The sequence below is a fragment of the Lactuca saligna genome, chromosome 8 (genome assembly GCF_052625555.1).
Source record: "Lactuca saligna cultivar CGN05327 chromosome 8, ASM5262555v1, whole genome shotgun sequence".
NCBI lineage: Eukaryota > Viridiplantae > Streptophyta > Magnoliopsida > Asterales > Asteraceae > Lactuca > Lactuca saligna.
The window spans coordinates 155,990,347-156,062,435 of record NC_136424.1 but is presented as its reverse complement, the minus strand read 5'-3'; the positions used below and the strand labels follow the sequence as shown (position 1 = coordinate 156,062,435).

Here is a 72,089-nt window from a genome sequence, read left to right as displayed (position 1 = left end):
TATTTGGCCTTGAGGAGTACGCCATGCGTACTAGTGTGTACGTTGAGCGTACATCAATATACGCAGGGCGTACTTTCCAGATAAGGAAACCCTATTTTTTATGGTGTGACTCATATTTAAGCACTCTTATGGCCTCATTTCATTCACCTTAACTGCCTCCATCCCTCTTATACGTTTGTGCAACCCTAGTTTCACCTTGAGGACCCTTTTCAAGCTTAAAATTGTGTTTTTGGTGCCTTAGAAGAAGAAGGAAGGAAGTCAAGCTCATATTGATGGAGTGGAATACTTGGATCTAGGATTTCTACTTCATTTGCAACCATTCTAAGGTATAAAGCTTGCAACTTTATCCCTCTAGCATATAGATCTAGATTTGGATGTCTTTATGGAGTTTTTTGGTCCCAAAATGTTAGATCTTAAACATGGCATGTTCTTGACCTTGAGTTGTCCTTTTAGACCCTAGGAGGGGTCCTAAGTCATAAAAATGGATTCCAAATGGTTAGTTTTGCTTCATGTATCATTTAGAAAGTCTTAATTGAATAAGACCTTGTGTAAAGCACTTACTGGACATGCTAGGTCATAAAGTTGGAGACTTTATGACTCCTAGGAGGATTTTAGCCATGGATTTGAATTATTAACGTAAGAACTTAAGCCATTAAGCTCTTAATGGGGTTTGGGACTTGCGAGGGTACACCCCGCGTACTCAGAGTACGCCCTGCGTACAAGGTCAACCACCCCGATGGTGGTCAACTGCGAGGTTGTATGTACATTCAGCGTACCTCTGGAATACGCCCCGCATACGCACCTTGAGTTAACTTGGAGGATTTGACTCGGTTGGGTTAACTCAGTTGACCTAGTTGGTTTGAGTAGTTGACTTTGACCAAGTTTGAGCTTGAGTGTATTTTGGGTTTTGATGGAAATTGGTTATTGGTGGGAATAGGTTTCGGTTAGAGAGCTGAGATTCAGATTAGAGACCTCATCATCTTCTGTTCAGTTTGTGAGTTGAGAGTTCCTCACTGTACTTATGGATTGAAGGCACCAAGGCCGACCCTTTGGATTGTTATCCTGGTTTATCGTATGTTGGTATGTTGTAGTGATCTGTTAGATATGTATCTTGGTATATAGGATGATGTTGTGCTTAGTGATCTTTAAGATCTGTCTGATTGTCATTTGACTGGTTTGATGGGTTTTGAGCATATCTACAAACCTATGTGATCATGCAACCCTAATTGCTTTGGATCTAAGTTTTTCACTAATTGAACATGCAAATTGAATAACAAATCAATAACCCTAGGAACAACCATACAAATCGAAATTCATGTATAAATTAAGGTTAGAAGATTACCTTACTTGTTATATAGTAATAACAAGAACAACCTTGTAGATCCTTGACTCTTGAAAGCTTAGTGCCTAAAGTGTGACACCTCTAATGGTTTACAAACACCCAATGCAAAAGGATGAGAGGAGAGAGGAGGTACACTAGAATTTTTCGTCCCTTCTAGGATTATGAAACCTTAGAAGAGAATCCAAAGGGTTATGGGTCTTTATATAGCTTAGGGTTGCTAGGGTTTTCAGGTAGAAACCCTAATTTCCTGCTTAAGGCTTAAGCAGCCCATGAACTCCTCATTATGAGGACTTGGACGAAAACTTATAGGGCCTCCTATAATTTTCATCCACTCCATCATAAGGAGTCCAGTAGCCTAGTTTCACAATTATCAATGATTTGCAAAACAGCCCCTATCCTTTAATCCCCAAAATTTATTCTAAATTAATTTCTGATTAAATACTGATTAAATAACATGATTTCTAATTAATATATTATTTTCATAATACATTAATAAATCAATTATACCAATTTATTGTTCCAAATAATAAATTCAACCTCTCTCTCCAAAAGTCATCCTGTCAAGTTGCATGAGTGAAGGCAACCCAAAAGGACCATGCTACTATCAAATCAAATACATATCAATTATAGTTATGAGCTTAGATACCTTATTCAACATGATTATATTATGTATATGTCGACATGGTTTATGTGTGGTTCGCTTGAGGCGGACCAGTGTAGACTGAAGGCCAAGAGACGTAGGGCGTCCCTAATAGACTGTAGGCCCAAGGTGTACCAGTCAGGTCGAAGGCCTAGAGTATGTTCTAGATAGGCTGAAGACTCGTTGAGGTGTACCGTTCAAGGTGAAGATTCTGTGAGCGTACCAGATAGTCGATAGGCCGGTGGGGCGTACCAGTCAGGCTGAAGGCTCTATATGCATGTTGTTTTTTATTATAATTATGTGTTATGTTGGTACTTCGGGGGAAACTCACTAAGCATTGGCTTACAGTTTTGGGTTATGTTTCAGGTACTTCGGATGACCACAGAAAGGCGAAGGCATGACCATACACATCCTCTGTTTATGATCCAGGATTTTGGGAAACTGTGATGTCAGAATTGTTTTGAAAACTATTTTGTAAACACTTCATGGTTTTGGGTTGTATTTAAAAAGCTTAAATTTATCATGATGTTTATGGATGTTACAAGTTGGTATCAGAGCCTTGATTTAAGTGAATTTGAGGAACACTCGTGTGAATCCGGTCTCAAACTAAGGAAAAATATTTTAAATATGATTTTTCAAAATCTTTTTCAAAATAGTCGAAGAGAATGCGATGTGTACAATCAGCCAGAGCCAGTAAGTAGACCCAAAATTACCACGCTGTTATTTGATCTTGTGATGCCTGATAGCCTAGGGTTCTTCCTTATATGAAATTGGCATCTTTACTATAGTTGCTTAGTGTATGTATCATAGTTATACATAACTAAGATTCTATAGCCCAATAATGTTTGGTTTGACCTTATTTCCTATTCTTGTTTTATGAAGGGCTTAGGGTAGGATCGGATATTAGATTTTCTATAGGGCCCCATGTTATATATGATTAGCATGCACGAGTGCTTCAGGGTTGGTGGAAGTTTCATGGATAGGTTATGTGGGGTCAGTCGGCTAGTTTTGTGATGTTTAGCCTTCCTCTAGGGTGTGAGGATTGAGTGTATGAATATTTTAGTGTGTATTGTTAGGGTTGTTGTGATGATCCATAAGACAAATACGCGTAGGTTTGGAAGGAAGTATGAGCCCGTTCTACTGGAAGCATAGGACCCGTACGCGTAATAGGGAAATCACAACCCCTAGGGCTTTGTTGGGAGTTTGTTCCCTTGATATGATATACGTGTTATCTGATATCTCCCTAGTTTGTTTTTAGTATGGTGATGACGCGACATTTTGAGGTAGGATCTGGATTAGGATAAGGGACGGGTGGCCAGGATGGGTCGGCGGTATCCGAGGACAGGATTAAGGAGATTCTTCAGGAGGAGGTTTTTGCTTCCTTTCAGGCATAATTGCCAGAGATGTATGGGTCTATTAAGACTGTTATGCCTGAAGACTTTGATGAGCGTTATGTTGCATTATCTGAGGCTGTTGTTGCTGCTGTAGTCACCACAGTCGTTGCAGGGATTGGTGTTGGGAGAGCCCTTCAGTATCGGGACTTCGACAATACGAAGCCCCTGACATTTTGTTGGATTTTAGTTCAAAAATAGTTTCATAAACTAGATAAATATGGCAATGAAAGACTTAAATTTCGAACATAACATAATATTTTATACACACCAAGGATCTCCTTGCAAGTTGTAGAAAGATTTAAACACCAACCAAAGAAGAGGTGAAGAAATAACAACCTTTGTAGTTCTTTGGGTCCTCTTGGGAGGCTTGGAAGTTGATGAAGAATGTGGAACATTTGAGACACCAACAATGACTCAACTTGATGTAGATTCTAGTCAATAAACTCTTAATAACTTAAGCCTTAATTTAATAACCAATATTGTCACACCCCCAAAACAGACGGCGGAAATGTCTAGGGGATTGGGTGACTTCATTCTTGTTGTATCATCACAATGTATATAATTGAAACAAACATCATCATCATCACACATGTAATATTACAACTGCCAATGTTTACATCAAGTATTGTATTTCAATATTACATGCCAAAATGTTTAAAATATGATGAAACAAAACAACACAAAATATCCATGACCAACCTGCTCAATGATTTCCTGAGAATACAAGTTAATTTAAAAGGTCAACATATATAATGTTCGTGATTTCATAAGCATGTTTGAGTAAAATGTTTTGTAATTCTTTGTAAACACCAGAAAATCCAATATTTTCTTAAAAGCAGTTTGAAAGGTTTGTGTCAGATCTTGTATTAATGCATGTGTATTAATTGTTTGTGAGAATATAAAGAGAATGACCCAGATAACCCGATGTTGTCTAAAAACAATTGTTGGAAATCTCAACACCTGAGATTGAGTATCAACGTGTATAGATTATCGTGTTATCCATAAAAGGTTGTTTACCGTAAATTACCATTGTTAATTCCTCTAAGTGAGCCGTTATAACCATACTTGATAATGACAATTTCGTCTGTCTTAACGTCTGATAGACGTCGACTTGTTTAAGGTATGGTTTGTCACGCTAGACTGGCCTAGTCTAACTGTAGCGAATAGCTCAGGTGTGGGGCATCACCCCCGTATAAATCTATACACAAACTCACGCTCTGTCTCCGGTAGACTTTGGTTATACAAGCTACGTTTGTACACTCATTTGGTGTCAAACGAAACATCTTACTAGATCCATAATCGAATTTACTCGAATAAACAGATAAGGAACATTCCAGGCCCAATAAACATGTAGGTGGACCACTAAGGCCCGCTAAGCATGTAAATTATACTTCAAGCCAAAAGGAATGTGAATGTATATCCCGGGCCCAATATACATATAAAAGGACAACTAAGGCCCACTAAACATGTATATTATTTATAGGCCCAATGAGGATGCGAAGGTATATCCTGGGCTCAATATACATATAAAAGGACAAATAAGACCCACTAAACATGTATATTATTTATAGGCCCAATAAGGATGCGAAGGTATATCCTAGGCCCAATATACATATAAAAGGACAACTAAGACCCACTAAACATGTATATTATTTTATAGGCCCAATAAGGATATGAGAATACTGAAATTGAGTTGTGATTTGTTACATTGGTTGTTTAAGCTATGTTGTTTACCAAAATGATATAAAAGTCCATCTTTTTGTAAAAGGTCATTTTTGGTCCAGAACTGAAAATTTGCAATTACGACACATGTTTGGTAAAAATGACATTTTAGGTCCTTTAAGGCCAAAATTTGCATTTAAGTTTAGTTCTAAGAAGAAATAACATTTTAACTCCCTTTTATCAAAAATATCATTTTTGGCTTAGATTTATGAAAATGTGCATTTTTTACCCATTTATGAATAAATTCATCTTTTTGGTCCAAGTTTTAATAAATTCACATTTTTGGTTCGTCTTATCAAAATTTACATTCTGGCACAACTTTGTTGAAAATAACATTTAAGCCTACAAAAGTCCAAAATTTACCATCTTGGCCCAAAATTTCGTAAAAGCCCAAAAGAAGCCCGTTTATGAACTTTTACACTCCTAGCCCTTTTTAAGATCACAATTACCATAAAGATCAATATTTACCAAAATATACCCTCTTGATCCTTTAAAACCATGAGTTTACATGAAATATTTTATGTTTGGTTATTTTGTCATATTTGGCCCTATAATGCAAATTTCTTAGTTTTAAATAACTTTGATGCATTTTAAAACCTTTTTTTGCATAAAAAGTTGAAATAAGTGTTATGTTCTACAATATCATCACATTTTAGTATATCTTCAAGATCATGAAGTTTATTACACATAATCACACATATATCATGAAACACACAAAATCATGCATACACACATAGATCTACACAAAAGAACTTGTATTCTCCCCTGAAACTTAGTAAAAATCGAAAATAGGGGGTATGAACTCACTTTGCTTTGGAGATTTTAGTTTTTGATGAACGAAATGGAAAGATCTCGACCCTTAGCAAGCTTTCTTGAGTAGATCTCTAACCTAAGGTGGATCTCATGTATCATAAGATGATTTGGGTTAAGAATGGATTCCTAGAGTAACTTGAATCAAAAGTTATAGAGTTTCACAATAACTTGCCAAGGATGAATGAGCTTTAATGGAGAGTCCTTGATGTCCCTAAAATCTCAAGATAATTTGGAGGATGGAGGAGAGGAGTTCTTGGAGGGATGTAGTAGCTAGAATTGAAAATGAAGGTAGTGGTGGGAGACCCTTGGCCAATATAGATAAGAGGGAGAGAAGAGAGAAATTTGATGTAATAATTCATAGAAACGTGAGATTAACATGGAGATTTGTTGGATAATTGCATGGAAATCCACCTTGCAAAACTTAGGTGGCACCTCAAATTATCCCATTGTTTTTTTTGTCTAGTCGAGAATAAGGAAAGGAAAAGAGAAGGGAAAAAGTTTGGGCCATGCTTGCTTATATTCGATATTATGAGGCCCAAGTTGAGAATTTTCGGCCCATCGGGCCCCTATGAGGATTTATGGGCCAATAAAGATAATAAAAAAGGGTTTACGGCCCAATGAGGCCCAAGAAGATAGTTTACGACCCAAAAGGGCTTATGAAACCATTTACGGCCCATGATGACTAAGTGAGACATTTTAGGCCCAATAAGGCCCATGTGAAGTCTTACGGCCCAAAATGCTATTATTTAATGGATATGGGTCCCATTAGGGCCCATATAAGGATTCTTGACCCAAAATACTCAAATCGATAGTTTATTGGCCCATTAGGCCCAATAAACGACTTCTGGTCCATCTTGGGTTTGAATCGGGATATTAGGGTTTCTAGCTCAAAATTGAGTATATGTGATGTGTTGAATTAGGTTTTGTACTTCATTCAGAATTTTTGATTCAAATGGCTGATTTTGATTGAGCATAGAACATGATATCCACTTAGATTACAAGTTTTACAAGAGTTGATGTTTACATGAAAACAAAATTTCCTAGCTAAAATTGCTAGTTGTGACAAATATGAACTTAAAAAGGGGATGTAAAGCAAGTAATCATCAAGAAAAGACAAAGAAGGGAGAGAGAGTAACCTCCTCTAAGGAGGTTATAGTTTTAGAGAGTGTGAATGAGCAAGCCAAATGAAAGCATCTGGTCTTGTATTTATAGTAGAAACAATTCCTTATTTTTATGAATAAAATAATCACAAGACCATGCCCTTATTTAAATAATCAAAGAACCATTCTCTCATTTAAATAATCAAAAGGCCATACTCTTATTTAAATATCCAAATAGCCATTCTCTCATTTAAATAACTAAAAGCCCATAACTATTTTTTCTTGAAAATAATATACAAAAGAGAAGAGCTTGTTTAAATTTTATAAACTCCAAGTTTATAAAATATAAACTTTGTATTTTGAGTAAAAGACAAAAGGGTTTCAACTAGTCCATAAAGTTATACATAAATTATTAATTCATACCATATGAAATATGTAATATTACTTGCTAATGAAATTTATTATTTCCATGAAATAAATAATTTCCAATTTAATTATAAGAGTTTTATTGAATATTTATTAAAATCAATTTCTAATAAATAATCGGTTATATCAAGTTGTTGTTAGTGTGACCATTAGTATCATATGTTAATTAGCAATATCACTTTAATATGATTCTTGAGCATACTAGACATTTCACGTTTGATGGAGTTCAAGATCCGATCATGGCCATGAAGTGGTTGTCTGACATCGAGGGATATTTCTTCACTTGCTCTTGTCCATTTGACTAGAGGGTCAAGTACGCTCCGAACCTTCCGCGGTCCGGAGTGAAGGATTAGTGAAGACTTGTTACTATCTCGTATTCTTCTTAGCATAGAGTTGTTGTGACTTGGGAGCAGTTCTCAAAGATATTCCATTCTAGATATGTTCCGCTGGTGGAGCGTGAGAGGTTGGCCCAGGAGTACTTGGATTTGAGACAAGGGACTGAGTCGGTGATGGAGATAACCAAGATGTTCACAAAGAGGGCCATGTTTTGTCCTGAGTTTGCTGCTTCTGAGTAAGCTCAGATGACCCGTTACTTGATCATGCTCAAGACGGATATCAGATAGTTTGTATCCACTCAACGTTATGGTTCTTTGTTGGAGTTGCAGGAGGTCGTCAGGTGATGTGAGATTGAGATGGAGCTCTAAAAGAGGGAGTAGATATCGGCACCGAAACAATCGTAGCCTACGCCAAAGCGGTTCGATGCCACTGATACTAGATCTGGGGTTCATAGGGTCTGCACTAGTGGGAAGTGCAACAAGGTTCATGAGGGGGCTGTCAATCAGGCGGTGTATGCCACAAATGTGGCAAGGAGGGGCACTATGTGAGGGATTGTTGCCACCTGGCCCCAGTTCCGAGTTCCAAGATTTGCTACCACTGTAATCAAGTTGGTCATGTGAAGTTCAACTGCCTATTGCTCGCTGCCAAGCAGGCGCATGCCTCTGCCCCCAACTACTTTGAGGATCACCGATGGGCGCCAGGGGAGGGCAGAGCCCCCGAGAGCTCGGGGTCGTGCTTTCCAGCTCACTGTCGAAGAGGCCAGAGTAGCTTCAGATGTCGTCACTGGTATGTTTCTATTTATTGTTTTGTAGTTATGTGTATGTTATGCTTACATTTATGCTCCTAATAGGTACGTTCTTAGTAAACTCTTTGCCTTCTCTTGTGTTATTTGAATCGAGCGCGAGTCGGTCCTTTATATCTCGATCATTTAGTAAGGAGTTTGATATGCCTATTGAGGAGTTAGAGTGTCCTTTGTGAGTTTCTATCGCTAACGAACACGTGGTTTCTACATCTGTAATATATCATGGTTATGTATTGGAGATCTTCAGGGTACCCTACCCGATTGATCTGAACCCATTACCCGTGGAGGATGTATGTGTGATAGTGGGTATGGACTGTCTGATTAAGTTTGGTTCCATAATTGATTATGAGGGCCAGCAAGTGCTTGTTCAAACCTAAAGTGGGGAAGAACTGGTTATCTATGGAGAGTGCACCAGTATTAGTTGGGGGTTTTGTTCGGCAGCCAGGGATCGATAGTATATTTAGCATGGGTGTGCAGGTTTATTTGGCTTATACGGTTGATACTCGGGTTGGGGAGCAAACTTCAGTTCCAGAGGTTCCAATTGTCAGGGAGTTTGCTGATGTGTTTCCGGAGGAATTACCTGGCGTGCTTCCTGAGAGGCAGGTAGAGTTCAAAATTGACCTTTGCATGTCCCCTTGTGCATCTTGCCGCACTTGCCACAACGGATATGACCATGTTGGCCTCACGGTCTGGAATCAGATACCTTGGGCCTCTTCCCAAACCCTCAACACTAGCTGCAGAATCTGGCTTCCTCTTCCTTTCCATCTCTAAGTCAATCTCCCTCTCCCTAGCCCTCGTTATCATATCTTCTAGCATCTTGCCGCTGGATCGGCTAACAAACTGCTGAATATCACTCCTCGGCATCTCATGGTACCATGCCTTCTTCATCTCCTCATTTGCCACATACTGCAGATTTAAAAGTGCCCCCTCCCTGAACATAGCGGTGATCTCAATCACCATCTCAGTAGTCTGACGGAGATCCTGGAACTCTCGTGTCAGCTGTTGCACCTCAATCACTGGTGCAAACTCGTCTTAGAATCTGGTTGAGAAATCACTCCAGGTCATCGAATCAATAGCATCATCCCCTATAGCATGCCCTACCTCCTCCCACCAATCATGTGCCCTGTCCTTTAGGAGGCAGGAAGCTAGTCTGACCTTGTCCCTCTTGGGACAACGACTGGTATGAAAGGCGTTGGCAACATCTTCCAACCACTTGCTGCTCGCAATGGGGTACCTAGCCCCATGATATTCTAGCGCTCTACATACCCGAAACTCCCTGAAGGTCAAAGAGTGCATCCCGATCAAAGCCACAATCTCAACGCGAAAGGCGCTCGCTCTCTCATCAAGAATCTCCAAAATACCCTCCTTGACCGTGCCAAAGATCATATGAGTCTGATCAAGGATGCTACATGTAATCTCAGACGAGATGAACTCCCTCGTCTGGCCATCAATTAGCCCCGCTCCAGAACCTGAGCCTGAACCCTCCCCAACACCGGAACTGCCCACTGGTCTGCCTCACAAAACCACCATAGTGAAAATTGACCATAAAAATTTCAGAATAAGCATCAATGCATATATCGGGGAAATCATAACTACACAATCTCCCTGGCTTCATTGTAGCCCTCCTTGAATCGAATACAGATCCTCTGCTTATAGTAGTAGGGGTCCATAGTACCTTCCACATCTATCCGTACTTTCCTCAAGAAGTGCCTTAACTCAACCAAATTGCTTTATAGTCAATAGATCTCTCACAGATAAGGCTCCAAACACTAAATCTCATCCTAGGTTTTTCCTATGGCAAACTCCACACCACTATCCGCCATCATCTATAGAAGGAACTCACGCTAACCTCCTCTAACTAGCTCACAAATACAATTACATATTACAAAAACTAGATAATTATTCGAATGAGAGGTCTCTCACTACAACTGTTGGACTCAAACAAGATCTGCACAATAAAGTTAAACCTAACCTTCTGAAATTATTTAGCTTTCATAATATGTAACTTAGCATATTCATTTACTAGCTAGCTAATATTAGCAAGAACTCCTAAAAGCACAAAGCAAGTAGCATTCGAGCATCAAGTAATCAGAACAAGGCATAACCTAATCAGGTCATCCTATTACTGACTGATCAGCACTAGCATGCAAATCTATAAATTCAAAAGCAGACATAAAAAGTCATCTCTCCTAGATCCTTAGCCCTAATTTAGCATACTATTCACATATTCATAATTCAAAACATATCATAAACATGTATGGGTATTTTGGGATAACTTACTTAAGCTCGGTTGATTGCATGCACCACACCCTTTTTCTCTTTTAGAAATCTTTTTTATAAAAATGTTTTTCTTTTGAAAATTTCCATCAAGTCCTTATTTTGAGTTCAGACACACCCGACAGTGTGCCCATATCTCTCAAACCAAGGCTCTAATACCAACTTGTAACATCCAAAAATATGGTCCCATAAATTTCATTTTAATAATAGATAAAATAGTATTTTTCCAATATCATCCAAACATTCAAATAAAAACCATTGTATTAGTAGCCATAAAATCAGTGTAAAACATCATAAGCGGAATCTCAATGGTGTGTGTGTGCATGCGATGCAGTCAACCCGAGCTCTTCCCTTTATAACCGAAAGTACCTGAAACATAAAATGAAAACGATAACCAGAAAGCTTAGTGAGTTCCCCTAAAATACCACATAGAAAACATACAATAAACATATAGCGTGACAATAGTCAAATTCCGGTCAAGTCAAAGTCAAATAAAGTCAAATGAGATGGAAACAGTGAGTTTGATATGTACTTATTTACCCTAATGTACGAACTCTTTTAATCAATACAAAGTATCACTTGGAAGTTTCGCATGTTCAGAAGTTCTAAACCCTAGTCGGGTAAGTGATGGATCGACTCAATAAAACATTATTACATACCATTCGGGGGTGTGTGACACTTATAACAAGGCATAATGGATTTTGTAACGCCCGCAGATCCGGGCTAGTCAATTTAGAGGCAATAGGGGTCGAAAATGACTTTTCGACAAAAGATTATTTAGAATAAATAATCTTAACCAAATTGTAGAATATGTCACAAGGTTTCCGTACATATAAAGAACGCCGAAATCCGAGTTATAACGAAGAAGTTATGGCCCGCCGAAGTTTTACGGCAAAACCGGCACGGCACCGGAAGACGTAAATAGTGAATTTACGATAGAAGACTTTTTAGACTTAGCAATCTAAACAAAAGTCATAGAATATGTTAAACTAAGAGCGTTGATAAAAAGAACGCCCAAATCTGACTTCGTATGAGGAAGTTATGATTTTTCTAAGATTCGGCTTAGCAGTGTACAGCCCGAAACTCGAATTTTAGTTCGAGCGGTTTTTGGCTTACGTGAAATAAATGAGAGTTGAAGATCTCATTAATAGGAACTCAACGGTAAAAAGACAGACGAAAACGGAGTCCGTATGAAGGAGTTACGAATTCTTCGCGGTCATTTAACAATCTAAACGCCTCGTACTGTTAAATTTAAGATCGGTCGAGAATTAGCCGACGGAGTCAAAATGAAAGTTGTAGATATTATTTTTACCTACGCGTGGATATAAAGAACGTCAAAAATGGAGGTCGTATGTGAAAGTTACGGATTTTAGAAGTCGGAAGTGTGTTGTGCGAAAATGGGTGATGTGGCACAATCTTGGCCATTGCTTTCTCCCCAAGTCTTGCCACTAGATGGTGACATGTGGCACCAAGTTCAGCCATTTTCACCCTATAAATACCACCTCTCCCACCCTCATTTTCTTCACACCTTTCCCATTCTTTCTTCTCTTTACTCTCTCTCTAGAACCTCTCTCTAGCCCCGAAATCCCCCGAAAAGCCTAGGGAACCTCCCTAGCACGAGGCGGAAGCCCCGGAGTGCTCAACGACTCCGAGAAGAAGAGCTTTTCGGCTCAGAAACGCTGCTCCAAGCAAAGCCTGGTTTTCTATAAAACCCGCTGTAAGTGAGCTACGCCTACACTATTTTTAATATAGTTTTTATTTAATTATATTAACGTTATTAAGAACATATAATAAATACTTGGGCTATTATTATGGGTTATATAAGTATTTTTTTTTAACGCTTATATAATAGTAATAATAGCTAGACTATTAATTAGTCTCGGCGAATAATAGACTAAAATCTATTGGTGATAATACTAGGTTTCGTCGAAGGAAATTATTTTAAAGTAAACGAAGCGCTGTCCGAGTACCGAGTCACCACCTTCTCAGGTGAGTGCATAGTCCCTTTCATGAACATGATTTTAATACAAGTATTGATTGAAATATTAATTATATGTTTATGTGCGAGTTAATTGATGTTGCTTGAAATTCGTGTTAAAGAACATACCTGATTATATTTGATAATTTAGGATAAAGAGTAGACCTAAATTAAATATGAGGAATATTGGGTAGTATATTCTTACGAGTACAAGTGAGTTAAACTCAGAGAATAGAAGTTAGTGTATGTCACTTATCCGGGAGTATGGATTAGACATAGTAATTGTCCCTAGTCCAAGAATATGGATTAGGCATAATCATTCGTTAATCCGAGAGTATGGATTAGCTATTGTCCCTAATCCGAGAGTATGGATTAGGCATAATCATTCATCTTTAATCCGAGAGTATGGATTAGTCATTCGTCCCTAGTCCGAGAGTATGGATTTGGTAAATTCGTTCATTTCTGATCCGAGAGTATGGAGTAGGTAAAACGACTAATCTTAGGTCCGAGAGTATGGATAGCCTCGTTGCGAGGATCGACGGGGTGGGATAAGAGTTGTTTATATATATGTATGGTGAAATTGTATATTTTGTGAATTTTAAACTATATATATGGTATAACATTGTGGGATTGAAATCCCTATGTGCTCACCAGGTTTCCCAACCTGACCCACTCAGTTTATTTATATCACATGTGTTGATACGAAGTCACTTTACACTGAGAGATTTAAAGAGATGTAGATCACTAGTGTAAATACATGTAAGTTCTGTTTATGCTTATGTTTCTGTATTAACGATGACATCCCAAACGTTTTAAGATGAATAAAAATACGTTTCTTCGAAAATGTTTTAATAACGTATTTATCGTGTTTTTCTGGGAACAAATTCCGCAACCTTTTTATAAAATGAAGTACTCTGATTTTTATAAAGCATAAACAAAATCGGTCTTTTCTGGCCGTGAAAATGGGGATGTCACAGTTGGTATCAGAGCATTAGTTTAAGCGAACTAGGAATATGGATTTATTTCTAGACTTAAACTTAGAATGCTAAGCGATGATTGTGAGGTGTGAGCACTAGCTTATTTTAGGAATTATGCCTAAAATGCTTTTATGTGCTAAATACTTGTGCCTGATATGCTGTTAGTTGTCCGGATCTATGGTCTGTTACCGACCGGATCTGGAAACCTTATGTGTTTAGGATTCTAAACGTACGACTACGATATTAGAACTAGCATATAAACGTTTCGGAGTGATAAGGATGATTTAACCGTCAATCCTAAGTAAAGATCTAGATTCACCTTATTCGGTGTATAGATCAAGATGGCAAGAACCCGTAGCGGAAACGTGAATGCAAATGGGAACAGAAACCAACCCCCAGTGATTGAGCAAATACCGGTGATGGAAGCCGCCCCTGAGTCAGTCACAATGGCCGGAGTGCAAGCGATGATCCAAGCGATGTTGGATTGTCAAATGGAGGAAACTAGACGTTTGCTCCAGCAAAATCGTGAGGAAGCCACTATTCAGATCGAACAGCCCGAGTTGAACGAAGGGCAGACTGAGGAAGGAAACTACAGTGGGACTGTTAGTCAAGTCAACCCACCAATAGTTCGACAAAACAACCAAGATGACGAGGTCGAGAGGAATGGATGCAAGTACAAGGATTTTCTGACTTGCAAGCCATCGACTTTCACTGGAAAGGAGGATCCGATCGGGGTCATGGATTGGATCTCGGAGATGGAGTTAGCCTTCATGACATGCGGTTGTAGAGGGAAGCTACAGAACACATTTGCAGTGCGTCAGTTTCGAGGAGGCGCTGTACGTTGGTGGAATACCTTGGGGAAGACTCTGAGCCCTAATGAGCCTCTGCAACTAACATGGGCAGAATTTCTGGTGCAATTCAAACGAAAGTACTGCTCAGCTCAAAACCTGCTTGAGCTAGAGAACCAGTTTCTAACCCTGAAGAAGGGAAGCATGTCAATCGATGAATACACCAACAACTTCACAGAGAAGATGGAGTTCGCCTTGCGTCTTGTTCCGGATGAGCTGACGAAAATCGACAAGTACGCAAAAGGACTTCCATGGGAGTACGCGGTGCTAGTGCGTCAAGCACCTACTCTAGAGGCAGCTATCTGGGCTGCCAAGTCTGTCGAAGATATGATCAAGGGAAGAGCCTCCAGCAAGATGGAGGTTGGCGAGAAGAGAAAGTTTGAAGGATCTTCAAGGTCCAGCGAGAAGAGAAAATTCTCGAAGTTTGAAGAAGGAACGCAATGGTGTGACAAGTGTAGAAAGAAGCACATCGGGAAATGCTCTAAATATACGACATGCTTTAAATGCGGGAAGACTGGTCATTACGCCAGCGAATGCACAACCAAGAGAGAAGTTTGCTTTAAGTGTGGAGAAGAAGGACACTTCAAACAAGACTGCCCAAAGAGAGAAGGGCCTACAAAGCCAAATGTACCACCAAAGCCAAAGGCGAGAGCATTTCAAATGATCCTTGACGAAGCAGATGACAATGCAAGGATTCAAGAGTGAAGGCTTGACATCCGAGGATCGAGTTATGGAGTAATCGTGTAGATAGTACCTCACGATGTAGCCCGTTAGAGGCATAGTCTAGGGTGAACTTGAACACCTATGTAACAGTTTCAAGAAATAATATAAAACCTTTGTTTTGTTATCTGATGTGTTAAGTTGTTGTATGGTTTTCTTGTATGGTGACTTGGAAAAAAACTGCAGGACAATACTTGGGACGAGTATGAGTAGGTGTGAATGGTAGTAGAGGCCTATACTACCGGAAGCACAGGACTCACACTTGGATCAGGGAAAGTCACAAGGTTACCAAGAAGCCAGTAATTGATTTTGTTTTATTCAAGTATGCCGTTACCATTGTTTCGGTAATGACTAAGAAGAGTGTTGTTATCCCAACCCTAGTGGTCATGTCACATTGAGTCCGACTACGATGAGTAGGTTACGTGGTTCAGAGAACCAAGTTTGATATAGCGTCCAACTTAAACCAAACGATTAAAAATCAAAGAGACCAATAGAATTATCGGCTCGACGCTAAAGAAGTTGGTAGCTAGAAATGCTACATGTTAAAGTGTGATTATATCACATTAGAACGTGAAGGAAGGCATAGTTTATTTCAGAATTTAACTCTAAAAGACCTAAGTCTAAACGAGCATCACATGATGATACGTCATAATCTGGAGTCTAACCTGAAGAAGATAGCAGGTGCACAATTAAGTACTACTTACAGACAATAAGTCTAAAAGATAGACTCGAAGGAATAAAGAAGTTATAATTATTACCTAGGATGAAGAGATGACGTATGGAGTCATTATACGAGCCCTGTTTCGTTGATGATTCCGGGACGTAATCATCCTAAGGGGGAGATAATTGTAACGCCCGCAGATCCAGGCTAGTCAATTTAGAGGCAATAGGGGTCGAAAATGACTTTTCGACAAAAGATTATTTAGAATAAATAATCTTAACCAAATTGTAGAATATGTCACAAGGTTTCCGTACATATAAAGAACGCCGAAATCCGAGTTATAACGAAGAAGTTATGGCCCGCCGAAGTTTTACGGCAAAACCGGCACAGCACCGGAAGACGTAAATAGTGAATTTACGATAGAAGACTTTTTAGCCTTAGAAATCTAAACAAAAGTCGTAGAATATGTTAAACTAAGAGCGTTGATAAAAAGAACGCCCAAATCTGACTTCGTATGAGGAAGTTATGATTTTTCTAAGATTCGGCTTAGCAGTGTACAGCCCGAAACTCGAATTTTAGTTCGAGCGGTTTTTGGCTTACGTGAAATAAATGAGAGTTGAAGATCTCATTAATAGGAACTCAACGGTAAAAAGACAGACGAAAACGGAGTCCGTATGAAGGAGTTACGAATTCTTCGCGGTCATTTAACAATCTAAACGCCTCGTACTGTTAAATTTAAGATCGGTCGAGAATTAGCCGACGGAGTCAAAATGAAAGTTGTAGATATTATTTTTACCTACGCGTGGATATAAAGAACGTCAAAAATGGAGGTCGTATGTGAAAGTTACGGATTTTAGAAGTCGGAAGTGTGTTGTGCGAAAATGGGTGATGTGGCACAATCTTGGCCATTGCTTTCTCCCCAAGTCTTGCCACTAGATGGTGACATGTGGCACCAAGTTCAGCCATTTTCACCCTATAAATACCACCTCTCCCACCCTCATTTTCTTCACACCTTTCCCATTCTTTCTTCTCTTTACTCTCTCTCTAGAACCTCTCTCTAGCCCCGAAATCCCCCGAAAAGCCTAGGGAACCTCCCTAGCACGAGGCGGAAGCCCCGGAGTGCTCAACGACTCCGAGAAGAAGAGCTTTTCGGCTCAGAAACGCTGCTCCAAGCAAAGCCTGGTTTTCTATAAAACCCGCTGTAAGTGAGCTACGCCTACACTATTTTTAATATAGTTTTTATTTAATTATATTAACGTTATTAAGAACATATAATAAATACTTGGGCTATTATTATGGGTTATATAAGTATTTTTTTTTTTAACGCTTATATAATAGTAATAATAGCTAGACTATTAATTAGTCTCGGCGAATAATAGACTAAAATCTATTGGTGATAATACTAGGTTTCGTCGAAGGAAATTATTTTAAAGTAAACGAAGCGCTGTCCGAGTACCGAGTCACCACCTTCTCAGGTGAGTGCATAGTCCCTTTCATGAACATGATTTTAATACAAGTATTGATTGAAATATTAATTATATGTTTATGTGCGAGTTAATTGATGTTGCTTGAAATTCGTGTTAAAGAACATACCTGATTATATTTGATAATTTAGGATAAAGAGTAGACCTAAATTAAATATGAGGAATATTGGGTAGTATATTCTTACGAGTACAAGTGAGTTAAACTCAGAGAATAGAAGTTAGTATATGTCACTTATCCGGGAGTATGGATTAGACATAGTAATTGTCCCTAGTCCAAGAATATGGATTAGGCATAATCATTCGTTAATCCGAGAGTATGGATTAGCTATTGTCCCTAATCCGAGAGTATGGATTAGGCATAATCATTCATCTTTAATCCGAGAGTATGGATTAGTCATTCGTCCCTAGTCCGAGAGTATGGATTTGGTAAATTCGTTCATTTCTGATCCGAGAGTATGGAGTAGGTAAAACGACTAATCTTAGGTCCGAGAGTATGGATAGCCTCGTTGCGAGGATCGACGGGGTGGGATAAGAGTTGTTTATATATATGTATGGTGAAATTGTATATTTTGTGAATTTTAAACTAGATATATGGTATAACATTGTGGGATTGAAATCCCTATGTGCTCACCAGGTTTCCCAACCTGACCCACTCAGTTTATTTATATCACAGGTGTTGATACGAAGTCACTTTACACTGAGAGATTTAAAGAGATGTAGATCACTAGTGTAAATACATGTAAGTTCTGTTTATGCTTATGTTTCTATATTAACGATGACATCCCAAACGTTTTAAGATGAATAAAAATACGTTTCTTCGAAAATGTTTTAATAACGTATTTATCGTGTTTTTCTGGGAACAAATTCCGCAACCTTTTTATAAAATGAAGTACTCTAATTTTTATAAAGCATAAACAAAATCGGTCTTTTCTGGCCGTGAAAATGGGGATGTCACAGATTTTTTGAAAACCCGCAGTACAAAGTTAAACAATACTAAAAGTCGCAAACAAAGTCTATTACAAAAGTCTCTTAACGGTTTATAAACTTTTGGGACATCCCAACCACTTAACATAGTCCAAAAACTACTCGAAAGCAAGAATCCGCAATGGACCGAAATCACTTTCGGTCCGGAATCAATTTCGCACCGGATTCATCTTCATTTATGTATTCACTTTTGGGCAGAAAACCTCTTTCGGTCCAAACAATCGAAGTTCAAAGACTACACTCGGTTCAGGTACGTTCGGTCATGAACTAGCTTTCGGTCCGAGGCCACGTTTGGTTTCCCCCACTCCGGCTCGGCCCGAAACTACCCCAAATCCAGTCACTTACGGATCATCGCCACTCATAACTCACGCCTCTATCGATCCACAACCTAATGAACCAAGACCCGGAAGGACCCTCTTGGTATGTAACCACCTGAGTCCAGAACATGGCTCTCTAGAATGAGCTGGACAACTCCACACGCTACGGAACGCCCTATCATCCGAAATGCCCTTCGCCTCCGGAACCGACCGCCCTGAAAGGATCCACACCAGACGATCTTTGTGATCCCAGAAGACCACACCGTATGGGGATGACTCTCACGCCTTTACTCTGGAACCTTAGATTACTCTGGATGGGCTTCTTGACTTCGGACGAAATCCTCGATTGTAGATGGATTATCCCAACACCACTCATTGCGTTCGTTTCCAACTCTGGGATATAGAACCCATCCTTATTGTATTTAAGTCTCACCATTAAATCATATTTTGTGGGAAATCTTTATTATAGACTATAGCTATTATTCTAGATAATCTATAAGGGTTGGTTGACTTTTCCAAAAAGTTATGACATAACCCATTCCCCATAACCACTCTATGACAACTTTATGGAAAATTTTGCCTGAAGTACCTAGTCAAATCAAATATTTTCTCCAACACTCCACCGGATTTCCTATTCTAAATCCACTCATTAGATTTCATGCGCCACCTATAAAACCCAATCGTTCCTTTCAAGACAAGCTTTACCTTTTTCCTTCTCTACTATGTACTCTCGAAAGTTCCCAGGAAGCACCAGCCCTTTTACTCTATCTCTTGGTAAGTTCTTCATCTTCACTCGTGTATAATTCTACATTCTCTAATTCCAATCATGAAAAACTCATTCAAGCATCGTCATAATTGCTCTTATGACTCCAAATCCTTAAGCTTCTCCAAGTAATCTCGACTTGGAAATCACCTCTCTTCACCAACCATCTCCGAAAATTACTCAAGGTGAGTTCATACCCCTACATTTTCACATTTTATCAAGTTTTATGGGGGAGAATACAAGTTACAACACTAAAATACTCTTAAACTCAACCAACATCTTTCAACAGAAAAGTTGAGTCTCATTCACGGACTGTTTTTAACATATTAAATTTTTTTATTTTTCAAAAATGTACAAGTTGCATATAGTTCAGGTTCATAGCTATAAAATGACTACTTGCACATCTCCATATGATTTTTTTACAATTTATGGTGATTTTTACAAAACAGTCTGTCATTTCAGAAACATGTTCGGACCAGTCTGTGAATATGAGCACTTCCATACGAGTTAGAGGTTTCTAAAAATCATAGTAAAAATTATGAACAAACTAGACACAATTTCTAAACTTTCGGAGTTTACGGATTCAGTTTCGACTCCGTATGATTTTTCTGTGATTTTTCTAAAATAGTGCAGAAAAGTTAAAACTAGTTAAACAACTTACAATATTATAACCCTTTGTAACATGTTGATCAAAGTGTATAACAATAAGTTTCTAAATGTTGAATGTATTACTTGTTAGTTGAACATCATAAACAGAAATTAGTCATTCATGATAAGGGTTTTGCATTCACTTAAAACATGTTCAATAGACTATAATAGGTATAGTCGAGGATTTTACATTACAAACATACTATATAAAGGGGATTTAATCACACCGCAGAGAAAGGTTTTGCATTATACAAACACCTAAACTTGTTAACGTAAATTGTGAGACATTACTTCATTGTACTCTTAGAGTACGGGTTAAAATTTCGTGAAGTTGTAACCAGAATCTCTTGTAGTGAGAGTGTGATAGTTGTATATAGATCTATATTGGGATTGACACCCCACACATCGATGTTAGCTATAGTGGGACCGACAAGTCTACGGGTGGACAATTGTCATAACATTACGACACCTGAAAAACGTCGTAGCAGGTCAACATGGTCATAGTATGGTTATAGCGACTCACATATAGAGTTAACGACACATAAAGTTTACGGGGATTTACAAATCTAAAAGAGTTTTATGTTGATTTAGAACCACTTTTTCATCTATAAGTGTGAACATTACTTGTACATTCGGTCTTGGAATTTGAGACCACATATCACTTGTATAAGGGAAATATCGGATTTTTCTTGGTAACACACAACTCTTTTACAAAGAAAGGTTTTCAGCCTTACATACCAAAAAACTTATGCACTCACCAACTTAAATGTTGATACTTTTTCAAAATGACTTGTATTCTCAGGAAAGCAATGAAACAAGGTACCCACAAGCTTTTGAGGATGGAACGCTACGACATTTAACATTATTTTGTCATCATGTTGTAATCGATTTTGAAACATGTAAACACTTGATACCATGTAACTTTTTCGATTATATTTATGATTGATTGTATTTACTATGATCACTATTATACTCGTTGCCATGATACTAAACTTGAAGTCCGCCACCCCCGGACGTTTCCGCCATCCTTGGTTTGGGGGTGCGACATATAATGGGCCCCACCCTGTCATCAGGCCCCGTTCGACATTGAGATGAGCTCGGTAAACGGGCCCCGCCCAACATATAATAACATATATCAAATAACCACATACACATGCAATAATCATATAGATACATAGCATACAAATATTCATCAATCCCCGCCCGACATCGGGCCTTAGCCCGGAAAACATATAAACACAAGCACATGCAAGAGTAACAAAGACAGCTAGCATACTAACAACATAACATAAACATGGGACAATATTGGTGCCTTCGACCCGCTAAACCCGTTAAGGAAACTCACCTCGAATACAGAACGATAGCTGAACAGATCCCAGTTCTGAATATCTGCTCTACTCAACCCCTAAACAGAAACGATTTCTTTAAATACAACTCAAAATGCCCAAAAGCCCCTTATAGGTCAAACTTGGTCAAAGACTAAGGTCAAAAGTCAAAGTCAACGGCCTAAGTTGAGCCAACACGCCGAGTTATCCTTTAACTCGACGTGTTTCTCCATTAATCTGCAAAGTCGGGATGAAACCGATCTAACTCGCCGAGTTCGCCAGAAACCCAACATCTTAATTCATTAAGCCGACATTATCGAAACTAAGAGCTTCATAACTTAGATCTCAAATAAAATGGCAGCTAGAAGGGTAAAGTTTCAAACTTTACTGTGACATCCTGGAATTTAGGGTTGAATCACCAAAAGGTCAGTTCACCGCGAACCTTTTGTATCTTGACTGATGGAAATTTAATGCATATCTTAGTAGAAATATAATGTCATTTTAAATACATCAATATAGGAAGAGGTATGTTATCTCGAATTATGGAAAATGTCGAAAGAAACGTCAAGCACAAACTATAACTCCAGTCAACGACTGAATAACTAAAATTTTGTATTAAGCATATGTGAACAAAGAAAATGTTCTAGACTCGTAGTACATGTTTCCCTGATCGCGGATATATAAAGAACGTCCAAAACAGAGATCGTATGCGAAAGATATGACCGTTTTAAAAAACATAACCGATATAACACTGGTTTTACCTGATTTCATAAACCGTTTCAATCCGTTGAGGCATTTACACACTTCAGATAGAAATTCTGAGAGTGTTTTTGGACTCAGACTACGCTCTAATATTTTATATACTATTCAAAATATTTTTAGTAAAAATATTTGTAAAAGTTAAAAAAATCAAACGTTTCAAACCAATTCGACGCGAAACTTTAAACGCAAATCCCCGGAGTTCTACAACTCTAAAAATTTATCCGTTAGTGTTTTTTAAAATCTTTGAATTAAATCATTCCACACTATCGTAAAAATTTCCCGCCATCATGCAAAACAAAAATTGTTTATAAGGCAAATTAATTGCCTAGTGAAATATTATATTTTTTTTTGGTAAACTAATAATAATAATAATAGTAAATATAACTAAATGATAAGCCCCCTGTCTCTCTCACATCCTTTTCTGCCTCCCTCTCTCTTTCTTCTAGCTTGGACTTTAGTTGAAAGTCAAAAACCAACTCACCACTCAAATGAAGAAACTGTAAAACTTCTTTCCCTCTCCTCTCCTGATCAAAGTAATATACACGAAAATATATAGACTTTGTTTCTACACAATCCTCATCTTTCTTTGACCAATAACACCCCATCTTCTCCACCCTTAACCATCACACATCACCACCTTTTAACTTCCATTGTCACCACCGGTGTTCTTGAACCACCGTGAAACACCACCATTGGCCACCCGTTGTCAACCAACAGCCCCTAATCCCCTCTTCTGTCCAGATAATCAATCACCACCATAGTAAACACCAACCACCACCTCTATCCTCACTCTTTTATCTTCTATTGATCGGAGAAAACCCCAAAATGCCCCTGAATCCATCGGTTTGTTAATTCTCGCGAAAACAGGAGGAGAAACGGAGGCAGCAGGAGGCTGCCACCGCAATCAACCAACTGCCATCACGTCTCCGTTACTATGAAGCACCACCGTCGTCAGCTGCTGCTTCCTTTTGACCCCCTCGTCGAACTCATCGGAGCAGCAAGAAAACGAAAGTTGGAGCTACAGTCGACTGCCACCCATCCCGCTTGCTGCCACCGCTCAACTGCTGCTGCTGATAAGTTCCGGCCTCCCATATCTCTCCAAATCATCGTTCCCGTCAAACGGAAGCTAAAACCAGGCGGGAAGAGGCCGTCGGAGCTCCGCCACTCACCTACATCCCCGCTCACTGCCACCGTCGCCATTCTCCGACGCCATTTCCGCCGGGATGCCTCCGGTAAGTCATCTCCATCCTCGCCATTTCGTTCCGATGACTCATTGTCGAGCATACAGCCGAGAACTAAGAGACCCAACGAACAGGTCTTGTTCCAGTTCATGTACCTGTAGCGAGAGAAAGAAGACGACACTGTGAAAACTTTTATTCAGATCGTTAAAAACAGACCCTGAAGATGTATCAAAATAAACAGAATGGCCCAAAACTGTGACTTAGGCTGAATAAACAGAATGGCCTTTCCCATGTAATTTCCTTACAAACTGAATCCAAACTCCTAAACTGTCCTTAAAATAATCAGGAACAGTCCCTTCCCTCGAAAAATCATAGCAAGATGGGTCCAAAACTGTGACTTAGGCTGAGAATGTGCACTTTCAGCCCCTGTTTTTGAAATAATTTACGAGATCAGTCCCTTGTCGAAAACTTTTAGCAAGATTAACCCCTTGAATTTATTTGTTATATTAAAAACCAACTTATACTCAATAACTAATACCAAAACTACCCTCCTGGTTATTACGTAAAATTAAATAGACCGGTGATTCGTTTTAAGAGCATGGAACGTCACAAAACGACTTTCGCAACAAATTTCACCCTCGATACTCGTTCACGCTTCAAGGGTGAGTGTATACGGCCCCTTTTTAATATTTTTACGCTTTGGGGGAGAATAAATGTGCCATATATATATATATATATATATATATATATATATATATATATATATATATATATATATATATATATATATATATATATATATATATATATATATATATATATATATATATATATATATATACACATATTGATCTTGACAAACACTTATTGAATTCAAAACTAGTTATTAAATATTATTTTGTTAAATAATATTTCATTTACAAATAAACTAGTGATAAATATGTTTTATGCAAATTTGTTACCGTTTTTTTTTTAAATACAACTACTATAGATAACAAATGATTTCTGCATACAAAATATTATGATTTTATGAAAAAATATGTTAAAAAAACTTATGTCATAAAAAGTTACCACATTTGTAGTATTTCAAGTTCATACTAAACGTACATATACGAGTTATCAAACTCTTATTTTGAAATCATTTATGTACTGTGTACACTACCATGGGATTTACCACTTGTTTGGACGAGCATTACACATTTTTTATGGATTTTCTTATCGAGTATAACCGATTTTCATGACAAACTCTAGTTAAGGGCCTTATGAGTGAGACATTATTCATTACCTTAAGTGCAAACAAACACTTAGAAGACCCACACCACTATAACCGTTAATATTCGGAGCTGAGATACGTATGTATAGATCTATATGGATTGACACCCCCACCCGTGGTTGCTAGCTACAACCTCGACCGATCAATCGAAGCGGGTGATAAATATCTAAAACAATTTTACGACATCCAATGAAGCGTCGTAGGGGTAGGTACAGTCACATAGCTCGGTTATAGGACTCACTATAAGCATTAACTAGATTTCATAATCTGGAAACCACGGATACGGATTCTCCGATTATCAAACATTTTGAGTATGGATTTACTCACGGTATTCTGAGTACCAAACTTTTTGAGTATGGATTTACTCACGGTTCTCTGAGTACCAAACATTTTGAGTATGTATTTACTCACGGTTCCCTAAGTACCAAACATTTTGAGTATAGATTTACTCACAGTTTCTCTGATTACTATACATTTTGGGCATGGATTTACTCATGATTTCTCTATTATAAAACATTTTAAGTATGAACTTTACTCACGATTTCTCTGTCTATGAAATACTTTAAGTATGAATTTACTTATAAATTTCTCTTTTATCAAACATTTTCAAACATGATTTAAACTATAAATGGAATACTTTTTAGTCATTTAAAGTATCAGTACTGCGGTTAACAGAATACTTGTGAACTCTCACCAACATTGTTTTGACCCTCAAAACTACATGTATTCTTAGGATATCACCAAGCGAGCTTCCAGTCAGAAGATTAGTCATGGATTTCAAGCGACCTAGTTTTATTTAGCTTTTGTTATGCCAGCCTATATGATAAGGCAAATTTATGAGTTTATCATTATTATGAACCTTGTATTCAAACCTTAAAGTGTAATGTAACTGCTATGTTGTTATTGTTGTAACTTGTGATGTATATTCGATTTGCTTGTGATCCATAAACTAAGTTGCACAGCCTGGCGTATTCCGCCGCCTCGGCTGGGGGTGTGACGTTTACCACTAAGAACCACCAAAATGGGTTTAAAACCCAAACCTTAGGCCTTAAAAGGTTGAGGGCTTAATCATTAAGCACTTAATCACTAAAGGCATAACCCCAAACTACAGATCTGGCGCTTAAAGCTGAATAGCCATGTAAAGTTTCCAACTTTACGCTCATGCATGACTAGGAGAGGCTCAAATGCTCATAAGAGGCAAAAAGAAGGACTTAATGAATGCATTAAGCCCTTAAGACCATAAAGTTGGCATCTTTATGCCAAAAGAGCTCATTTAGATCTTAGATCTAAAAGAATAAACACTTAAGACGTCCTACTCCCCCATCAACCATCCATCCATGGCTAAAAGCATACAATCTAACCCAAGAAGAGATCTAAGCAACTATTAAGCAAGGTGAGAACCTGATACCTCAACAACTTGACAATTGAGCTAGTGATTCTGGATCCAAGACTTCTTCTTCAAGCCAATCAACTCCTAATTCCTTAGCTCCTTCAACATGCACCAAAAATGAACACTCAAGGCTCTCCCCTAAGCTCACACACACAATAATGGAAGGTAAAGCTCGATTTTAGGGTTTTTGGACAGAGGAGGCTGGTAGGGACACCAGCCAAGGGACTTAAGACCTTTAAATAGGGTGCAACACCCTAAAAATTAGGGTTTCCTTCCCAACTGCCAACTCGTCGAGTTGAGGCACATTGACTCGCCGAGTTGACTCATTAAATTTTGCGGCCAAAAACCACTCGACACGCCGTGTTGAGGCTTCCAACACGCCGAGTCCTCCAAGAAAATTATAAATAATTAGAAAAAATAATTTCATATCGGAAACCAGGCGTTCCACCTTCCCTTATATTCGTTCTTCTTCTCCTTCGCTGAAATCATCTCATTTCTCTTTCTACTAAACGAGTTTTCTTCCTCTCTCAATAAAAAAAAAAACCTAAGATCATTCACTACTCATGACCACCGTTTACCCCTGCCACCAGCAACGTACAAACGGACCACTCAGCTGTGCACACTACCAACAGAATCCAAATCCATTGCTTAATTTGAGAGAGTTCTTTTTATTCAAAGAGAGTTTTTAGTAGTTTGATTAAGCCTCAACATCTAATACATGTATGTACAATGAAGGGTTAATATGGACAAAAGGGGCCAAAAAGCGAGCCTCTAATGGCCTGAAATAGCTATATAGCCTTTAGAAAAAGATAGAAAAAAATGTAATATTGCTTCCTAGAAAATCCGGTTCTAAACCGGTCCCAACAGTAGTATGTTCAAATCGATGGAAACCATCAGTTGGGTCCTAAACCAAATGGATCAGTTCATGATGAACCGCATGAACTGATTTTCATTCATGGAGGCGGTTCGGTTCCCGAGACCGGTTTTTTGTGCACGTATAGGCGAGACCCAAGTAATTAACTAATTATCTTAATAATATAGGTAATTAAAAAAATAAAATAAACAAAGCAAAAAAAATAAATAGCAAAGTTGGTATGGTCTTTTTATGAGATTGTCGTATTAGAGGTAATATTCAAATTAAAAACCTAATTTTCATTTTTAGACATATAACAAAAAAAAAACATAATTTTTCTTTTTGGAAAGGGATTCAAAAGTTAAGGGTATATTTAAAAAATCGAAGGGTAAGATAATTTTCATTTTTTTATTACACTCTCCCTCTATATTGCTTCTTGTAGGCGCGGACAAACACGCACAAATCCCCTCTTGCTTCCTTACTCGAGACACACACACACACACAAAAACCCTCTCTTGCTCTCTCCCCCTCTCTCTCCGTCGTTAAGCAATGACGTCTGTAATTGAAAACGAAGATTTACAAGACGCTCTTGATGGTTTGATTTTACTTTTTTTTTTTTTTTTTTTTTTTTTATTTCATTTTTAAGATTACCTATATCTCATGTAATGTAGCTACTATTTGATATGTTTGAATATGCAAAAAAAAAAAAAAAAAGTTCATTCCTTTTTGCTAAAATCTTTACTTTCCAGCTAAAATTTTCGTCGGACGTTACAAAACATCGTTTTTGCTGTAATAACCTAACATGACAATATAATGCAGGCATGGGGATCCACGAGGTTAGTATAGTGAACACTTTCGGGAATTTGAGTAAAGATGTCATGCAAAATGTCTTTGGTGATTCTTCTGGGGTGGAAGATTTCAATGGCCTTAAGCCGATTTTCAACTATGACCATCAAAATAATTTGGAGGCCCGATTTCTGGTGTTCAAAGTGAGTTGTTCTTGACTTGTTTTTTTTTAACTTGTATCAAACAATTTTTTTAGAATCCTAGATTTTTACAATTCCCCAACCTGAGGAGTAATAGTAATTCCATGTTTTCTCTTTATATATAATCATCTAGATGTGAGACCTTATTAAAATAAAGTAAACATTAAATTTTTTGAAAATAATAATTTTACATAAAATTGTTGTGTGGGTGAATAATTTATCGACCTCTGGCCTTATTTTCAGAAAAGGCGAGGGAATGTAACACATTGGTAATCCAATCTTGTGATATAAATCAAATTCGGACAATTCATGCACCCAATACCAAAAATACCCTTTACTTTTATTACTTTTTTTTATTTCACCCAAAACTCAAAAGTAAAAACCTAACCCCCTCTTCAAGGATCCTCTTTCCTTCTACTTTTATTAGTCAAACCCCATAGCATAATAAAAGGACCAAAATGCCCTTTCCTCTTATTCTTGCACCATCTTTTGATCCTAAAAAAACAAAATCACAATTATTCCAGAAATGATCAATGTACCCTTTATTCTTAAACAAAGAATCCAGCTCTTAAGTGTATTGGGATAAAACAATATACAAATAACAGTTAGTAAATGGAAGCAGGTTAATTTTAGAAAATCCAAAGTTACTATCTTATAGCATCATACTATTTCATGCAAAATACTTTATAGAATCATACTTTTTCTAGCAAATTAGGAAATCAAACTTTTATAATGAAAATCCAATTTCTAGAGTTTTATTATTAAAATTTATTTCTCTATAAAATATGCTGGAAAAAAAAGAATTTCTGTAAGTACAATGCTAGTTTTTTCATACACTTGATGTCATGTAATTGTACCAAGAACATCCTGGTACTTTAATCTATCATAAGATCAGGTATATATATCAGCATATGTTGACAACTGGATAAGCAAAACCTACCAAATATAAAGTATTTTACTTCATAAAAACTAACTGATCATAACATTATGTGTTTTATATATTTATTGGTTTAGAACTTTATATGTTACAGAATGCATTGGTTATGTATTCCCAACATCCTTTTGAAAGGGATGCCCGCCTACTGCATGTTGCCTTGAACGACCTGGAAAACTTCCACCAAAAAAAGGTGGTAGTTGAATTAATGTGCACTAGAACATTGCCAGAGATCGTGGGATTTAGCATGGCATATGACGCCATCTTTAGAACAAACTTCAAAGAAGACCTCAAAGCCATTACCCCCAAAACCCTTGACCTTCAGGTGAATTATATTGTATCTTTTTTTTTTTTTTTTTTTTTTTTTCTACCTACTTAAAAAATATATAATTTTAAATGTTTGAATAAACAGGTTTTGTTGGGGGTGTGTGAACTCCCGTACAAAGGGAAGATGGATTTAGAACACTGGAGACGCAACGGTGATTTCTGTGGAATAGTGGGCGCAGGCAAAGCAGAAGACGTGTTGAAGAAGATGACAGATGATCGGATTACATCCATCAACTCATGGATGAAAAACAACATTGATTTTCCATTTGATGTACATACATTTTGTTTCTATATAAGCATGGGTTATTGTAATGGCTAACATACTTTTTTATTTTTATTTTGAAGGATGTTAAAACAAACAAAATGTTTGAAATCGTCCAACAATGTATTGAAGACCCGGTTGGCTATTTTACGAAGGTGCTGGAGGATTCATTTTCATCCCGGAGTGCTGACACATTGACACGTGTAATAGTGACACGGAACAGCATTGACCTCGCCCTAATCGATGGAGAATTCACTAAAAGGGGTAAGAAATCTCTCTGTGAGAGGATTGGAAATACTTGTTTGGGCGATTACAAAGACTTCCTCTTGACTTTGGTCCCTGCTTCAGCTGCACTAATAACACCAAAAACAACAAAAACCCCAAAGAAAAAAAGGGGTAGTTTCTTCCCTTTCCGTTAAGATCAAGTATTATTCTACTCTTCTATTTATATTCTAATGTAATTTTAGGAGAAGATATTTAACATCTAACTCCAAATCTAAGATTCTGTTATATTTGTTACATTGTTTTCTTGCATGACATTTTAATATATATATATATATATATATATATATATATATATATATATATATATATATATATATATATATATATATATATATATATATATATATATATATATATATATATTTCAACCTGCCTGAGCAATTTATTTAAAATGCATGAATGTTCTAGCATCTATGTATTGGTCCATATTATCAATTACTTTATATTTTAGTAAATGTGTTTTGTTTTGTTTTTTCTTTCCGTTCATGCTTTAGGCATTTAGGGCCGACTCAATGGGCCCACCTCTTTCATTGTTTGGTCGATATTATCAAACCATTTTTACTTGTGCCCGATCCAACTACATTTTTGGCCTCAAGCAATAGAAAATAAAAAAGTTTTTCAAAGATATAAATATAGTCATATTTACTTTTTCTTAACTTTTAAAATATAATATGTTACCAAATTTATTTTTAAAACAATTTTTAAACTGTTTTAATAACTTTTTCTATTTTAAAATTATATTAATTTATCAAATAAAGTTAATTGACCAAATTACCCTCTCATTATTAAAACCCTTTCGCAATACATTTTGAATGAATTCCCGTCGATGCCTATTAATCATGCTCTTCCTTTCAAACTCCATTGAAACCACTTTCAAATTAAAAAGTGTCTCATTTCTACCTTTCACCCCGTGCATGTCCACCATGCTAAATACATCTTTGACTTTGAATTCGATTGGTTTAAGGCCGCTCTTTTAGAATCGTTGATATCATTTGTCTTATACTTCCCAAAACACCATTCTCCATTAATATTAGGGTTCTCGATTTGTGAATCACCATCGGATTTTGAGTCGTCAATATTTGAATTCTCAACGGATTTCTTAAATTTTAAATTAGATTCCAATTTTTTTACGGATTTGATATATGGGTAGACGATTCAATCCATTTCTCACCTTCTAGCCTTTTACTTATAAAGTTAAGGCCTTTTTCCATTGCTTTCAAAATATTCAAAAACCCATTGTTTTTAGAAGGTGTCAAAATCTGTTACAAACCCAAATGAACAATGAAATCTTGGAAAACCTCAAGATTGCACATGGTGACCAAACACACCTTGAATCCATAAAATTGCTAAACCTTTGGTCAGTACGGAATCAGAATAAGCCTCAAAAATCATATTTTTATTACTAGAATCAAAATAAGCTTGTAACCAGACCTGAGAAACACAATTTGCGACCTTGTTTTTGTTAGTATTGAATTGGTCTTCAAGGGGTTGAAGATTTTTGCCATAGAATAATAATTTATCGTATTTGGCTCTTGGATCCTCTACAGAGTGGAAGGGATTGAGGATTTCTTGGAACATTTTAGGGAGTTCTTCGATGGGTAGGAGTATGTTCCAGTCTAGTAACGATTGGGAGTCGAATTCAGGGGAAAAGGTCTGGTGGGTATCGACTGGATTGATACTGTTTTGATTAGGGATGAGAGTGGGTCCAAACCTGGACCGGTAAACCCGGACCCGGAAAACCCGGGAACCGGTTAATGCGATTTTTTAGGACCGGAAACTGGACCGGTATATAGGAACCGGTTACGGTTCGGTTCCGGATAAGGTACCGGGTAAAGTGGTTCTAGAACTGGAAAACCCGGAAATATCAAAGTGGGTCAAATGGAACCAGATAAAGTGAGTCTAAAACCGAAAAACCTGGGGAATCGGGTAAAGTGGGTCGAATGCATGTTTTAAAATTTCACAAACTACAAAAATAAGGCTGAGAAAAATAAATTCACACATTTGATATCCCAACTTTGAGAGACTATAAATCAATGAATATGAAACCAAAAATGACATAATTATAGTATAAAATCGTGTACAAACTCTATACTACATTTTCCAAAAAGCCGCATGCTATTCCGACTTCAAACGAATTAGATATGCATGTTTTAAATCTATCACAAAATACAAAGAAAGCTGAAAAACATAAAATTTTCAGATTTGATATCCCAACTTTGAGAGACTATAAGTCAATGAATAAACACCCAAAAATAATAAAATTATAGTCTAAAATCATGTATAAACTATAAACTACACTCTGGAAAAAACCTCATGCGATTCCAACTTTAAACGAATGAGATATTCATGTTTTAAAACTATCACAGAATATAAAAAAAAGCTGAAAAACATAAAGTTTCCAGCTTTGATATTCCGATTTTGAGAGACTATAAGTCAATGAATATAAACCCAAAAATGACAAAATTATAGTCTAAAATTATGTACAAACTGTAAACCATACTATGGAAAAAACCTCATTCCAATTGGACTTTAAACGAATGAGATATGCATGTTTTAAAACTATCACAGAATACAAAAAAATACAGAAAAACATAAAACTTCCAACTTTTATATCCCGAATTTGAGAGACTATAAGTCAATGAATATAAACCCAAAAATGATAAAATTATAGTCTAAAATCATGTAAAAACTATAAACTATACTATGGAAAAAACCTCATGTCAATCCGACTTTAAACGAATGAGATATGCATGTTTTAAAACTATCACAAAATACAAAAAAAAGCCTGAAAAATATAAAACTTCCAGCTTTGATAGCCCGACTTTGAGAGACTATAAGTTAATGATTATAAACCCAAAAATGATAAAATTATAGTCTAAAATCATGTAAAAACTAAAAACCTCATGCCAATCCGACTTCAAACGAATGAAATATGCATGTTTTAAACTTTTCATTGAAACAAGTTTCGGCCCTTAAAACGAGTTATGGTTCCTAACACGGTTCCGGTTTTTAAACTCGGTCTACCCGGACCCGAAGGACCCGAAATCCGGATTACCCGGAACCCGGATATAGTCATTCCTTAAACCCGGGACCCGTACCGGTTTTACATATTCCGGTTTCTAACGGTTTTGGTTCCGGTCCGGTTTTCCAGTTCTAAATCTCATCCCTAGTTTTGATAGGTAAAACAGTTTTTTAGGGTTAGGAGTCGATCTCCATCCCATGTTTAGATAATTAGGGCTAATTCGATCAATCCAATGTATGCCAAAAGTTTTAATATTGAAGGGCGATATGGTTGGTTAGCTTTTTTGATAAATTAATATGATTAAAAAGTATAAAAAACTGATTATAAAAGTTTAAAAAATAAATTTCGGTAAATATGATATTTTAAAATTTAAGAAATGTGATTATAGTATTTAGATATTAAGTCAGATAAATATGATATTTTAAAGGTTAATAAAGATATATATGAAATTGTTTTTTTTTGTGGATACGAAATCATTAAAAATAGCATGGATCAAATTTATGGAAAATATATTTTTCTATACATAAAATAGTCAAACCATTCGATCTTTCGGCATCGATTATCTTAAATAATTCCTTAGTAATTTCAACTCTGAAACATATAATCCTACGATGACAATAATGGTTAACAACATTCAAAATGCAATGAGATTCTTACAATTAAGATTTGAGAGTTGAGACGACCAAATCGACCGATCCATTCAACTGTTGCTTTGTTTTTGCATAGGTCGTAAGGTCATAGGTTACCAATTTATTGATTTGACCCCTCCCCTTCCTTTAATTTTGGTTGTACATACCCATCTTCTGATGAACAATGATAATCATACACACGCTTTCCTTCCCGTCTATTCTAATAGTATATCTAATATGAACCTATGAATTTCGTTACCTCTAGTTTCTTCTAATTTATCTTATTCTTTTCTTAAAAATGGATTAAAATATTATATAACCTATAAAATTTTTGGACCCCTTGGAACAATAGGCCATAGGCGGCTGCCCATGTTGTGCACGGTTTGGAGCTACACATATTGTAATAATATTTTTATTTTATTAAATGTTATTATCACATGATATTTTGTTTAAATACATGAATTCCTTAAAAATAACAAATTAGATGATGAATTTTTATAAAACCATTTTGTAAAAGATGGGGGGATTCATAGGATGATTTTTTGATTTTTTGATTTTTTTTTTTTTTTTGAAAATGGTTAATTATTGGATAAGGTTTATGATAATATGTTTTTCTTAGGAAAGTTGGTATGACCGGAGATTGAAGAGGTAATGTCAGCAGTTGAGGAATAGAAGAAGCGTCAAGATGAATACGTAGCATGTTAGAAACACGGGATAAGAATTTGAATTGCTCGAATAATCTCAGAGTCGTGAAGTTCACTTTCAGATCAAAGTATTTCGTTGGTACTCTCAAAATCTTTAATCGGATGAAACTCATAAATTATCAAAAACAGAGAATGTTTGAGAGTTATGATTCCGTGTTGTTTACCGAACTAAAAAACAAGAATGACCAAATAATAGGAGATAACTCCTTTGTTCTAAAATTGCTTGTCTGAAACACTGCCAAAAACTACCACATGACAATTTTGTAATCATCACAAATTGTTATAAATTCGGGTTCTTTAAAAATATCAAAATCAGGTTAATTTTTATAAAACCACGTTCTTCAAAAAGGTCAAAACCGGGTTTAATTTTCGACCCCAGCTAAGGGCTTTGCCCCTTGGACCCCGCTATCAGGGCGTTGCCCCCGGACCCCGTTCATTTAGTGTATTTTGAATCTTGAACAAACTCAAACAAATGTGTACTTGGCACATACCTTACTTGTTTAATATTTATCAAGATTGTATTTGGTCAACAAATTAATCCATTACATTTAAATACACATTGGTAATACAAATCACCAACATAGCAACTAACATGCATTTATGATTTATGTTTAAATTTATCTGCTATTGTGTTTTACTTGTATCAAACCATGTTTTATATTTTCGAATAGTATATGAAATAAGTATTATTAAAGGGAACTGTTAAAATGTTTTTAAATCATACTTAATAATTTATGTCTTTATAATTCGAATATATAAAAAGAAAACACGATAATTGTAATCCATTTGCTAAAAAGAATATGTTCTAAAAAGGATCATATAGGCAAACTATGACTTTTTATATCTCTAAAATCAAGCAAAATTTAACCAGGAGTTATTTTCATGTCAACAATTATAATTTTCAATCAAATGTTTTCTGCTTAGAATTAAAACCGTAAGCACTGTGTGCCTCTTCTTACATATTTTCCACAAGAAAAAATGTTAGGCTACGAGGGAAACCATGAGTTTATCTCTAAAAAAGGTCATGAATGCGAGGTAATATTTTAAAATTTCTTCGTGTATCTTTTTGTTTGGTTTTGATGTGAAAATTAGGAATGAGCATCGGAATTTGGTACCCGCCTTCGGAACCGGAACCACCTTGAAACTGTCGGTTGGAACCGCCTTAAACGGTTCCGGTTCCTATTCCTAAAGTTACCGAACCATCTTAAGCGGTTCCGGTTCCGGTTCTTATTTTTTAGGAACTGCTACCCGCTGGGTACCCGTCGCCGGTATATATATATATATATATGTGTGTGTGTGTGTGTGTGTGTGTGTTATTTTGACCGATTTAGAAAATATTGGTTCAATTTTGTTCGTCTTTGATCCGAATCGTCTTTGATCCGAATTGATTCGATTCCGACCGAAATAAATTGTAGTTTTATCGAAAAAAATTAATAAGGTTGATGTAAGAGGGTTACCCGCTCCTGGAACCGGAACCGCCGGTTCCGGGACTGGTTTTAAAAATTTAAAAATTGTCTAGACCGGTTCCGGTTCTAATTTTCTAGGAACCGTCGGTTTCGGTTTTCGTCAAATGAGGCGGGTACCCGCCTACGCTCATCCCTAGTGAAAATGCTAAAATTCCCACTGCTCATTTCTTTTTTTATTTATCTTTTGAAATAGATGTTGATGAGTAATTGTATGTGCTTGTTTGAGAATTTCACCGAGTAAATGAAGATTTGAAAAAAAAAATTCAGAACATGGTGCTTTGATTGGTTAATCACACTAAGGAACATCATGATTTCTTGATTCTAGTTTTTTGGATTAAATACCGTATATTATATTGCAAATGGCAAGAAAGTGATTAAGATTTAACAAAAATTCGATTTTGACATTGCATTATTTTTTGCTATATTCTGTTATAGTTTAATCATTAAGTTTTTCAATTTCTACAATGTTTATATTTTTACCGGTCAACTCAGTTTACGTTGACATGACATTTTGATTTGCTAGTTTTGCTGACTCACTATGGGTCGGTTGTGTTGATGTGTTGGATTTTGCTAATGTGGATTTTGAAAACCAGACAGGATTAGCTGATTCAACCGGTAACTGGTTACCGGTTCTTAAACTTAAAAAAAAAAAAACGGATGTAGCCAAACTACGAAAAACCGGCCGGTTTACCATAAAGCAAGTAAAAACTGACAAGTTAAACAGGAACAAATAGGTTTTTAGAAAAAAAAATTATAATATTTAAAATACAAAATTGCAAAAATGGTTCATGTTGTTTGTCAATTTATTAGTGTAAAATCCAAAAAAAAAAAAAAAAAAAAAGTTTATTAGCAAAAAAGGTCACTATTTGGTGGTTTTGGTTCTTACCCAGTTAAGTTAAGTTATGATGTTGGTAGAAGCCGTGGCATTCATCCTACACCTCCCAACACTTAAGTGATGTTTGTACAAGCCTCGTTCGAATGGCCAACATCACTTCAGTCTGCAAAACCGAAGTGTATACGTACCATGTGTCGCACGGGCATCTAGAAAGACCGAGCAACTCGTAAATAGCTTAAGCTCTTTTCCTAGAAGGTATTTTTCAACCAACGAGGCTCGAAGGTATCCGGATAGGGTTTCATGCTAAGTGTTAGGTTCTACCCTTGCCCTCTACGCATAACCCTGCATAATCGATCGTAAATCAAGTACAATCATGCAATATTCGAATTATCATAATCAAGATTCATAATATTTATACCCAGAAAATACTGAACAAGATCATAGTCACATAACAATCATTTCATATAGCATATCATAGTGGCAATTAATCGTATCAAGTACCAAGATAGACATATCTACCAAATTTACTAAGCATAAAAATGTCACAAAAGGCAAAACAATGACATATCTTATATTGCACATAGGGGCATAATCAACAATTAATAATATTCTAATTTGACTAATCGAGCCGTTTCCGAAAGGTATTTTTCGACTATGTATAAGGTTTATGAAAAGTCTATCGACACACCTTAATATTCAGCAAACGGACTTCTATTTAGCTTGATCAGCTCGTAATCTTCGTAAACTGTCGAACGGACCTAAACATAATATATATATGCATTTAGGTTATATACTAATACTTCGATTATATATTAATAGTCTAAAGTCTAGTAGTCTTATTATCTTTGATTATAAGCTTTCGTAAGTTGGAAATATATCCTAGACGCTATCATAATTTTGTTTAATTTAAACTCACATTTGACGTCATAAATTTATAGCCAAAACACAGATCTAAGTTAGACTCCTTGTCACGTTTTACTTATAAGTGAAAAAAGTATATTAATCAAATAATTCTTACCGGCATATATATGTTCATAAGATGATCATGATTCTATTATCTATTTATTTAATTTAACTTTTAACACTATGTACAGACTGACATCACTTTGACCACACAAAACAGTAACCAAATTACATGAGATATTACTTTATTTTACTTCATAGTGGATTACATTGTCAAGTTGTAAGTTTCATTAAGGGGCTTAAATAATCAACTCAAATGTTAGCCTCATGTAGATAGTTATGCATGGCCTCAAGAAAACTGTTAGGTTTTGTGCCTCGAGTTGTCACAAAAGCATAACTCTATGTGTAAGCTTCTTAAAATAACCGCATAGCTGTACACACATAATTATATTTATAGTTATTCCAGCATCAAACAAGGTTAAATAGGAAGGAAATTTAGGCTGCAGGTCATAAGCATCGTGCGTATCAAGGCATGTAAGATTATGTCTAATATATAGCACAAACCCAAGGGTTATATGGTTGATACGAGGGTCTTTTGGCAGCACTTTTGGGACAGAAATTTCAAGAGTTTTGCATAAAAAAACTAATACAAGGTATATTGCATCTTCAACTTGTTAGAGCTAGAAAAGGGTTTCATGAAATAGACGTATGGCTATTGAAATTTTAGTAAATTATCGAGGGATCAAGAAACCAAATTGTTGAACAAGAACAAGAAAGGAAGAAACATTCCATATCTTGGTTTAGTAAATTATCTATAATATCTCATACTAACATCGTAACAATCATATTCAATATTAATGAAGTTAAAAAATCAATCAACTTTCTGTTTTCTCACCCTTGTAGGTAAAATAGATATGAAAAATATATAAACTATAAATCACAAAAAGGAGACCGCCCAACCTCATATTGTTGCATGACTTGTGCTTCTTCTCATTGTAGTTTGGTTCCATAAGCAATCTATCAAAATTCAATCTTAGTAAGCACAAGCTAAGTTCAAGTTTAGTTGATTTGTTCATCAAAACACCCCACTTCCATTTCATTTTATTCAAATTATAATGCTCAAATAAGAAAATGCATCAAAGTACAATGCCAGAAGTGGTTAAAAAATAAAATTAATTTGCTATTTTTCAATGATAAATATCCCTCTAATACCCTTCTTTCAAATGTGGCTCCAAAGAATGTAATAACGTTGCTTTTCGTGCTCTGGACTGATTAGGAGAGTAATCGGAATACTGGAAACATAAAAAGACCAGACTTTAGCATAATAAACATGCACATAATCTAGTTTTATTACATGAACAAAAAAAATACAAAATATAGACATTGATGTTGTATTTGTGAATGATTTAAGGAGATTAGGGTATAGATCATGGTGGCGATTGCGGAAGCCTGCAACAGTGGCGGTGTTATGGGCGGCGTATTTTAGGTTTCATGAAAACCGATGAGAGTGGGATGAAAGATAAAGTGGAAATGTTTTATAACTTGTATAGGGGTTAGACCGATTCAATCGGATATCCGTAGTACTTGTAACAACCCAAATTTTTACCAAGAAAATTTTTCGTTTTAATTAATCAAATGATTACATATTCCATAAGTTTTCAAAACATTTGTTTCCAATTCACATTCATTACACCAACGTTGTGTTTTTATGAAATCATCAGAAAGTCCCCAAAACTTCCAAAAGAGAGGTAGAGTACACACCACGTCATCACGCCTTGCTTTTGCCTTTAGGCTCCGAAGTACCTGCAACAATCAACAACCTGTAAGCGAAATGCTTAATGAGTTTCCCAGAGCATACCGCACACAATCACATATCCTGATAGCCATAGAGCTACACACATAACACATAAACCATGCATACATAAAATCTGTAATAGTGCCATGGGCTACCCCACATGGTCTTCACCTAGGACTGCCATGGGCTACCCCACATGGTCTTACATCCAGTGTCATGGGCTACCGCACATGGTCTTTACCTAGGACTGTCATGGACTACCCCACATGGTCTTACATCCAATGCCACGGGCTCCCCTCGGGGTCTTCATACAACATGGAATCTTATAGAAAAGCAAACACAGAGTGTCTAGCACATCTACCATAATCACATAATGAGCCGGCCTTAGTGCCTTAGACCCATAGGTATGGTGAGAAGACTCACCTGATACGAATGCTGAACTAATACTTTTTCGACTGGATATGCCCCACGAGCTGCTCCAACTCACTACCCAAAAGTGACATATAATACCCAGTCATTAACCTTAAAGTCTGCCCTGGTCCACTTCAGTTAGGATCAAGTCAACAATCCATGTTGACCCCAACTCGTCGAGTGCAACTAGTGACTCGCCGAGTTTCCCGGGATAACATCTACTCGCCGAGTTCATCCGGTCTTGACTGATAATCTAAGGTCCACTCGTCGAGTTTCCTTGCTTGCCACTCAACACGTTTATGACCATCAAATCCATTGGGGAAACTCACTTGACTCGCCGAGTTGTTCCTTCAACTCGTCGAGTTCTAGGCAAACTTCATTCGGCTCGCCGAGTTGTTCATCCAACTCGTCGAGTTCATAGCAATATTCATCGGGCTCGCCGAGTTGTTCATCCAACTTGTCGAGTTCATGCCTGTCTTCATATGACTCGCCGAGTCTCCCCCTGATACTCGTCGAGTCCTATCAGTTCTCGAGCCATATAGACCCCTTGGAGCCATGCAATGCTTCCAAATTATAGATCTAGGTTCCTGGGGCATGCTTTTCACGTAAAGTTGCAAACTTTACGTGCATGCAAGGCTTTAAGGCCCCAAAATAGCAAATCTAAGCTTAGAATTGAGTCATACACTTGAGGGGAGGCTCATGCTAGGCTAAAAGGATAACTTTATGATGGGTTTTAGGCATAAGAACGATCCTATATGCTCATACAAACCCTAATGCTTGGATCTAGTTTTCTCGACTGTACATGCAATGAATCCAAGACTAATAAACCCTAGATCTAACATATAATAAACTGAATTAGGGTTTAGAGAAACCTTTGATTATTATATAACAATAACAATCAATTCCTTGCTTGGATTGGCTTCAAAATCTTAGTGCCTCAAGTGTTGCACCTCTAATGGAGTCACAAACACCATATGCAACTTGGATGAAGAGGAGAAGAAAAGAGGCTGCCCAAAAACGACTAGAAACCCTAGAGAATCAGTTGTACTCATTTTTGGGGCCTAAGGGTTCCTTTATATACTTGTGTGAGCTGCTAGGGTTTCAGTCAAAACCCTAATGGACAACTTAAACTCTAAGCAGCCCATGGAACCTTCTGGATAAGGCTATGAACGAAAATATGATGGGCTCCCATCATAATTTCGTTCACCCCTTATTCCTTTAGCATTCCTTAGCCCAATAACTCAATTATCCAATAATTGTAGTCCAATCCCCTGAATTTAATTAATCTCTTTTAGCCACAAAATTAATTATCAATTAATTCTTTGACTAATATTAATTAAACAATATGATTTCTCCTTTAATATATTATTCTCATAATATATTAATAAATCATAATTAAACCTTTCTCTCCTTAATTCATCCTACATATTGCTATGGTGAAGGCAACCCAAAAGGACCATGCTCATAATCGGGTCAAGTACATACCAAAATAGTTATGGACTTAGACACTAATCCAACAGTCTCCCACTTGGATAAGTCTAATAACTATTTTCTGTATGACTTCAGAACCTGATCAGCAATCGTAGCTTTCAAAAGCCGCTGTCAACTCTGATCTTATCAGATAGCGTGTCCTATAGATAAGAGATTATATATTCCTCCATTCTCAAGATATCATATAGACAAAAGACATGAATTTCAATCATTCTCTCTATACTATTTCCCGACTTTCGATTTATGACGACTGATAACATACTACAATTGAACACATCAACTTAGTCCCGGCTTGGCCAAGCGCTTAGGTATCATCACTAAATCATCGTGAGGCCCACAAATATTGCTTTTATCCCACTTTGGATAAAAGGAATGGATAAACTTCGACTCAAATGCTCGCTTGCATTTACTGATCGAATCACACACAACAATAAGTTTTATAACACCAAGTTACTAGTGCGTTTACTTATTATCAATGTGCAACCGACCAACAAATAACAACTCACATGTCTCGGTTTCAAGAATATACAATATTATCGTCTCACTAATCACTCGTGACAAAACCATGAAGTGATCCAAGTGAGCATGGGTTTAATCCAATACTCTAATCTTATTAAAGCACTCATGAACTCTGCAGCAAACTTGTGCCATGTCTAAACACTTCAGACAATCTACAGACAGATTCATGACAGTCTTTATTCATACTTACTTCCAACGTATGACCGACTGTGGATGTTTGAATAAGCTAGTTATTCTGGAAGTCAAAACATGCAAACTGAAACATAACAATAATACTTAATCCTATATGGCCCCAAACTTGTGAGAGTAAATAAAACACTTCTATTTATCCACCATATTGATTACTCATTATTTATCATTTAATGTTTCGAATAATCAACTCATTACTTGAATTACAACAACAATTGTCCCATGCTCCAAGCATGCATACTTTGTTTCCTATGGTCCATGCTTTGTGAAATAGATTAATTGAAAACTTTTCCAATGATGCTCATTTCTCAATTCCTTAATCCTAACTGTTAGTGTAAGAACACAAGGTTCTTGCCACTACTAGAATATGTTAGATTCTAACATTTTATGCAACGATCCTTTCGCAAAATCATAGCACAAAAGTCACCAAGACTTGGCCAATGAAATTACAAAGTACTCTATCGGAAATTGTTACAAGACAATTCTATAGACGTGAAGTCTCACATTCAAAGTGCATTCCTTTGAACATCCTTCTTGCATAAAAGTTTCTAATCTAGACATAGATTCTCAATATCCAACTCCCAATATGGAAACATTTCCAAATTTGCCATATGACAACTCATTCTTAATAGAATCTTATCTATTCATAATAATGTCGATACGGTCCATCCAATACCATACTTCCAACTACTCACAAGCGACCAATCCTCAGCGAACTTTGGATCGTCCTTTGATAGTTGTTTAATTATTTTAGTCAAAACCAATTCTAGTCCTTTTTCCCTCTTAATGCGCTAGACATTTGGAAAATTTTAGAATGGTAAAATATTATAGCATTTGCAATCGATCATATACCCGAAGCGTATGGGACACGATGCATAATGTCTTACATAAAGATATGATACTTTACCAATCTTTTGCCATAATATTTTATGTGTCATGTTCTCACAATTCGAACTATGAAGAGGGATGCCGTAATCATAATCGAAATTTGAGAACACACAATGTATCCTTTGATTGAAAATATTAAAATTTCTCAATCTAAGTTTTAGATTTTGAAGCGAAGTATAATATTCTCTCCCTGAATTATAGCAAAACAACTTTTCAACCCATGCAACTTTGCAAATGGAATCTTTGTTTTTCTATAATTAATATTGCTAACTTGCAATACTCGCCATGATAATCATACAAGCATAACACTTATGCTCCCACTATCATGATTATCGTATAAGCATAACACTTATGCTCCCACTAGCTTTGACATGTATTTAGAAAACAAATGAACTTCCAGAAAACAATGCCTATTGAATTTATGAAATTCATATTTCTAATACCAAATGCTTCGATAAGCCTTTATCTAAGCTTCTTAAACTTATACACCTTTGCCTTAGATAGCTCATATGTGTGTTTAAACAATTCAGAACTTATGTTACTAAGTTCCAAATGTTCAAACTAATTGTCAAATCTCACAATTCGAACTATGGAAAGGGATGTCGTAACCATAATCGAATTTGAGAATACAATTTTTCACAATCGCTATCTTCTTAAAATCTCTCTTAGTGAAATCATTTCCTCACAGTCATTTTCATGAAGGAAGGAATCTTATGACACTTAGATTTTATGGTGTATGAGTTCCTATCCATGTGAATTTGCCAAAACCAAAGTTTGTGACAAATCCAAACTCATATGGACTGAACTTTCTTAATCTTGATTTCTTGCCTTATGGTAGCACGAGTGCCCACCATGTCTTCCAAGTAGTTTAGCAACTTATCCTTACATATCAATGTACTTTCCATTGATCAAGGTGCTTTGTCTTTATGCATTCAAATGAGAACTCATAGAACTCACATGCATAATTAACTCAATTGGAATGGCACAGAAACAAAATAATGTCAACACGATAGGTTGTAAACCTCAAGTCGTGTGCTAGTGATGATCGATAAGGTTTATTCTTGATTTGTTCTTGAAACCTTTCAAGACCATTAAGACTCCCACTGACTCCTTGATATATAAGATTCTCTTGTCAAGAAACATTTGTTGACACAACAAATATTCAAGAGTTAGTGTAGTTCTTATCAAGACAAAACACTTCACATAATTGGTCCTAGTTGGTCTTTGTCTTATCCAAGACAACACAACTTACCAATTTCAAATGTGCAAGAATAAGAAATTTTTTTTCCAAATTCCACATTTGATGAGTGTTATAAACCTACTTAAGACTTGATATTGGAACGAAGTATGATTGACTTCTTGATTTACCCATTTCTACAATTCTCGATTCCTATTCTTAGACATGCAATTGCACTAAGACTCACTTAGAGGATCAATTGAGACATGGTTCTTAATCATTAAACTTATCATAACACACAATAAAAGGTACTCTCCTTTCTTCTTAGAATAGAGAAACTTTTATCTTTCTGCCTACTTGATTCTTCTTTATTCGTTCTACTATTCATTAAAACTCTTTCAATCAACTTAGAATTACACTTAATCTTATAAGTATAATCATATTTACTAAACTTTAGTAAATCATGACGAATATCTTTGTCACTCTTGTGGTGGACTTGATCAACGTACGACCTAGTGTACTCGATCTCCTAGTCCTTCAGTTGACACTTTGTCAAAGAATTAGTCTAAATTTCCCAAATGTGAAAGTTTTTCATTCATCATACAATACACATTGCATGATTCCAAGTTTCTGTCCAATTGAAACTTGGGCGATGAGAAACTCTCCCTATTTGGTAAATTCTCGACATTTCCACAAATAGTACAATTAAGAATCAAATCCATTATTGCTAATAATAAAAACATTCAAACATCAACTTTTCATACATGCCATCGCAAGGATAAGATAAAATCAAAATTCATTTTATTGCGGAAAAAATTTGTCCTTACAATGCAATTAAATTGAAAAACTATGTTATTACATATTTCTTAACAATCTATTCTAACTCCAAGTAGTAGCTCAAGAATCCATTCTTCAAGTAATGCGATCGAAATCCATTTCTTCATGATTAGATTCAGCTCACTTCTTCCCTCAAGCTTCCTCTCTTTTCTTCAATCCTACAAAACATCAAAATGTAATCTTATCACATCATGTATTAAGAATATAGAATAGGAACTCAAAAGAGTTAGATACTGGATTTTACCTGAAGTAAAGCCATACGTCTTGACTCTCCTATCTCTTAGATCTCTCAGGTAGTTAGGGCAGCTTCGTCTCCAATGCCCCTTCTCTTGGCAATAAAAGCAAATGGACTCCTTTGGCACAGCACATCTGACAATCACAAACTTAGTTCTTTCTGGACTTCCAATGTTGCCAGTGTCCATCGAAGTTTGGGAGTTTGATTCACCAGACAAATTTGCTTGACCAGCACGCCAAATCATTGCTGATTCAGCAGCTATAAGAAAATAGGTGAGATTAATGAGGGTAATGTCGTGATCCATCATATATTACTCTCTAACGAACTCACTATATGATTCAGGAAGTGACTAAAGAACCCAGTCAGCAGCCAACTCACTTGAGATCTCGACACCCAACATGTTTAACCTATCAATGTGTGACTTCATCTCTAAGATGTACGCGCACACAGGTTTCCCATCTTCGTGTTTACTTGCCAAAAGGGCTTGAGTGAGCTTGAACTTTTCAAGCCTTTGAACTTGTGGGTTAGGGAGAACAATTAGAGGAGGTGGAGGAAGTGAAGCATGACTTTCATTTCCTTGATCATGCCTCGGAACGTCATCTTCATATGGAAAACTTGTTCCATGGGATTTGGGAAGACCATGATTGTCAGAACTAGACATCTAAAAAACGGGAGAAAGTTCAAGTTAAGTTGATTGAGTCCTTAATAAAACACCCAAATGAGTTATTAAGGCTAGGATCCAACACAATATTCTACAACCTAGAAGAGGGATGTTGTAATCTAGTTGTAGAATATTTGAAGGTAGGTAAATGACGATTTACCAATTTCCACCATGAAAAACAAAAAAGAAGTTTAAGTTTTAAATGAATTGAAACTCCTAGATCTTTTGAGATTCATTGAACTTTTCAATGGCATGTTTAATCTCAATTATGCCCTACTATTTGTGACTGGGATGTCGAGGATCACAAACAAGGTGTGAATAACCATACGAATCACGTGGTGCACCCAATGCTACTATCACCTAATCAATGTGCCGGTTAGCCACACACGCTCTATTGATCTATGATAAGCATCGAGCCACCCTTCGCTACCAATGTCATCCCCAAATTAGTGTGCCGGTTAACCACACACGCTCCACTAACGTTTGAAAAGGGTACGAAGTGTAATTCCATGGGTTAGCATACAATTTCACATTTCGTCTAAAGTAACTATGATTTGGGAATTTGAAAAAGCATTTAGTTACTTTGTACTTCATTATACTTATAATGGAAGGTTTCTGTCCTATCCTACCCGTTCGGCTAACGACCATCCACTAGTCAAGAGTGCGGTGGGTAAGAGTGGATACCCATTCAATCACCATTTTATAGGCAATTTCCTTAAACACCCCTTATATACCAGCTTCGTGAATGAGGCCTACTAACGGTAAGACTGACTGTTTACTCATATATATATAATATTAGACTTTTAATGTTATATATAGTATAGGGTGTATTTTACACTTTTAAAATACTAGGTGGTTTAATTTAGTAAATTATACTTTTAATTTAATTAAATGTAAACCAAAACTTTATGGGTTTATTAAATCACTTTTAATTATACACTTTAATTAATTAACAAAACCATAAGGGTGTGATTTGAACTTTTTTCAAATTACTAGGGTTTTAAAAGTTAACATTTCAAAATTAAACTTTTAATCAACTTTTAAATTCCAAAACTTAAGGGCAAGTTTTGAAACATTTCAAAACATTAAGGATCAAATAGCAAATAATTCAATTAAACAATTAATTTCATAATTATCTATATTTGACCTAATTTTATTTTAGTCATTAGATAATTACCAAGTAACTTTAAATAATCCATATTTATCACATAAACAACCAATATTTAAAAGATTTGAAATTATCTATTGTTTTGGCAAGGATAATCACTAATTTAAGATAAAAATCGGATTTTAACTTCAAAAAACAAATTAGACATTAAATCCAAGTCAAAACAGCAGTTAAATCCCGAAATACCCTCTGTCTGACGCTCGAACTCGCCGAGTCAGCTCTGAACTCGCCGAGTCCGGATACTGACTTGCCGAGTTGAGTCGGGTAGAGGCCAAAAACTCGAATTTTAGTAGACAAAACAGTTAAGCATCACATACAACTGAAACCAATCAAGGATCTGATACCACTGATGGGTTTTAGGCATAAGAACGATCCTATATGCTCATACAAACCCTAATGCTTGAATCTAGGTTTCTCTATTGTACATGCAATGAATCCAAGACTAATAAACCCTAGATCTAACATATAATAAACTGAATTAGGGTTTAGAGAATTACCTTTGATTGTTATATAGCAATAACAATCAATTCCTTGCTTGGATTGGCTTCAAAAGCTTAGTGCCTCAAGTGTTGCACCTCTAATGGAGTCACAAACACCATATGCAACTTGGATGAAGAGGAGAAGAAAAGAGGTTGCCCAAAAACGACTAGAAACCCTAGAGAATCAGTTGTACTCGTTTTTGGGGCCTAAGGGGTCCTTTATATACTTGTGTGAGCTGCTAGGGTTTCAGTCAAAACCCTAATGGACAGCTTAAACTCTAAGCAGCCCATGGAACCTTCTGGATAAGGCTATGAACGAAAATATGATGGGCTCCCATCATAATTTCGTTCACCCCTTATTCCTTTAGCATTCCTTAGCCCAATAACTCAATTATCCAATAATTGCAGTCCAGTCCCCTGAATTTAATTAATCTCTTTTAGCCACAAAATTAATTATCAATTAATTCTTTGACTAATATTAATTAAACAATATGATTTCTCCTTTAATATATTATTCTCATAATATATTAATAAATCATAATTAAACCTTTCTCTCCTTAATTCATCCTACATATTGCTATGGTGAAGGCAACCCAAAAGGACCATGCTCATAATCGGGTCAAGTACATACCAAAATAGTTATGAACTTAGACACTAATCCAACACTTTATGCATCTCAAAGTCAAAAGGAGTCCAGATCTGAAGTTACAGCTTCAGATCTTGGCTTAAACACAAAAGCCCTTTCCTAGAATCCATGCACAAAAGGGGTTTTAGAAGGAATGAGTCAAGGAACAGCTTAATACCTTTAGAGAGTGCTCCACAGAGGTAAATCTTGAATCCCCACGAGTCCTTTGCTTCTTCTAACAAGTGCTTCCTTCACCAAATCTCTTCTTCAAGCTTAAACCACCAAGAAACACACTCACACTCGAATCAAGGTTTTTGGGAGGAAAGGAACTATAAAGGGAAGGCTAAAGGAGGCTTATGACCCTTTAAATAGGGTGCAAGGCCCCGAAGTTTAGGGTTTCATTTGCCAGCATCTACTCGTCGAGTCCCATAGCGAACTCGGCGAGTAGATCATTAAACCTCATGGGCAAACCCACTACTACTCGACGAGTAGGGAGGCCAACTCGTCGAGTAGGTTCTAAAAGACAAACCAAAATATTGATATTGATACCTGAGGATCAGAGCGTTACAGTACTTGGTCAAACTTTGTCCAATTCAAAATTTTATCATTTTATTTGGCTATTTCACATACTGACCGAGTCATGATTTTTTAAATCATAAAGTTATTATACATATTGTATAAGATGTTGTACCTTTTAGAATTCATCATTTTGGGGTAAATGCTTTGTAAGGTATATATATATATATATATATATATATATATATATATATATATATATATATATATATGGTTGTTATGTACCTAATATTAGGTATAGAAACATAAAAAATTACATAGTTTTAACAAAATGCAATTAAATCCCTCTACTATCTTTCTTTTATCCTCTATTAGACTAGATTATGAGATTTGTATATATTTTTATGAAGTTTAAAATATTTAATTTTACACCACTAACCTTGTATAAGAATAGATTATCAACTATCTATAAGCTTCATATTCAAATTTAATATATAAAACTATAGTGAAAGATTGAAATTGTTCATTGAAAACCCAACAAATTTTTTCTCATAACACATCAAAAAGAACCATGCAAGTATACATATGGTAGGTGTCAAATAAAGTTATAAAGCGTAGTAGAAGTCTAATAAAAACAAAGCATTCGAAATACATAGATGTTAGGGAAAAATTATGAAATCAGAAATAATATGAGCTCAAAAGCAATAGGAAGAAGCTAACAATAAAAAAAATTATATTTTTTTTAATAAAAATGAAGTCAATTTTGATGGTTCTATGTCTAATATTACATACATGACAGCCACATATTCACTTTTCCCATATATATATATATATATATATATATATATATATATATATATATATATATATATACTTTTCCCATATATATATATATATATATATATATATATATATATATATATATATATATATCTATATATATATATATATATATATATATATATATACTAATAAAAGAGTAGCTCTTTTGCCATGTATCACCATATTAGACATTTTTCATTTTAAATTTATTAGACCTCCTCATTAATGTGATTCTATTTTAAATTTTAAATTATTGTTTTCATTAATTCACAAATAAAAAATATCTAATATATATTAAAAATTAATTTTATATATTTATTTGAATCAATGATTATAATTTCACATAACTAATAAAAAATATCTCTTAAATTAATAATTTATTTAAAAAAACTTATTAATAACTTTTAGTTTTTACTATAAAAGTTTGATTAATTTTATAATCGTGGTTCCCACGGGTTATATATATATATATATATATATATATATATATATATATATATATATATATATATATATATATATATTGTGTGTGCATGTATGATTGATTATGGACCAATCATTTTAGTTATTTTAAGAAAATAATTAATACATATTAAATGCTGAAGATGTAATTAATATCCATTATACCTTCAACTTGTAATATACATTAATTACTTTCTTAAAATAACTAAAACGATTGGTCCAGAATCAATCATACATGCACATAATAGATAGTGAAAACAAAATAACCTAACTATATATATATATATATATATATATATATATATATATATATATATATATATATATATATATATATATATATATATATAAACTCATATGTTAAGAATATAAAACTATTAATTTGTTTAACACTGGTCTCTTAAATTAAAAATTGACATATCTATATATGTTTATGAAATTTAATCCAGATATAAATATAATTGAGTATGAAATATGTCTCAGATTCGTGTGTGTGTGTATATATATATATATATATATATATATATATATATATATATATATATATATATATATATATATATATATATTTTGTTATATAATTTTAATTATATAACATATATGCCTTGTGTTTATATGATTGTCACACATTATATATTTTACAAAAACTGTAACTAATTACATTTTCAATTGTTATAAAAATATGTTTCTTTATATATTAATATATGCACGAATTTTAAAAATTACATTATTACAGTCGTCTTAATTTAAAATAACCCAACTTGATTCTTACCATCATTTCATGATATTCAAAGTATACACGGAGATGGAGTTCTTATACCCAAATTTATGTTTAAGCAATAATCATCTAGTATCATTACAGTTAGAATGAACTTACTTGTCCTTCTGAAGATACACTAAAACTCAGTAATTCGGATTAACATGAGATTCACGGTTAAACAGACGGTTATAATTTTAGCCCTAAATTTCGGGTTGTCACAGAAAAGGACTTTAAGTTGTAAATGAATTGAAATTCCTAGATTCTAACCAGAGAAGAAATACAAAAGAAGAGAAAATAGAATCTCCTTTTTTACATACTTTGTATAATAAACTCTTTATCCCCTCTATAAAAATCAAATAGATGGTGTTTTAAAGAACGAGATGGAGAATATGTATTATTATCTAGACTCTTAATGAATATGTATTCATATCAATTAATGTCTCATATCAATTAACCGGTAGAATAAAGAGTCATAATGAGGAATAATGTAAAAGGTTTAGTTACTTTATAAATATCATTATAACGAGGATTAATACTAGGACTTGAATTCCTCATTATAAATATAATGATATTTATGAGCTGCGTCACTATCGATTAATACCAGCACTTGAATTCCTCCAATGTCGCCTGTAACCTTCATCGTTTGTGGTGGAGTGAGACCATTGACGGAGTTTAGTGATACCTCAACCAAGTTGTGTTGAGCATGATCCTGTTTGCCCTCCTCGTTTTCTCGTCCTCATCTATGATGAATACTTGTAAAGTTTAGCTTGGGAAACGGTGCCCAGGTCTAAACTTACCATCATAATGAAAACACAGCCCTTTTGACATTTTTTCTGCAAATTCAACTTTTGTTAACCATTTGAATGATCATATTAAGCTTGTGAAGCCGATGCTGCTGATTTTGCTGTTCAAGATCACTGCTACTGTGTTGCTTGAGGTAGAACTTGACCGGTTTGACATGTTGTTGGGAAACTGAGTCGTCCCACTACCTGTCTCGGGTACTCCCACCAAGAACTTGTTCTCGTCCACCATAACTGCGATTTTCATGGCTCTAGTTAGATTTTCGGGTTGTAAAATCCGAACATCATATCGTATCTCAAGCTTCAGTCTGTTAATAAACGTGCCTTCTAATATCCTTTTTGTTAATTCCCCCAGTTGGCAGACCATGCTTTCGAATTGCCTTACAGAGTTGCATACCTCTCCTTCATGTTGAATGGCTAGAAATTGTTCATACAAGCTTCCTTCTCCTGCTGGCCGAAACCATTCGCGTAGGCATTCTTTTAATCCGTTCCAAGAACAAAACAGGCACCAACAATACTATGATAATGTTGTTCCATACAAACAAATGGTTGCCGCCCTCAGTTGGTCCCCAATGATCTGGATTTTGAAAAATCTCTCCACCTTGTAAATCCATTTTCCCCCTTGAAAGTTGGAGCCTTGAGTTCACGAAAATCAGTGGCTGAATTTCCTCCTCTATGAACCTTGTCGTCTTTTGGGTTCCTTTTAAACGACCCGAACTCAAGATCAAACTCGCCGCCACTCTTGCTGGATTTCTTGTCCTCCGACTGTCACAACTAGATGATTAATGGTCAAGAATAATTCTGAAAACTGTTGTGTATTCACTTTTCTGGTGAGTGTCGCCTCCTTGATGTTGGGATGTTGGCGACATCCAACTCTACGCGAACGATCCCATAGGTGTTAGATCGAAGTGTTGGATCGAATACCTACCAACATGGATAAACTTTCCTAATTTCCTAATGTAACCAGAAGTATCTTTCCTAATCAATAAACTTTCCTTATTTCTTTAATATAAGTAAGATACATTTCCTAATCTAAATAAATTTTCCTAAATACTCCATCTAATGACGCCTTTGATAGACGGTACCAAACGGTGGGATATATCAAATACGGGTGTTTTCATTCACACCTAAAACCACTATTAAAAAAAAATCAAAACCACTTTGTTTTCATAATTCTAACCAAACCGTTAACCCATCATAATATAAACAAATTTTACATTAATGATCCCTTATGTTTTACAATGTTTTTTATTTTTGTTTTTAGAATATTTATAATCCATCATATATTAACAAACTTTACCTATATGGTACTTTATTTTACATTATTTTTTATTCTAATCCTATATATTATTTAATATAAATAAACAACATGTACGGCATATTTGTATTAATATAAAATATAATATATATATATATATATATATATATATATATATATATATATATATATATATATATATATATATATATATAATATTAATATAAACATATTATTTTTCATGAGTGTCGGGTAGTAAAATGGAATTCTTTAATCATTTTAATTTTTAACTTTCCATACCTAACCATCTTTCAAATTAACTACAAAGTGTATATATATATATATATATATATATATATATATATATATATATATATATATATATATATATATATATATATATATATATATATATATATATATATATATATATATATATATATATATATGGGGCAGGATAATTTAAGATCAATTGTAAGGTCAGTTAAAAACGGTATCTTGTAAGTTTCATAGGCTAGTTCATCCTGTCAAAATAAGGTCAGTTAAAGACGGTATCTTGTAAGTTTCATAGGTAGTTCATCTTGTCAAAGTAAATATAAATAAAATCTCAAAATTGACGGTATTCAATAAGATTCATTTAACCATAAATAAACACATAAATGTACATGCTACAAATGACCAACCATTAATTTGCAATGGACACACTTCAAAAATGATTAAAACAAATAAATGTATCTGTTATTCTGGAATATCGGACTCAACTCCAGAATAGGTTGTCAATTTTTAAAAAGATAAAAAAAAATAGTTATTATTGTTAGAGTACTCAATTTCTCTAAAATCAATGGGTCTCCGTAAATAAATTAACAAAATAAAATATAAAAATAAATTATTGAAATTAAAAAATAAAAAATAAATGAGTAAGGGAAAAATATTATTTTTATGTATGTTAGCAGCGAAATATCTAATAAATTAAAGTTTAATAGATTATTTAAATTAAAAAAAAAAAAAAAAAGTTAGAGTCAATCATATAAATTAATTATTTCAAACCATAAGAGCGTTCATGTAATCTACTCTTAATATATGAGGTCAATGGTAATAAAATAAAATAACATTAAATAATATTATAAAAGATTAATATTGTAATTACAATAAATAAATTAAAGAAATTGAAAATATGGAACAACAAGTTTTGAATTGGTTATATAATAAACTAAATTGTAAAGATCAGTTTTGTAATTATAATATTAATTTTTTATTTACAGAAAAAATAACTAAAATATTAAACAACAGATTTTGAATTGGTTAAATTATAAAGTAAATTGTAAAGGATCGGTTTTATAATTATAGTAAATTAAAGGGAGAAGATTTGAAAATGTAAAAAAAAATCAATTTGAATCAAAATGAAAAGGTGACGTGATATTAAATAGTCAGTAAATGTCATATCATGGTTTTGAAAAGGTTTTTCGAGTGCGGGTGCTGATACTCTAATAGAATCCCCCATCAAATACCTACTTTCTTCAATAAACTTTGATTAAAATTTTGACATCAATATACAACCTTATCAAGGCTTTACTATGACTGTCGGTTAGGCCTCACACCATTTGCCATGTCAAGTTTTTGTCTTATTGTCTACAACAATGATTTAAAATGTTTAGTAGTTGGTACTTGTTAGAATCCAGTCATTTGAGCCCTAATGAGAAATTGACTGATAGATTAATGTTAGAATTAAATGATGATAAACAATGTTAAAATTAGGTAATAAATCAAATTTTTAGTGTTGCATATTGGTCCTTATTTTCTACATAGCTTTCACATAACTTGATCCCACATTTTAGTTTGCATTTTTCACTACAATAATCATACCTCATGCTTTGTTAAGTAAATGTCAAACCGGGAACATTCCCTTCCTACCTAGAGTATGTGTCATCGTTTGTTATATTAATCAAAGCATCAGAATTCCATTCACAATTGTATGGTGATTGTCTTTTAAGGTCAATTTTTGAAACATGAACTCTTGGTTAAGATTAAAACCATATAGCATGAAGAAATTCGGTACTAAACAAAGCAACCTTGAAGTGTGGATGAATTTTGTTATTTTAAAAATTGACCAAAATACCCAAAGGGTATATGTTGACCTATGTTAACATTTCACATGATAACAGTGACAAGGAGAGTAGCAGATGAAGTTAGGATGACAGAAGATGAAAAACTGTGTGAAATAGTAATGTACTTCGAGTTTTACTATGTTCATTTGTATGCTTACTGATTTTTAATTAAAAGTATATTCAAGCAAAAAATAGTAGGGTACTCTTATGCTGCCTTGTAGCATGTGCCTAGTATTGGAATAGTCCAAGCAGTTGCCTAGTTAGGATATTGCTTGATATTTGGATGCTATATCTTTCAGGGTAAATATATAGAAGATATAAAAAATATTTGGAGGTTATTATTTCAACTAAATTATATTAAATGGGGTAAATATATAGAAGATATAAAAAATATTTGGAGGTTATTGTTTCAACTAAATTATACTAAAATATATATTTGATAAAAAGTTTTTACTAAATAATATTAAACTATATTTAGAGATTGTTTCAACTAAATTAGAAAAAAAAAATTAAAAAAAAAAAAGGATTAACTATGAGCTTCCGATACCTTTGACAAAGTATATATAAATACAAAAAAGAAGATAAACAAAATCATCTGTTCATCATCATCATCAGCATCATCATCATTACATCTTATCCTTCATCTTCTCCTCCTCCTCCTTCTTCTTCTCCTCCCTCCTCCTCCTCCTCCTCCTCCTCCTTCTTCTTCTTCTTCTTCTTCTTCTTCTTCTTCTCCCGCTTCTTCTTCTCCTTCTCCTCCTCCTCCTCCTCCTCCTCCTCCTCCTTCTCCTCCTCCCTCTTGTTCTTCTTCTCCTCCCTCCTCCTCCTCCTCCTCCTCCTCCTTCTTCTTCTTCTTCTTCTTCTCCCGCTTCTTCTTCTCCTTCTCCTCCTCCCTCTTGTTCTTCTTCTCCTCCTCCTCCCTCTTGTTCTTCTCCTCCTCCTCCCTCTTGTTCTTCTTCTCCTCCTCCTCCCTCTCCTTCTCCTTCTCATCAACTTCCAACCTTCGAAACAAATCTGACAGGAAGTGCTTATAGTGTCCTTTCGTTGAATCGCCAATCACGTCAATCAATTTTTTCCCTTTACGAGTGAAATATGCTTCTTTTATCGATTTCAGATCTTTGCCTCGCGTGACAATCACCCGCATGAGCGCGTCTTTGTCATGAAAATCATGCTCTTTAGCTTCTAAAGAGGTATCAAGAACCTCAGTGAAGTAGGATATGGGATCAAGTAAACACTGAAAAATAACGCGCAGGAGTTTGTGTTTCTGAAGCATCTCCACATGCTTCAAAATAAAATAATATAAAGATTAAATACTACATATTTGAATTCTATGTTTCTAACTCAATTATCAAAGTTGTTGCAAACTTACATCGTAGATAGATATTCCACCCGACTTTGTTTTGAAGTGCTTGAGCACAGATTGTAGGTGGGTTATAGGTTCCCTCGCTATCATGGTCGCTACATACATACCATCAGTGCCGTGATCATCAGTCAATATCTGATGAAGTAGAGCCGCATCCTTTTTAGCTTGTTCTTCGTTTGTATGATAAAGCCAACGTTCTCCCCATAACATAATTTCAATCACCTGTTTATTCATAAAACTTGAGAGTACTCTACCGACTATTTAAGAAACTTAATTGTAACAAGGTACATCTGTTTGACATCACCTTTATTTCAAGCTTGGTGAAAGAAGGCGATTTTATATGCTCATGTACCCTTTCCCCATAAATGAACTCATAGGCTTTTTGAACCTTTTCCAGATCCTTGAATACCCTGGTGCAGAGAACCTCGATGAAAACATGTTTGGGCACACAACCTTCATGGAGTGCAGATCTCATCAAGCGGGCATCCCTGATATAAGGATGTTCTGTCCACATTTTTATGGCCCTCTGTAAAAGATAGATGAAAAAACAAATAAATAAAAACACATTGTATGTAAATAAAAAACACAAAAAGCAAGTGAATGAGAACGACTGACGTGAAGATACAGAAAAGAAGATCGCATGGACTCCAAGTGTTGGCCCCCCAACCTCTCGTAATACCGGAGGTCTCCTTCCTCGATAAAGCGTGGAATTGAACCCTTAAATGCTTCGACGGCCTCTTTATCCAAGTTTCCAAACAAATGCACCAAGGTTTTTTCCTCTACTCCTGATCCTGTTATAGATTAATTATTAGTAATACATTAAAACGAGACTGAATACCATCACAATGAATGGCGAAACCAAACCTGAACAAGCCACTTTAATCCCTGAATGCAGCTGCTCAAAACTAATCTTTCCAGGTCCGTCCACAGATCTTGCCATTGCTGAGAGATAGAGAGAAGTAAGAATGGAATGTAGTGGAATGATTAAACAACAAGTCTCTTCGATGTATTAGCTTAGTTATCAACTCAAAATCAATCACAATTACAATTCAGACATCAAATTTACCTGCGAAGGAAGTGGGAAAAGTTCCTAATTTCACGAGTCAAGCGGCGGCTGCTGTGTGCAAATTGAATAACCCTAAGTCAAACAAACAAATTTCTCAAATATTATCAAATTATTCTTTTTAGAATACTTAAAACTACATTTTACGGCTTAATTTTTCATTTTCTTACAAATTTGTTTTCTAGTTTTATTATCTTGCAAGTTTGGCCCTCCTTCCATGTACAATTTTTTTTTTTTTTTTGTATGTTTTTACCTATAATTAAACTCTCATCCTCCTACAGCAGTGTCGTCTTTTTTTTTTTTTTCGCAACAATAAAAAAAACTCAAAGAAACCAAAATAGTAGTGTTCCTTTATTGTCACATCTATCTCCACTATCGATCCAATGACATAGTATGACAATCTCAAATCCAGTCAATTGTCAATTTATGTTTTTATTCTAACTAGGAAGAAACCCGAGCTTCGCCCTGGGATGTTTTTTTTGCGTTTTTATGTAAAAATATAAAAGTTTTGACTGTAAGGATCAAGAGTGTCAAAGTGGTTAAAAAATTGTGGCAAAAACCTAAATGTTTTTTTGTGTATTTCGTGCCAAAATGTATAATTTTTTTTACAATAAGGACTAAAAGTGTCAAATTTGCTAAAAATTTGTGGCAAAAATCTAAAGGTTTTTTGTGTTTTTTTTACAAAAGCTTTGCCCGAAGCATCATTCAATAGAATACTACATGGATTAGGAATGATGGAAGTTGAGTCAGTTCCGAAATTACATTCGTTTTAATAGTATCACTTTTCACTTTCGCTTTCTTAAATTATTAACCGAAATAAAGCGATCACTCGGTCTATTTCGGCTCCGGATTTTTCGGAAACCGAAATGAACCGAATGCTCGGTCAATTTCACTTCTTAAATTATTTTAACGTGAACGATTGGTCATTCTTCTTGTGGTTTGGAACTCAAGTATGTATACTATGTATATCTTTTTACTTAATCCATTTTATGTCATTAATTATTTTCAAATTCCAAAAAAAAAAAATCTTCTCTGCTTTTACTCTTTTTCAGAAATCTCCAAAATCTGTCATTAATTATTTTCAAATTCCAAAAAAAAAAATTCTTCTCTGCTTTTACTCTTTTTCAGAAATCTCCAAAATCCAAAAAAAGTTTCTTTTCTGTTTTTACTCTTTTTCAGAAATCTCAAAAATCCAAAAATATTTTATTTTCTGTTTTTATTCTTTTTCAGAAAAATCAAAACTTACAAAAATATTTTCTTTGTATGTTTAGTTTTTATTTCTTTCATTTTTTCACAAATAGATCAAAAATACCAAAATCATTGTTCTAAAAGGTCATGGATGAACTCACACGATGGAGCTGGGGCAGGTATAACACTCTTTTTCTTTGCAATAGCTAAGTGTCCTTAGAAGCATGCTGCTGCATGTCGACCGAAACCTCCAAGACTCTGAGTGAAGCCTTACTGAATCGATATATACAAATTGTTTCTTCCCAATCAGGCTATTAAAATCACTTAAGTCATGAGCTACCTTACTCTTCTCATATTGAGTTAAGAGTTTTTCTGCTTGGTCAATCTTATATAGTAGAGGTACTTTCGGTTCTTTTAACCACCTCCATATTTTCTCCATCGCACTTCATTTCATGAATGTAACCCTTGAGACTCTCAGGATCTACCACTGAGGTTTACAGTTACACAACATCTGTGTTGATGATCTTAGTTTCGTTTCACCACGTACTAAGTGAAAACCCAAAATCCAATACCTTAAATGAATTGACGGTGAACAATCAAATGTTCTAGCTTTTTCCAACTTAATGATGACCACATTCGGTTATTATTACAAGAAATCTCTTTTTTCTTTTGCGAGATCTTTATGAATTTGTCTAACACCAAGATATCTCTTCCAAAAGATCCAATTTCATTTTTATTTGTTGAGATTTCTATATATCATCCAGTCACTGAATAATTTAACCAACCTACTTGTTTAATAGGCTACACTGGTCTTACAAGTACTTCATCCAACTTTCGGTCTTATGTCAAGCACCGAAGTACGGTTGAAGCGAAAGCTACCCTTTTTAAAGCCTAAACTTGAAAAGATGCCTTTCAATGTTTCTTAATAAACATGCGATCGTATTTTAACGGGAAACCACACAAACACTTTTATGTCTATCTTGACTTTGAAGGAAAAGATTCGTGCCTGGGATCCATAGTTTCGTGTCTTAATCGACATCACTTATATCCCACAAATAATTTTCTTTATTTCTCTTACTTTGGCACACTCTTGCACGAAGATTTTTTATGATTTTCCACAATTCTTGTTTGTGGTACTAGTGGCAATTTTTCAGATCTATAGTTTCGTTTCCATATGTTATGGTGCTATACTATGTTTGGGAGCGACCATTGCTTGATTCATATGAAGCGAAAGGGTGAGTCCACATTTAAAAGGGAATTTAAACAGTTTCAAAATTAAAGAGGCGTTCAAAGGATAAGATTTGAAACGGGCGCGTGAATTTGAAACGGCTACCTAACATCACGCCGCCTGACACCTTTTTGGGGAATAGCTGTCAAATCGTGCTTTTTCAGGAGTCGATTCAGAAGATCGTGCAATCATCACTCCGAATTTTTCTCTCTCATGGTAATCGTATAAAGGGCTTTATCACCCCACTTTTACCTCTTTACCACTTCCAAAATCCTGTCGAGTATTAATTGACGATTTCTCTCATCTTACTGTTCATCTTCTTCTCGAAGCTTCAACAATGGCAGACTCATTATTTGTCCAAGAACAAAGTGCTCAGTCCTTTATGCTTACTATCAAGCCCAACTAGAATCTAATCATAGACCTCACTCCTTTCTAGTACAATCCTTACATGCTTCAGATGGTTGAATGCCTAAAGTATTCGCCACTCGTGATTGCCCTCACCAAGGTTGATTCTGTCCCGATGTCTCTACTTTCTCAAGTCTATTCATCGGCCTCATACGATAAAGCCAAGGAAAAGCTTTTCTTTGAGATCTTTGATCAGAAAACCTCAGTCTCAAAGGTTAGGTTTTGCTCATTGTTAGGGCTAACCTCCGATGCTTCCATGACAAATCCTGACTCGATCTCCACGACTCAACTTTTCACCATGTTTTATGATATGGGGTACACCGATCTTCTTACCACTGTGACCAAATTCAAGAAGTCATGACTTCCTCTACAGTGGAATGGTCTATTTACCCTTATCTTCAAGGGTTTATCAGAGCGGGTTGTAGGGTATGATGGGGGAAAGCAAGTCGTTTATGGCCATTCTCTATGGTCTTTACCATGGGATCAACATGGACTATGGGTCTATTCTCTGGAATCAACTGGTACAAAGCCTAAATTCGTATTCTCATCATTCCGAGATCTCTTGTGGTAGGTTCTCGACCATTGTCACTCAACGGGAAATGGATAAATTCAACATTCCCATCATGGTGGATTCTCTGAGGTCAACAATTGCCATTTTTGCACACAACAAAGATCATTGTCGTCGACCCAACCAAATTTTTGTTCATTGGTTCAATCCCCAAGTCGATGTACCATTGTGTTTCTAGGGAAAGCAAGGTCATCAGTGAATACAAGAAGCTTCCTCCTTCAGGGCTGAGGCAGCTAACCCTAGAAATGAAGAAATCAGTTGATGAAGTTGACAAACCAGCCAAACGGGGCTAGAAAGGGAGAAAGGGTGAAAAGGAAGGATCGTTGTCAAAAGCTGCTACGCCTAAAAAGTGTAAGTCAAAAAAGCATCTTCTTCTGCACCGAAAAGGCGAAGGGTGAAGCAGATGGCCAAGAAACCGAAAGGTCCCTCCAATAGTAACTCTGATTATGTTCCTTCGGATCACATCCAAGAGGAGTCAAGCGAAAGTGAAGGTGCTCACTCTGAAGGCTCGCTCCGAGGGGATTCGGCTCCACCTATTCCATCTCATGAGGTACCATTTCAAGATAATGTTCCATCTCCTCCTCCTTCTCTATCTCACACTTCAATTCCATTTACCATTGCACCATGCCCACCCCCAGTCTCATCCCAACCGATTGCATCCGCACCTCTTCTACCACAAATATTTTCCTAAGCCACCACCATTATTACCAAAACAATTGAACCTTCGGTTCGTGTCAATGTATCTGATTTGGGGGCACCTACCTCAAGAACCGAAACCCCGATTACTTCCCAACCTCTATCTTCGTCTCACTCAACCGAATCCAACTCCGTTCTCGGTGGAGAGGACGTTGAGTTTGACTCCTTTTATTACAGCCCTTACCGAGTTCAAAGTGATGAGGATGATGATGCCCCTGTAACGAAAAGGCATCTAAAGGACCTTAATGAAAAACTTGACAAGCTAATTGCCTCATCCTTCTCTTCCTCATCCTCTGCATATTCTGATGCTGCCATTCAAACTCTTGTGGCCACTCTGGTAAAAGAGCATAAAGCCTCAATTGACAAGGCAACTAAGGTTGTTGATGCCTCTACCCAACCATGTAAAATTGCTACTGACAATGTTTCCACTTTGATCTCTGATGAAAAGGTCTTTCTTGAGTCTCTTCAAGAAGCCGTAGAGAATAATGCAAATAAGGTGAATTCTACTATCGAGAGAGCTTTCTACTTCTCTTCAGGATGAGCAAGTAAATTTTGAAAAAGTTTGCACAAGCATCCAGTCTAACTACACTGAGCTTCAGTCCTCAATCAATGCTCACCTTGAAAACTCCAGGTTGATCTAGCCATGGAGAGTAAGATAATGGATGATCTGGCCCTTCGGACCACTCAGCTCAAAACCCAAACTGTCAAGCTTAAACAAGCGAATAAGGAGATAGACAAACTCAAGTATGAGAAGGCATTTATGTAGGCTTGTGTTGGTGATGTAAGTTCTTTCATTTCCAATTTACTTCAAGCTCATGATTCGGTTCTTACTATCAGCATACACACTCATCTGGCTGAGAAGCTACGCCTAACACTTGACATGTTACACCGTTTATAGGGCGTTTTGGAGCCATTTGTACCTCCAAAACAAGGGGGAGATGTCACTAAGGATCAGTCAACCCAACCTCCTCCTACTCAACCTCCTATAACCGAAACAGTTCAAACCCCACCAAAACCGAAAGTCACCACTGAACCGAAGGGTAATGTAGCTTCGGGTTCTAGTGTGAAGGACAAAGGCAAAAATATAGTTGGGGATAATGACGACAAAGAAGAAACAGAAGAAGAGATGATAAGGCAAAGGCATCGAGACCGAGAGCTTGATGAAAACCATAGGGTCGCAAGAGGAGAAGAAGAGAGGGAGAGAAAGAAAAAAGAAGCTCACGACGCATTAGAGAGTAGAAAAACTCTATTTCCTCTGTGGACGTTGGAGAAGTTAATAAAATAAGAGATCGAGTCTCCGAGTACTCATTAGCTCGAACCGGTTATTTCGTTTGACCGTGAAAATTCGAAAGACTTACAATTTGACTTGCCAATCACTCAAAGGGCATTCGTTTTTCACTGCTTTGAACTGATTGTTGCTATCCCCTCTCCTGACCCAAAGGTTGACAGAGATTTGATTGATTACTATCTCGCCTACGCTCAACCACAATACTTGACTTGGAGCGCACTGAAGATCACAACAGTCAAAGTATTGAAGCCATCTCTAGCAGGGAAGTTTATAAATGCGAAGTTCTGGGTGACCTGAGGTTCCGATAACTCCGTTCATATGATTTTCCTTGCTGATCTACCGAACCTGAACCCACATGACTGGATCCTGCTGAACAACATGCTGCTCACTGATCAACAGCAGTATGAGCCCATCATTGATCACATCAAACGAATGTTAGTTTCCTACATTCTTGAGGTTGCCAAGATGGATCAAGAAATCGTCACTGCCTTAAGGAAGAAGCCCATCATCAAGCCAATTTGGAAGGCAAGCGATGTCAACAAGATGTGGATGGGGAAGATTGACCCGAAGTACCACACGGTCATGTTCATCTGAGCCGAAAGCCAAAAATGCTTGTTCTCTCTTATTGATAAACACATATTCTCCACTTCGTGTTTGGAGCATATTCTTGACATCATAGAAAGGTGTAAACAAAACAGTGAAGCTGACAAGAAGAATTTTAAGGATATGCTTCGGTGGTATATTGACTTCCGTCAAACACTTCTCGCCATCATCCCAAAGCTATTCAATACTGTGACTAAATCTAAGCTCACTCAACCGAAATGATCTTTCGCATCAATTGATGCAAAGGGGGAGATTGTTGAATCTAGGAGTTGCGTCATTTTGCTTATTTCTTAGTCCACTTTGTACACTTGGCCTGTGCCTGTCCAACCGTGTTTTTGTCATTAGGGTTTAGTATAAATGGTGCATGCATGCATCATTCTTTGTATGATTTTATTTGATTACTTCCTTATTTGTATTGTAACCCTAGCAGACCTCTACAGTAGCAATTTTTTATAGAGTTCTTTTGAGGTGGATCATATTAATCATTCAACACCTGTTTGATTCATCGTCGTGTTTATTGTTTTTACTGTGTTTTTTCTTATCTGTTAACGAATCTATTCGATCTTAGAGATTAAGTTCTCATCAAAATTAATCTGGAATTAAATTAGTGATCAAAAGAGACTGATTAAATATTAGGGGACTGATATTGCAATTTACTGATAGTTGCAAGTTGGGCTATGGACTCCTAATAGAAGGGGTAGATGAAATCTATGGGAAGCCTTTAAAGAATTCGTCCAAGGGGCCTTCTAGAAGGGTTCCATAGATTGCTTAAGGCCTAAGCAGAGAATTAGGGTTTCAGTCTAAAACCCTAGCAACACAACTATATAAGGACCCCTTGGCTAGTTAAAATCGGCCCTTATGCTTCAAAAGAGAACCCTATCCGATTTCTAGAGCCTCCCTCACCTCTCTCCTGTTCATTCATTGCTAGTTGGTGTTTGTGACTCCATTAGAGGTGCAACGATTGAGGCACTAAGCTCTTAAAGGTCAAGTGATGAGAAACTGAATCGAGTATATAAAATGAAATTAGAGTAAATCAAGTAATGATCAATGAATGAGCACACAAAGTAAATAATTTTGTTTAGCTCAATTACTTCCACTTGTGCTTTTCCTATCTAGAATACAACCACCCAAATCAGCATCTGAAAATTCTTGAATGAAAAAACTAGACTTCACAGGATACCACAATCCTAACGAAATTGTTCGTTTCAAATAAAGAAAAATATTCTTCACAACAGTTAAATGTGGTTCTCTTGGATTTGCTTGGTACCTTGCACAATTGCAAACAGAAAACATGATATCAGGTCTACTTGCAGTAAGATAAAGCAATGAACCTATCATGCTCCTGAATAATGTGAGATCAACAACATGTGTATCTAACGAAGGTGTTAGTTTCGTTCCAACCACCATTGGCACTCTCAGTTTTGTGCTATTTGTCATGCCAAACTTCTCCAGCAAATTTTTCGTGTATTTTTCTTGATTAACCATAGATCAATATACGCATAAGTCTTTAACCTTGTAAGGTACTCCATAACCCAATTGTCAACCCCTGGACAAGGTCAAAGTACTCAGTCAAGGTCAATAGTCCATGTTGACCTCAACTCTCCGAGTACACCCAGCTACTCGCCGAGTCCCTTGAAGCACAATCCAACTCGCCGAGTCATCGAGGTGACTCGTTGAGTTCCTTCGAATCCCGATCAGACCTTATGGCCACCCGTCGAGTTCCCTCCCTTCGACTCGACAGATATACTCGCAAACATTATTCTTGGTTAAAACTCATCCGACTCGCCGAGTTGTTCTTCAACTCGTCGAGTCTCATGACAATCTTCATCGGACTCGCCGAGTTGTTCAACCAACTCATCGAGTTCAATGGCCATCTTCATGCGACTCGTCGAGTCGACCCTACGACTCGCCGAGTCCATCCAGTCCTCTTTCAATATAGATCCATTTTGAGCCGTGCAGCGGCTCCAAATCACAGATCCAAGCTTCTAGGGCATGCTTATCACGTAAAGTTGCAAACTTTACGTGCATGCATGGATTTAAAGGCTCAAAATGGCAAATCTAAGCTATTAATGGGTCTTTATGCACAAAGGGGACCTCAATCACGACTAAAGCTGCAACTTTATGCTTCTAGAATCCAAAGAGAGTCCAGATCTGAAGTTACAACTTCGGATCTAGTCCATAGCTCATCATACCAACTTGATATTCCATGAAAACCCTAAAACTCACCCAATAAGGGAGATCTATAAGGAGAATGACGGATTTGGTACCTTTTGAAGTTGATATTTGAGATAAGTGTTGATTCCCACACTCCAATTGCTTCAATCTCCTTCTCCTCCAAGTCTTCTCCCTCCAAGAACTCTCTTTCAAGCTTCAAACACACACATAAGGCATACACACATGAATAAGGCTCTCAAGGGTTCTTTGGAACTGTAAGGAGGTCTAAGGGAGGCTAAGGTCCCTTTAAATAGGGGTGCAAACACCGGGAATTAGGGTTTCACTTGCCAGCTCCTACTCGCCGAGTCCCTTTATGGACTTGTCGAGTAGGACACTTAACCCACGATCCTTCTCACTGCTACTCGACGAGTAGGTAAACCAATTCGTTGAGTAGGGCCTAATCCAAAAACTCACATTAACAATACTTGAGAATCGGGGCGTTACGACTCTCCCCCACTTGAACTAGATTTCACCCTCGAAGTTCGCTGGAATAAACAATGCCGGGTAATACTCGCGCATCTTCGCCTCCGGCTCCCATGTCCATTCAGATCCCTTCCGATGTTCCCATTATACCTTTAGCAAAGGTATTTCCTTGTTCCGCAAAATCTTCTTCATCTTTTCCAAAATCGCCACATGCCTTTCCACATAGTTCAGGCGCTCATCGACTTGAATGTCATCCAATGATACCACTGCCTCCTGGTCCATAATGCATTTTCGCAATTGCGAAACGTTAAATGTGCTGTGGATCCGGCTAAGCTCCTCCGGAAGCTCTAGCCTATAAGCTACCCTGCCATCCTTAGCGATAATCCTGAATAGCCCGATGTAACGGGGACCCAATTTTCCCCTCTTCCTGGAGTGGATCACACCCTTCCAGGGTGAGACCTTAAAAAGAACCATGTCACCCGCCTGAAATTCCAGCTCAGATCGGCGTCGGTCGGCATAACTTTTATGCCGGTTCTTAGCGGTCTGCAGTCGCTGTCTGATCTGCTGTATCATTTCGGTAGTTTGCAGAACTACCTCTGTCCGACCCATCACTCTGTGCCCAATCTCGCCCCAACACACTGGGGTCCTACACTTCCGCCCATACAACAGCTCGAAAGGCGGGGCGCCAATACTGGAATGATAGTTGTTGTTGTAGGTGAACTCTACAAGCGGTAGGTAGGAATCCCAACTTCCACCGAAATCAATAACGTACACCCTCAACATATCCTCGAGGGTCTAAATGGTCCGCTCACTCTGCCCATCAGTCTGCGGATGGGACGCTGTACTAAAATGCAGTCGTGTACCCTGTTCCTCATGGAACTTCTGCCAAAAAGGGGAAGTAAACCTGAAATCTCGATCGGAAACGATAGAAACTGGAACCCCATGGCGAGAGACAATCTCTCTGACATACAGATCAGCCAACTTCTCTGCCGACGAACTCTCCCGTATGGCTAGGAAATGGGCACTCTTGGTCAATCGATCCACGATGACCCATATAACATCCAAACCCCTTGCCATCTTCGGAAACTTTGTGATGAAATCCATTGCGATTCTTTCCCATTTCCACATGGGAATCTCCAGAGGCTGTAACTTACCATGCAGCCTCTGATGCTCGACCTTGACCATCCTACAGGTCAAGCACCTCTCAACAAACCAAGCGATATCTCGCTTCATACCAGGCCACCAATAATTCGAACTCAAATCACAGTACATCTTGGTGGCTCCCGGGTGAATCAAAAAACAAGACTTATGAGCCTCATCCATCACTGTCTGCCGAACCTCTCCGGACTCGGAACCCAAACGGACCATAACGGGTCAACAATCTGCGGCTATCCTGAACAAACCGGGTGCTTTCGCCTTTAATCCTCTCTAACTTCCAGTTCTCTTGCCTCATACCCTTAATCTGAGCATCCCTGATCAAACCCACCAATAAGGAATCCACTACTATCCTCATACACCTGACTGGGGTCGACGACCCAACTGACTTGCGGCTCAGAGCATCCGCAACCACATTCGCTTTACCAGGATGGTAAAGGATCTCGTAATCATAGTCCTTGACCACATCCAGCCACCTGCGCTGCCTCATGATCAGGTTCGGCTGATCCATGATGTGTCTCAAACTCTTGTGATCCGTGTATATAGTACAACGGACCCCGTACAGATAGTGCCTCCAAATCTTGAGAGCAAAAACCACCGCTCCCAACTCAAGATCATGCGTAGGGTATCTCGTCTCATGTGGCTTCAGCTGTCGCGATGCATAGGCTACCACTCGTCCCCTCTACATGAGGACTGCCCCCAAGCCTATGAAGGATGCATCACAAAATACGACAAAATCCTCCACTCCCTCGGGAGTGTCAAAACCGGCACCTCACATAAACACTGCTGGAGGGTCTCAAACGCCCTCTACTGCTCAGGGCCCACCTGAAATCCACCCCCTTCCTCGTTAGACGAGTGAGGGTACGATAATCTTGGAGAAATCACGAATGAATCTTCGATAATACCCTGCTAAACCCAAGAAACTCCTGATATCCGAGGGAGATTTTGGAGTCTCCCACTGCATTATCGCCTCCACCTTGGCCGAATCTACCAAAATCCCCTCCTGGTTAACGAGATATCTGAGGAACTGGACCTCTCGTAACCAAAACTCGCATTTCGAGAACTTGGCATACAACCGTTCTTGCCTCAGAACCCCTAGCAGCTCCCTAAGATGCTCCTCATGGTGCTCTCGAGTCTTGGAATCCACCTGTTGGGTTATGAGCATTCTAACACTCCTAAGTGTACATGCAACCCTAAATACCTTGGATCTATGTTTTCTCTATTATACATGCAAATATGAACATCCAAGGTATTATCCTAATCTAGCATACAAAACAATGGATATAACAAGATAGAATACATACCTTTTTCATGTAGAAAGTCTTCATGAAGCTTGAGTGCCTAGTGCCCCAAGTGTGACACCTCAAATGGTTCACACAACACCAAATACACTTGGAATAACTTGAGAGAATTCTACACTTCATGAAAATCGGCTAGCCCTCTCTAGAATAATATTAGTGCCGATTTTGTCAAGAATAATATCTTTATATAGTGTTACAATTAGGGCAAACCCTAATTGTCATGACTTTCCATTTCCTTGGATCCATGGGTTCAAATACACCATGGAGCATCATATGGGTTTTGGTCCAACTAGATAATCCATGGAGCATTAACCCACTATACAAGTATGGATGATTTACACAATCAACCCACATATTTAATTAGTCTTCTTTTGATCACTTAATTAATCCTAGATTAATTCTTGATCAATACTAATTAAATAATCTTATTATTCTTATTATTAATATACTAGAACTTATAATATATTAATAACCATAAGTGTCTTATTTCTCTCATTATAGTCTATCCAAGTGCATGATGCCATGCAACCCAAATGGACCATGCCGGGTCGGGTCAAGTCTTACCAATTATAGTTATGAACTTAGACATTAATCCAACAGTCTCCCACTTGGATAAGTCTAAAACTATTATTGCGTATGACTTCAGGAACCAATTGGCAATCGTAGCTCTCAAAAGCTTCTGTCGAACTCTGACCTTGTAGATGAACTCTGATCTTGTCAATGACTTGTCCATTAGATAAGGGATCATATATTCCTCCATTCTAGATATCATATGGACTGAGACATGGATTATAATCATTCTCTCTGTCCATTAGTTGTTTTCGATTTCCGATTTATGACGACTGACTAATTGAACGAATCAAATCAGTCCTGGCCCGGCCGAGCACTTCCATTTGTCATCATCAAATCATCGAGGGGCCCACAGATATCGCTTTTATCCCGAAGGTAAAAGGAATGGATAAACTTCGACTCATATGGCATGTTCTACTACTTGTTGAATCATACACAAAGGCACGTTTTATAGCACCGAGTTACCAAATGCGGTTTCGTGCAATCAATGTACAACCAACTCATAGTAACAACTCATATCTCTAGGTTTGAAGAATATAAGATATTATCGTCTCATGATCACTTGTGATAAAATCCATGAAGTGATTCCAATGAGCACGGGTTGAATCCAATACTCAGAACTTATGAGCACTCATGAGTGTTGTAGCCATTTGTCCAATACCTTAGACCTCTACAAGCCAACCCATGACAATCTTAATTCATATATACTTCCAACATATGACCGACTGTGGATGGTTTGAATAACTTAGTCATTCCGGAAGAATAACCTAGTTTATTCTGGAAGTCAAAACATGCAAAATGGAACACAAGAATAATTAAATCCAATATGATATCAAAACCTATGAACATAAATAAAACACCTTTTATTTATCACCATATGATTACACATTATTCATTGTATACTGTTTCAGCTATCAATTTTATTCTTGAATTTAAAACAATAGTTGTCCCATGCTCCAAGCATGTACACTATGTTTTTCTAAACACTAGTCATGCCATACACCAAGTATGCATACTATGTTTGTCTATGATCTTTACTTTGTGAACTAGATCAATTGAACATAACTTCAATGATTCTATTTTCACACTCCCAAATCCTTACTGCAAATGCAAGAATTCCAAATTCATGCCATTTACTGAAATCTGTTAGATTATAAACTTATATGCATTGATCCTCTTGTAATGGTTATGCACAAAGTCATAAAGTCTTGACAACAACCATTACAGAGCATTCCAAAGGAGATCAGCTCCTTAGAAACATCCTTCTTGCATTAATTTTCCTTAATCTTACACAAATTGAAATTTCTGACTTTGAAACATTTCCAGATTCCATTTTGACTATCACTTCTGAACAAGAGTTGCCTCCTTACAGATTATGTCAATATGGTCCTTCCAGAATTATCACTATACTTCCAACTGTCCTTGAGCAACCAATCTTTGGTAAACCTTAGATTGTCCTCGACAATTTTTTAATCCTTTTAGTCATATCCAGTTCTAAACCTTTTCCCTTCTTAATGCCCCAGGCATTTGGAAACTTTTAGAAAGGATGAATATAGCACATGTAATCGATCCTATATCCGAAGCATATGGGACACGATTCATGATGTCTCACATAAAGACTAAACCAGTCTTTTGCTATAACATTTCCATTTCTATTTTCCACGTTCTCATAATTCAGATTATGAAAAGGGATGCCGTAATCATAATCGATTTTTAGAACGCAAATAATGGACCCATATACAAAATTTCCTTATGTTGAGCCATTCCAACATGAAATTCATATATATTTCCTTGACTAAATGATTAAAACCTCACGATCTAAGCTTATAGATTTGAGATGAAGTATAATTTCCTCTCCCTTAATTATAGCAAAACAACTTTTTCCCAATTGAAACCTTTTGTTTTTCTATAATTAACATTGCTAACTTGCAATCTTTATCATAATTATCATGCTCCCACTAACATGATGATTATTAGCATAACACTTATGCTCCCACTAGCTTTGACATGTACTCAGAAATCAGCTGGACTTCTAGAAATCAATACTCTATTGACTTTCTTACCAAAGTTCAGATTTCTGATACTGGATTGTTTTGATAGAACTTTATCAAAATCATACACTTTCCCTTAGATAGCACACTTGTATGTCTAAACAATTATGAAGAGGGATGCCGTAATCATAATGGTTAGACCTTTTTGCCACTTCTCACAAGTCCAGGTTAGTGTGCCGGTAAACCACACACGCTCCACTAACGACTTTGAGAATGCAAATATCACAATTGCTATCTAACTAAAATCTACTTAGTGAAAGTGTTTCCTCACCATCATTTTCATGAATCGGAGAGAAACCTTATGACACTTAGATTTAATGGTGTATGTGTTCTTATCCATGTGAATTGTCAAAACCATAGTCGCAAGACAAGGATAATGACAAATCCAAACTCATATGGACTGAACTCAATCTTAACTTCTTGCCACCTGGCGGCTTAAGGGCCTGCCATTGCTTCCAAGTTGTTGTGCAACAAAATGAGAACTCTAAGAACTCATGTGGAAAGCCAACTTTAACTGAAAGGGCACAAAATATGTCAACACGATAGGTGATAAACCTCAAGTCGTGTGCTAGTGAAGAACTTCAGGTTCTATTCTTGATTAGTTCTTGAGACTTTCAAGACCTTTAAGACTCCCACTGTCCTCTTGACCTATAAGACTCCCTTGTCAAACATCCAAGAGATAGTGCGAATTCTAATCAAGACAAACACTTCACACAATTGGCCTTAGTTGGTCTTTGTTTTATCCAAAACATCACAACTTACCAATTTCAAATGTACAAGAGTAGAAAACTTTTACTCTTACATTTGATAAGTGTTGTTAAACCTTCTTAAAGACATGTCACTCAAATATAATCTTGGAGTATGACTCTAAGACTTGTATTGGAACGAAGTATGACTCATCTTCTTGATTTAATCATTTCAACAATTCAAGATCCCTTCTTATTAGTCATAAGAATGCACTAAGACTTCCTTAGAGAACTAATTTTGATATGGTTTCTTAATCATTAAGATGATCACAAAACTGATACTAAAGTACTCTCCCATCTTTTCAGATTTGAGGAACTTTTATCCTTCTGCCTAATTTGATTCTTCTTATCCGCTCTGCCATGCATTGAAACCTTTTCCAATGTCTCAGAGTTACACTTAAGCTTGTAAGTATAATCATATTTACTGAGCTTTAGTAAACTATGACGAATAGCCTTATATCTTTTGTGGTGGACTTAATCAGTGCACATGACTATGTACTCGATCCCTTAGTCCATTACTTGACTCACACATCCATGTGAACAAGTAATCAGTCTTAATTTTTCCAATACTTGAAAGTTCTCATTCATCATGCTATAAAACTTGCATGATTCCAAGTCCCGGTCCAATTGAAACTTTGGATGATGAGAATCTTTCCTTAT

The 72,089-nt window shown here is 36.3% G+C and overlaps 2 protein-coding genes across 2 annotated transcripts; one reads left to right on the top strand and one right to left on the bottom strand.

Annotated features, from left to right (window-relative positions):
* Positions 1-27,452: 27,452 nt before the first annotated feature.
* Positions 27,453-30,053, top strand: LOC145012877 (annexin D4-like). Its single transcript, XM_078971676.1, has 5 exons — positions 27,453-27,611; positions 27,836-28,005; positions 29,034-29,261; positions 29,349-29,534; positions 29,609-30,053. The coding sequence occupies exons 1-5, from the start codon at positions 27,566-27,568 to the stop codon at positions 29,942-29,944; spliced, it is 966 nt and encodes a 321-aa protein (XP_078827802.1). The 5' UTR covers positions 27,453-27,565; the 3' UTR covers positions 29,945-30,053.
* Positions 30,054-55,076: 25,023 nt separating this feature from the next.
* On the bottom strand, positions 55,077-57,100 carry LOC145008033 (annexin D4-like). The gene is made up of 6 exons (XM_078966645.1): positions 56,997-57,100; positions 56,795-56,872; positions 56,546-56,721; positions 56,235-56,456; positions 55,937-56,152; positions 55,077-55,849 (listed from the first exon to the last, which is right to left on the bottom strand). The coding sequence occupies exons 2-6, from the start codon at positions 56,868-56,870 to the stop codon at positions 55,208-55,210; spliced, it is 1,332 nt and encodes a 443-aa protein (XP_078822771.1). The 5' UTR covers positions 56,871-56,872; positions 56,997-57,100; the 3' UTR covers positions 55,077-55,207.
* Between the last annotated feature and the right edge of the window lie 14,989 nt (positions 57,101-72,089).

What these genes read in the sequence shown, in the direction of transcription:
- LOC145008033 (XM_078966645.1), bottom strand. Translation starts at nt 56,870, where the DNA reads ATGGCAAGATCTGTGGACGGACCTGGAAAGATTAGTTTTGAGCAGCTG. An exon ending in CTTCTTTTCTGTATCTTCAC is followed by an intron (nt 56,457 to 56,545) that starts GTCAGTCGTTCT and finishes TATCTTTTACAG; the next exon opens with AGGGCCATAAAAATGTGGAC. An exon ending in GTGGAATATCTATCTACGAT is followed by an intron (nt 55,850 to 55,936) that starts GTAAGTTTGCAA and finishes TTTATTTTGAAG; the next exon opens with CATGTGGAGATGCTTCAGAA.
- LOC145012877 (XM_078971676.1), top strand. Translation starts at nt 27,566, where the DNA reads ATGACGTCTGTAATTGAAAACGAAGATTTACAAGACGCTCTTGATG. An exon ending in CCAAAACCCTTGACCTTCAG is followed by an intron (nt 29,262 to 29,348) that starts GTGAATTATATT and finishes TTGAATAAACAG; the next exon opens with GTTTTGTTGGGGGTGTGTGA. An exon ending in ACATTGATTTTCCATTTGAT is followed by an intron (nt 29,535 to 29,608) that starts GTACATACATTT and finishes TTTATTTTGAAG; the next exon opens with GATGTTAAAACAAACAAAAT.